General features: G+C 37.5%; 6 protein-coding genes across 6 annotated transcripts; 4 read left to right on the top strand and 2 right to left on the bottom strand.

Annotated features, from left to right (window-relative positions):
* Positions 1-4,193: 4,193 nt before the first annotated feature.
* LOC134652349 (transcription factor SPT20 homolog) lies at positions 4,194-11,889 on the top strand. The gene is made up of 7 exons (XM_063507521.1): positions 4,194-4,289; positions 4,932-5,167; positions 5,313-5,424; positions 5,747-9,338; positions 9,863-10,131; positions 10,621-10,825; positions 11,803-11,889. The coding sequence occupies exons 2-7, from the start codon at positions 4,942-4,944 to the stop codon at positions 11,887-11,889; spliced, it is 4,491 nt and encodes a 1,496-aa protein (XP_063363591.1). The 5' UTR covers positions 4,194-4,289; positions 4,932-4,941.
* A 7,558-nt stretch (positions 11,890-19,447) lies between these two features.
* Positions 19,448-34,634, bottom strand: LOC134652074 (drebrin-like protein). Its single transcript, XM_063507227.1, has 9 exons — positions 34,419-34,634; positions 32,458-32,629; positions 31,044-31,281; positions 29,572-29,669; positions 28,004-28,083; positions 26,008-26,166; positions 24,866-25,449; positions 23,780-23,878; positions 19,448-19,599 (listed from the first exon to the last, which is right to left on the bottom strand). Exons 1-9 carry the CDS (start codon positions 34,499-34,501, stop codon positions 19,448-19,450), a joined length of 1,665 nt encoding a protein of 554 aa, XP_063363297.1. The 5' UTR covers positions 34,502-34,634.
* Positions 34,635-34,911: 277 nt separating this feature from the next.
* Positions 34,912-36,033, top strand: LOC134652249 (mitochondrial thiamine pyrophosphate carrier-like). The gene has a single exon (XM_063507419.1). The coding sequence runs from the start codon at positions 35,033-35,035 to the stop codon at positions 36,002-36,004; it is 972 nt and encodes a 323-aa protein (XP_063363489.1). The 5' UTR covers positions 34,912-35,032; the 3' UTR covers positions 36,005-36,033.
* A 965-nt stretch (positions 36,034-36,998) lies between these two features.
* Positions 36,999-40,876, bottom strand: LOC134652247 (uncharacterized). Its single transcript, XM_063507418.1, has 3 exons — positions 40,389-40,876; positions 38,541-38,722; positions 36,999-37,832 (listed from the first exon to the last, which is right to left on the bottom strand). The coding sequence occupies exons 1-3, from the start codon at positions 40,474-40,476 to the stop codon at positions 36,999-37,001; spliced, it is 1,104 nt and encodes a 367-aa protein (XP_063363488.1). The 5' UTR covers positions 40,477-40,876.
* Positions 40,877-49,404: 8,528 nt separating this feature from the next.
* Positions 49,405-53,963, top strand: LOC134652348 (zinc finger protein 184-like). The gene is made up of 3 exons (XM_063507520.1): positions 49,405-51,663; positions 53,407-53,535; positions 53,872-53,963. Exons 1-3 carry the CDS (start codon positions 49,875-49,877, stop codon positions 53,961-53,963), a joined length of 2,010 nt encoding a protein of 669 aa, XP_063363590.1. The 5' UTR covers positions 49,405-49,874.
* A 4,327-nt stretch (positions 53,964-58,290) lies between these two features.
* On the top strand, positions 58,291-60,662 carry LOC134652515 (U1 small nuclear ribonucleoprotein A). The gene is made up of 4 exons (XM_063507711.1): positions 58,291-58,507; positions 58,661-58,899; positions 59,521-59,789; positions 60,390-60,662. The coding sequence occupies exons 1-4, from the start codon at positions 58,504-58,506 to the stop codon at positions 60,547-60,549; spliced, it is 672 nt and encodes a 223-aa protein (XP_063363781.1). The 5' UTR covers positions 58,291-58,503; the 3' UTR covers positions 60,550-60,662.
* Positions 60,663-63,645: the final 2,983 nt, after the last annotated feature.

Here is a 63,645-nt window from a genome sequence, read left to right as displayed (position 1 = left end):
ATAAAGGTATATTTTGTAATTGAAATACATTATTTTAAACACTGTAATTTGTATTTTGTATTTCAAATACCCGTCACCAAAGTAGTTTGTATTTTGTATTTCAAATACTTTTAAAAATGTATTTTGTAATTTGTATTTCAAATACGTGGAAGCCAGTATTTTGCCCAACCCTGTCTATATCTATACATCTCGTTTGCACTAATATGCGAGTACGAGCGAGATGTATAGAAAGTAAATTACGTTCTCGATGGCGTTTATGTCAGTGACCAACTGATGGTAGCCGTACAGAAGTATGGTCGTCACTGTCAGTATATTTGTAATGAATGAGTGATTTCAAAGTATCTTTAAATTGTATATCTGTGTGCAGTATGTTTCGTCGTGTGTTTCACGCCGCCAAGACGAGGTGACGTTGGTAGGTGTGTGCTGCCGTCGGCAAACATAAATATGGAAACTGGGGAGGGTTGATCACCCCTTTTGTTTTTAGCATACATTTTCTTAACTATTTGTAGTATTGAAAAACTTTATAGACCATACGATTCAGAATTTATCTCTTCATTAATAATTTGAATTAGAACAGATTTGTGCAATAAATTAGACCATTATTTAATGAAAACCCATACTGTTGACTTTTACCATGTGTCCCCTATGTAAGGGAGACTTGTTTACCCCTGGTCGGGAGCCTTGATCCTAGGGGGATCAAGTGACCCTGGTTCTTGGGACACATGGTAAACAGATTTTTACCATGTCTCCCCATACCAGATTCTCATTGATTATATAACTCGGATCGCTATTAGCAATGCATCTATAATTTGTAAAATACACAGCAAACATATATATATTGCATCTTTCATGCTTTGAAGTTGTATTTCCGGTAATCAGATGTCTAAGCCGAAGGGATCAAGTCTTCCAGATTTGGGGACACTTGGTAAAAAGATTTTAAGCGGCAATGTCATATTTCGAGGGTAGTATCTACATTAATTTATTCACTTTATCTACAGAAAATTAATATATGAAGATATCAAACACATATTAATCCATAATCTTATACTTTTAAAAAACAATGTAATCGTATTATCCATAAAACAACATAAAATAGGGAATCAATTTTTGAACCAAAAAAAAGTTAATAAAAAACAAAAATCTAAGTTATTAACATAAAATTTCTTGTAACAAGCTAAATTTTTTAAAGTTATTATGAAGGTATTTTTAGCGTCAGATACCTACAGCAATTTTAAATTTTTTACCCATCTCTGGTCGTTATTGTTTACTATAATAAATAAGTTTAGAAATTTACTGCTCACGTTTCGAGGACGGTGTTTAAGCTGCATAATCCTAAAATCCTTTCTATGGACCGTCGGTTCTATAGTACATAAGGTCGGAAAGCCATTGAAATAGCATTTCATCCATAAAAACAAATATCGCCGGTTGAAAACCAAATATCGTTATAAGTGTTGTTTGTCGACCGAGTAACAACCCCTGTGTGTAAAACGTTTAACTTGATAAACAAGACCAAGTGCGGGTAGTTCGTAAAATGTTGACGTCAACTTTAGTTAGTCTTTTCAAAAGGCCACGGGGATAATTCCGTTTTCGGAGTTCGGAGTCGGTTGTATAATTAAAAACTGAATTATACGCCATTAAATCCCGTTTTAATAAACAATAATGAGTCAAAAACCTTGAAAGTTTAAATCAGTGTTTCTCTGGCCGTACTTTTGCGGCATGATTTACTAAAGAAAAGAAAATATTTATGATAGCTCTATGAATCATTTTGTAAGTAAATTTATTACAATGTATACTTGATCGCTTTGGGGGTGACATGATCCCGGAATCATATCTCCCCTGAAGAAAAAGACAAAGTCTCCCCATACATAGTAAGATTATAAAACGTGCCGTACTCGAAACGTGTGTTCGCGTATATCAATGTAATCCAAGTTAATCATCACTTCAATAAACAACAAATAAAATAAGCACACTCACTAACATCATATCCATCTCATATTATAAAATAAATCCAGTTAAAGCTTACCGAAAATTAAATATAGTACGCAGAAAATCTTTCACCGTCCGCCATTTTTGAACCACTGACTTTTCCGATACAGTGCCATGACAGAACGTGAAGTTAGGAACGAATGAATGAGTGTTACCAGTGCAAAAAAATGTATCCGGTTTGGTTTGATTAAAAATGAAGTTTACCAAGTGTCCCCTAGGGATCGACCCTCCCCACCCTCACCTACAGTTTGGCTTATTAGGTAGGTATGTATTGTAATTTTAATCTCATTGATTTGTACCATGTTTAAGTTCCACAGATGTTGCATGAAGTCGCATGTGATTTTTGATACATCGTTAATATTCTATCTTTTACTGGTAAGATTTAAAATCGAATGGCATTTCATTTTGTTGTGCCACTGTTCATGGTAAAAGTGGTAGCACACTATCGCACCGCACCGCGACCGTGGAGCGTCGCACCCATAATTGAGAGCGAGAAAGAGATATCTGTTTCTCGCTCTCACTTATGGGTGCCACGCACCAAGGTCGCGGTGCGGTGCAATAGTGTGTTACCCACCCATTTCGCAAGTGCCCGGGAACCCTTCAGATGTAGAACAACTACACACTACAACTACAGGTAAGTACCTATACTATACAATATACATATAGTACGACGAACCCATCTAATTAAAATAATATACAACAGCCTGTACATGATACCAAACGTGTTACACGCCACGTCATTTAGTAAATACCGGAGATAAGTATTATCTAGGCTAATAAAATTAAAATTAAGTTTGTATTGGGCTTTTACAAGCAAGTGTAGGTGCCTGCTAGTCCAAGTCCATGTTTAAAAAATCACGTGACAATCATCCTCTTCGATGTAAGTACTTCGTTTTATTACGAAATACAACACGACCATAAGTATAGGTATACAAAAAACCGTACTAGCAAAAGGGCCTATCTTCGCGACATTTATGTCCTTTTACTCAAAAAACACAATTTAATCAGATTGTGCCAAAAATTGTCTCGTGTGAATCTCGCTTAATATCATATGCTTAAGTGGAGTCCAGACGAGACGATTTTTCGCCAATCTGATGAAATTGTCCGATCGAATCAGGCCGTGCGGACGCAAACGCCAATTTGATTCCCCGATCAAATCAGCAGGTGCGGACACAAAAATGCCAATTTTCGAAGTTAGTATCTATGGAATGCAAATTGGTGATTAAATTGTGTACGTGTGGACGCTAGATGAGATTGGCGCCAATTATTTTCCTCATCAAACCGGCCGATTTACCCAGCTCGTCTGGGTTCTACTATAGCCCCCTGGTCTCCAGACTATGTGCGTAAATCGCGACGCGAGCCGCGAACGAGAGTGTGGAGTCGAGTTCAATCTTTGTGAAAATCGATTCCACACGTTCGCGGCTTCGCCCGCGATTCGCGCACCAGTGTGGAGTGGGCTTTACGAGTGCTTACATATAGCTGGTCAACCAAATCTTGTCAGTAAAAAAAGGCGCGAAATTCAAATTTTCTATGGGACGATATCCTTTCGCGCCTACATTTTTCAAATTTGCCGCCTTTTTCTACTGTCAAGATCTGGTTGACCAAGTATATAATGCATTTGACTGGCGCAAGTTATTCGCTCTATCGCGGTGATTAAGTAATCACAACAGGCGCAAGTAATTACATGCATGAATATCGCTACATATAAGTATCCCTCACTTAAACTTTTCAATCAAGACCTCCTCTTAGTAGTTTGTGATCCTCCTCCTCCTCTTTGTATTAATAAAAGTCTCATATTTTATCAACCAACAAATAATCAATCAGAACGCTGATTGATTATTTGTTGGTTGGTAAAATATGCCGTTGCATGTTCACGGCGCTCAAAAAGTGGTAACACACTATCGCATGCGTTGCACCCATAAGTGAGAGCGAGAAACAGATATCTTTTCCTCGCTCTCACTTATGGGTGCGACGTACCAAGGTCGCGATGCGGTGCGATAGTGTGTTATGACTTGGTTATGACTTATGACTAAAAGAGTATAATAATTTAGGTACGCTTACGTGAAACGGAACGTCTGAAGTGTCAAATTCAAACCATTGACAACGGTTATTTCGATGTCAACCTCAATCAAATCAAATATCAATGTTTGAAAGTGGCGTACTCATAGATATAATATTTTAAAACAGCGTTTACAAATTACAATGTTATGTTATGAAGAGCCTAATATTGCAAAAATATCTATAATTGTGCAATTTTAAAACTTTATATTAGTGGTGCAGTGAAATAATTTGTTTCGTTACAAGTAAGTAGCAACTCGCTTTGTTATAATTACTACTTACTCGATCATTCTCAGATTTATTAACATTTAATGAAGACTAAGTTTATTGGTAGTTTTTGAGATAAACCAAACTAATTGCAAGCGTGCCTAAAGTTCACATTATAGAAGACATGTAAATCTCATACGAAAACAACAAACGCAACTAGCAAAATATGACTGTTTGAACATGTTATTTTAACATCTGTTTATTAGTAATTAGCAGGCTTTGTAGTAAAAATCTACTTACATTGACTATGGTATGTTATATAATTCTACAAATAATTGAAATGAAAACCCTATACTTTGTTTCTTTTAGCATTAGAAAAAAGGTAAACAATCTTGACGTGTCTTTTTATTGGAAAACGCTTAGAAAGAATTCTAATCTAGACTTATATCGACCGGGATAAGAACCATGATTACGTTTAGTCTAAGTCTAGTGAAACTAACCGTGAATCATTCAAAACTGTTAAGATTTCTAATGTTTCTAATGCTAAAAAAACAGTAAAGATTAACACCTTATTAGTCAGCCTATACATATAGGTCATTAATTTTGTGCTAACTCATACCATTAGTTTTCATTGAGTACCAAAACTTACTCACTTTTACAATAATTAATATTTATTTTAGGCACGTCAAGATGTCCAATAAGTCACAGTCAAAAATCCCCTCGCCTGCCCGGTCCCAGGGTTTCATCACCCCCCGGCGTCGTACCCGACGAACCCTGACCTCCACCTCAACAGCACAGTCCGAGGTCCAACTGTCGACTGTGGTGGAGAAATTTGTGAAGAGTGACAAATTTGTCTTGTCACCGATGAAGAGGAGATCTGTATTGCCGGATAACACTGATATTGAAGCGCCAAGGCGTAAGTTTATCTGAATAAGTAGTACCTACACTATGCTTTTTTTCATATTTGAGAATTTTCATGTTATTTCTACTCAGTATCACAATTTCATTACGATTAGGCGTGACGCTCAAAGGGATAAGCTTATAATATGAATGATTTCCAGGTGTCAGCTGGTGGAAGAGGCTGGAGGGGAGTACCCGGGACGTCCTCGAAGCCCTGGACACTAACAAGATGACTGACAACTTGCTTGAGGAATATGAGTTTGAAGTTGAGAAGTAAGTTCCCTATAAACTTAAATAAATAAATATTATAGGATATCACTACATAGTATAAAACAAAGTCGCTTCCCGCTGTCTGTCTGTCCCTATGTATGCTTAGATCTTTAAAACTATGCAACGGATTTTGATGCGGTTTTTTCTTAATAGATAGAGTGATTCAAGGGGAAGATTTATGTATAATTTGTTAACCCGTGTGAAACCGGGGCAGGTTGCTAGTTATTATTATTACACAAATTGATTGACAAGTAAGCTCAATAAGGCTTGTGTCTTTCACCTGAAGGACCCAATAAACTCTTACAACCTTTTTTCACTGTTTCAGAGATGACAAGCAGAGCCAATCAGTCCAACTGAGTCAAAGCAGCGACAACGAATCAGTCGCCAGCATAGTTGTACCACAGCGAAGGCTCTTCAACCAGAAGCAACAAACTCAACCCAAATTCGGCGACATTATGGGCTCACGCAAGTCCCTCGGAAAGACTAACATCGAAGACCAATCTATAGAGGTCGCTCCAAAAAACCTCTTCAATAAAGGACCTAGGAATCGACCGGTTTTTCCTGATGCTTTACTCAACTCTACTAATAAAACTATAAACAAGACTGTTGAACCAGAAACAAACAAACAGACTCGTCCAAATCTCTTCGGTCAAGCGGGGACTAAAAGAAAAAACATGTTCACAGACTTTGTCTTGTCTGATAGTGAGGAGGACTCAGAGGTCCAACATAAAGTATTTGGTTTCAAAAAGGATAACAAGAGATTGAGTGTAGGTACTTACAGTAGGCGAATGCCATCTCTAACGCCAAGTATGACCACGGAAATTGATATTGATGATTGGAATCTTCTACCATCATCTACTATGATTGGGGCGCAAGAAGCTTCAAAAATGAGTGGTACAGATATAGAACTGCAAGACGAAAATCAAGATAATACGCTTACAGAAGACGTATCTTTAAATCGCACCAATGAGCAAGCACGTAAGAGTGTGATACAAGATGATGAAAATGATAAAACACTCACAAATGAAAACATAGAAGAAGCCTACAAAAGTCAGGATGCAGAGGTAAAGGATGTGTCTAAAAAAGTAAACAAAACACAGGAGAAAAGCCAAACTAAATTTAATACAAGTGTCAAAGATAAATCCTTACTAAGTAAATCTACTAAGCAAGCTGTCAATATTTCAAATGCTGAAAATGTGCAGACAGAAGAAGTGGTTGCTATGCAACAACAAGATGATGCCGTAGCTGATAAAAATACTCGACTAGTTGAGAACGAACAATCATTAGAAGATAAAATGGCTGAATTGCACGGAGAAAGTGTTGAAACAGAAAAAAGTCAACCAAACATAGTATCAAACAAAACAGAAGAAAATCCAAATATTTGTGAAGAAGCAAGACAAGAAGAAGCATGCAAATCAAATGAAGATGTAGATAAGAGTGAGGAACAAGAACAAAGCGAAATAGAACAAGAAGAAAGTGAAAAAGAACCAGACCAAAGTGAAGAAGAACAAGAAAAGGAACAAAGCAAGGAAGAACGAGACCAAAGTAAAGAAGACCAGAAACAAAGCGAAGAAGAGCAGGAACCAAGTTTGGAGGAACCAGAAAACCAAAACCAAACTGATGAAGTAATCAAAGATCAAGATGAGGATATGGTTGAAAAAGATAAAAGTGACGAAGAAATGCCTCAAGAAGACCAAGATGAGGATATGAAAGAAATGGTATGGAACGATAACGAGGATGAAAAGTTAGGTGATGCTGCGGAAAAAGAAGTTGCTTCTGTAGCGGAACAAAACAATGAAGTAGTGCCAAATCAAAAAAATGCTGATATTAGCAAGAACCTTAGCACACTTAAGCAAAATGCAGACAAAAGCAAAAATATCTCAAATAAGAGTCACAAAATCGTAGACGCATCAGTAGATAATGATCAAAATGAGGAGGATATAGTAGAAGAAACACCAAACAATTCTACGCACGACACAACAGGTCGAAACAGGAAAAAAGAAGTTTCTAATGTCAACTCACCAGAAGCAGTATTACAAAACATGACTAACGACAACGAAAGTTTTAGGCCAATAGGTCGCAGTACTACCTTCAGAAAATCTAAAAGCGTCTATGAAACTATGAACATGAGGCACAGTTTAGCACCAGTCCAAGAAAGTACTTTAGGCAGTGAAGGCTCGAGAAATTCAAGCACAGAGGGCTCCGAGTGGGATTCTCATCGTACCACAAGAAAAACTATACGTCAGACTTTAGGCAAGGAGTATACTACACGGAAATCCTTGCGTGCCTTAGTCATGGAGGAATCCGCCAAACGTCAAACTGAACTTTACAATAAAACCACGACAAAGTTTGACAAAACTAGAAATAAAACAGTCACAGAAGATGGAAACGACAAAAATGCGTCAAAGATGCACAAATCTAAAAACAAAACTGTTGTCGAAGACGGTAATAATAAAAATGCATCAACAGTTAACAAAACAAAAAATAAGACAGTCATTGAAGATGCTAACAGTGATAACGCATCAAATGACACAACCAAAAACAAGACTGTATTGGACGACATCAACGATCAACATATCCGTTTCCGCAGATCATCCAATCGTAATATATCAAGCAATCAGTCTCCCATTTTGAAATCCCCTGTCCATGGGACCTCGATCCATCACGTGCCCGACCCACTAATTTCGGAACACCAAGCATCTTACCACAAATCTCTCCACGATATTAAGGAGCCTGAAATATCCGAGAATCTAGCTAATCCTGAAGAATCAGTAAACATAACAGTATCCGGTATAGGTATACCGGATAATAATGATTCGGGGCCAGAAATATCTATGAATGCGTCTTATGGTCAAGGAATGTCTGCTTCTGGACATGAAATAGTAGGAGAAACTACGGGCAAGGATATTTCACGACGTGGCACTTCGATACGCTCAAAATCTATACATCACAGTGAAGAAGTCTTAGATTATGAAGCTTCAGAACAAGTTATATCTGGTCTTGAAGATCAGGAAAATGAATCTGAATGTATGCAAGATGAAAAGGAATCCGAACCTGAAAATGAAGAAGAGATGGAACAATCTGAACATGAGGATTCTCAGCAGGAAATAGAAGCTGATTCTGAACATGAAACTCAAAAAGAGATTGATGAACCTCAAGAGATTGAAGACGAACAGAAACAATCTCAACAAGAAATCGAATCTGAACAAGAACAATCTCAACAGGAAATCGAATCTGATCAGGAAGATGAGCAGGATCTATCTCAACAAGAAATCGAATCTGATCAGGAGGAGTCTCAACAAGAGATAGAAAATGAACAAGATCTATCTCAACAAGAAATCGAATCTGAACAAGAACAATCTCAACAGGAAATCGAATCTGATCTGGAGAAGTCTCAACAAGAGATAGAAGATGAACAAGATCAATCTCAACAAGAAATCGAATCTGATCAGGAGGAATCTCAACAAGAGTTAGAAGATGCAGAACAGTCTCAACAAGAAATTGAATCAGAACAAGAGATAGAATCTGAGGAAGAACAGCAATCAGAAAACGAAGATCATGATATGTCTCAAGAACAAGAAAGTGATCATGCTATTACAGAACCAGAAAACAATGACCAAGATTTCATATCAGCACTCAATTCTGAATACAAAACACCAGAGAAACGTGGAGGTTCTCGCGTGGTCTTTGACAGTAATATGATGTCTGTTGATGAGATAGATTTCGAAGGCGTTTCCAGGCAAACTGACAATGATATAACTGAGAATGATGAGTCTGAGAGAGAACCAGAATTAAGTAGGGCGTCGTTGCAAAGAGTTTCGGATCCGAGGGTTCGGTTGTCGGTTGGTACCAAGAAAACTATGCTGATGCAGATGCAGAAGATAGCGCAGGAAAACTTGGAGCGGAGGCAGAAAATTGTAAGTAGATTTTATTTCCAACTCTTCATAAAATGGGGTTGGCAACAACTGTCAAAGGTTTTTATTCTATTATTGATGGCGCCAACATGGGTTTTTCTTATTCCTAGTTTTGTGCTATGGGATTTTTGTCTTCTTCTTCAAATAAAAACAAGTATTTGACACAGACTGGCGCCATCTGTAAAATAAAAACAATCCCCATTTTACTTTTTATGATTTTGGCAGTTTATGTAGGTTTTTATGTAAATCCCCACCATAGCGACAAAAGTACAAGGCCGATTTATCTAAATAGGGTATCAAAATTTTCACTTTTGTGGCTACAAATTCTTCTGTAATATTTAATCGACTTCAAATATATCCTTTAATGGGTATACAAGGGTGTACAGGTGTTACGAAGAATGTAACTCACTATCAATATGAAGTAAAGCTTAAAATGATTATAATTATTTCCCCTCTTCCTGGGGTGGGGAATGATTGTGGGAAATATATTTCCTCTGTCTTTCATATAATTTTTACTCCTTTTTCAGAGAGACGAAGTGCAGAAATCACTAAAACCTGCCCGTAAATTCAACGTGATGTCCCCCTTCCAAGTAAATTATTCAGTCCGCCGCATGAACCGGCCTGAACCTAAGAAACCTAAGCGAAAGCCTGTACCCACGAGTATACATACAGAGGCGTTGCCCAAGGCTTTCGTTGAGGACCTGATGTATAAGCCGCCTAAGAGGTTCCAACCTGCCACCGCTCCGTGGATTACTAAGAGACTGTATAATTTTTTGGAAAAGAAGCTGGAACCTAAGTAAGTGATTTTTGTGCTTTATTTTATTTTTTGAATGTATGGGTCAAAGGCCTGGGCCTATACTATAGTAGATGGCGACACTTTTTGATGTTTAACAAATTTAACACGTCTTAGTGAAAGAACAAGGATCAAAGTCAAATGGCGTTCTAAAAGTTTTAATCATCTGTCAAAAGATGGCAGTAAATTTACTGTAACTATAGTTCGTTTTTTAGCAGTAGAAAAAAGGTAAACAATCTTGACGTGTCTTTTTATTTAAAAACACTGCTGAAAAATAAGTCACGGCAAATATGTAACATGTATGCATTATGAATCATATACGATTGTTCACATTCTTTTGCTTTCATAAGTTTTAGCTACTGATTTTTAAAAAGCGTTTTTCATTTAAAAGACACGTCAAGATCGCGTAGTCTTTTTCTACTGCTAAAAAAAACGAACTGTACAAAAATTACTTTGACAATACGCCTCTATTTAAATTGTCTTTGACCCCAGATACGACTACCGTGCCCGCGTTCGCGCCGAGGAGCTTGTTCAAACCCTCTTCAGCTTCAGCAAGCTGGTGCGGCGCCACCACCACGCGCCGCCGCACGCCGTCGACGAACTAAAGGCGGAGATGGCGCGACTGCGGGTCGTCAACACACATTACGAGTTCTACGACTTCTTCCATGAGTTCATGCCGAAGGAGATTAGGATGAAGGTGGGTTTGTCTATAAATATAAGACCATTTTAAGAGCTTATTCAAACCCTCTTTAGCTTCAGCAAGCTGGTGCGGCGCCGCCACCACGCGCCGCCGCACGCCGTCGACGAACTGAAGACGGAGATGGCGCGACTGCGGGTCGTCAACACACATTACGAGTTCTACGACTTCTTTCACGAGTTCATGCCGAGGGAGATTAGGATTAAGGTGGGTTTGTCTATAAATATAAGACCATTTTAAGAGCTTGTTCAAAGCCTCTTCAGCTTCAGCAAGCTGGTGCGGCGCCGCCACCACGCGCCGTCGACGAACTGAAGGCGGAGATGGCGCGACTGTCAACACAGATTACTAGTTCTACGACTTCTTTCACAAGTTCATGCCAAGGGAGATTAGGATTAAGGTGGGTTTGTCTATAAATATAAGACCATTTTAAGAGCTTGTTCAAAGCCTCTTCAGCTTCAGCAAGCTGGTGCGGCGCCGCCACCACGCGCCGCCGCACGCCGTCGACGAACTAAAGGCGGAGATGGCGCGACTGCGGGTCGTCAACACACATTACGAGTTCTACGACTTCTTCCATGAGTTCATGCCAAGGGAGATTAGGATTAAGGTGGGTTTGTCTATAAATATAAGAACATTTTAAGAGCTTGTTCAAAGCCATCTTCAGCTTCAGCATGCTGGTGCGTTTAGTGGGATGGTGCAAGTGGCGCTTTGCTGCATTTAGATGTAGATGGTTAGCTTAACCAGGCGTGTCTCACTCCGCGATTTCGTCGCTTTGCTACAGGTAGCTAAAATTATATCCGTTCGGCCCCAATTTTGGGGAAAGCCATAAGCCGCGCGTGGCGCTGTCGCCACCTAGCGGCCATATCTGTGCTGATCGTAGCAGACGCGTTTTGTAAGAGAGTGAATCTTCTGGTTCTGTACTTAGTACTATTATTTATTCTGTGGCTTAACATTGAATTTAGTTTTATTTTTTGTTTCAGGTGAACCCGAACGTGGTGAACAAGATCCCGATGCCTCGAAACGGCGTGTTCTCCGAGATCCTCCCGCCCCGCACCCCGGTCGAGTGACTGTTTTGTAATTTTCAATAATCTTAATAATTATTAATTGTGCATGAAAGTTATAGTAATTATGTTTCAATAAAATGAATTACACAAAGTTGCCTATTTGTTACGCTGCGCTGGAGAGTATTATACGTTTTAAATGAAATACTTATTTAATGTTTTTATTTTATTGACCGAGCGAAGGCGAAGGTCTCCGCTTCACCTTGAACAAAAACTATCGTATGTCTGTCAGACTGTTCTCTACAGTCGCAATTCTCGAACTAAATCGTCAGTTTTTGGATTTTTCTAGATGATGGCTCTGGCTACTGGCTAGTCAAATTAGTATTTTTTAGGGTTCCGTACCCAAAGGGTAAAAACGGGACCCTATTACTTAGACTCCGCTGTCCGTCCGTCCGTCTGTCACCAGGCTGTATCTCACGAACCGTGATAGCTAGACAGTTGAAATTTTCACAGATGATGTATTTCTGTTGCCGCTATAACGACAAATACTAAAAACAGAATAAAATAAAGATTTAAGTGGGGCTCCCATACAACAAACGTGATTTTTGACCGAAGTTAAGCAACGTCGGGCGGGGTCAGTACTTGGATGGGTGACCGTTTTTTTGCTTGTTTTGCTCTATTTTTTGTTGATGGTGTGGAACCCTCCGTGCGCGAGTCCGACTCGCACTTGGCCGGTTTTTTCAGAAACTCAGTCAATATCTTCATGATTTGGCCCACCTCACCTTAAGTACATACGTCAAGGAAATTAGAAAAATAAAAGTTCAATCTGTAGGACTTGTTTATTCCGAAAGTCGTAGGATACAAATGTAAACCTATGTTACAATGGAGCACCATACACAAAACTATATTGCAGTAAATACTACAGGTTAAAACTACATAATGCGATTAGCGTAAATTCAATTAAAGGTAAACCTACTTATATCGACGACAATTTTCAAAAGGAGCTTATGATTATGACTACGGTAAAACAACATCATATTATTGGTTCGGTTAGGTTATGTACTATAAATAAAATAAAATAAATAAATATTGGGGGACATCTTACACAGATCAACCTAGCCCAAAACTAAGCAAAGCTTGTACTATGGGTGCTAGGCGACGATATACATACTTGTATATATGAATACATACTTATATACATAAATTCAATATACGCGATATAATCCGTGTTAATAGTTTTATTTCAACATCATATTGTTATAAAAGTTTTTTTTGATACGCCATAGAATAGTCTCCAGTATAAAGTAGGAAACGGCTAAAGGGCGATAGGGATAGGGAACCTATATCACGATTTTCTATAAGTACAAACAGCAACACACTTAACTGTCCATCGGTGGACCTTATGCCTTTTGTAATAAGGTTTACGAACTGTCAGTTAGCAGTCTAGGCGATGGTACTATCATAATTTTCGATTTCACAAAGTGCCAAATTCAACCGTCATAAATTATAGGTAAATAAAATGAAAATCGCATTATGTAACATCAACCATTATGTATATAAAAACACACGTTTAGAAACAAACCATTTTTAAACTGCGCGCCCCTCCAAAGCAGCTACGCACACATCTAAAGCAGTAACGCACACACTACACTACATTTATTGTATATGTGTGCGTTCGTCTAGAAGATTTAAGGCCTGTGCACACCGGATGCGTGTGTGAAGACGCGTTGTAATATACAGAATGACGTGTGCGTGCACGGCTCCAACATTAGTGCACGTGCACGTTTACGCACGTACGCAGGCTGTGCTCTGGCCTTTATATAACTACAAATTATTTTGAACTTTATTTCAGAGTGATAAGGTTCAATTTAGCGTAATTTTCGACACCCTTACGCCCTTTAAGCGGTTAAGTTGTGCGTGTAGGTAGTTTGGTGGGACGCGTAATGAAGATGGTTCACCTCTACCAACTCAATACGAAAAATACATCTCATTTACGACTATCATGTATAGAAGGGTCGAAGGCAAAGCTTAGTCTTGACAAGTTCAAATAATTGGGGGTTTCAAATTAAACCTCAGGCAAAAGGTACCATTACCTATCTTAATATAATACAATTCAGCCTACATACGTCCCACTGTTGGGCACAGGCTTCTTACGCTGCCTTTCCACTGAGGCGGACAAGAGGCGGCGATGAGAGACGGGCGGGATTCAACCAATAGCTGCACAGAATAAGTAATAGTTCTACCGTACAGAAAGGACACTTCCTACAAAACCGAAGTTTGACAGCAATTCAGGGTTGAATCATGATATCCCTTTCTAAATTAAGGCACTATCCCTTTCGGCTGTTTAGGGTGGTCAAAATTCAAGTCATTATCTTATCTATGGTTGTGCACGCAAAGGGACGTCAAGTTGTGTCAACCCTAATAATTGCTCGGAGCAATGCTGAGCCGAACCAAGCCGAACGGACCCGAGTTTGCCCGAAGTCAGGAGTGTCTCCCCACTGCCAATAGCATTGGTTGTAATTCACGTCACTTCTCTGCGCTGGATCACAATACAACCATTGATTGGTTGATTCCTGCACGTCTCTGAAGTGGAAAGGCAGCCTTGTGCAAGAGAGGGACTGATGGGCCCACGCTGGTCCAAAGCGGGTTGGGGATTTAAAATGCAATTGATTTATCCAAGTGGGACCGTTTACATGAAAAAATATGTCAAATATTAAATTAGTATTTTATATAATATTTTTAAAGAGAATATATACATATGGCAGTGCGTACGTGGCTGTCTATGGTTTTATTAATGTACAAAACATATAATTAATCGAAGCTATAACAAATAATCACTTGCTAGATTGTGACTTATGCGTTGGCTTACTCCAATCAACGAGGAGAGTATTACTAATGATCGGACACCGGTGGCATTTTATGTCATTTTGACGTCCAACGTAATGACTGCTCGTTTAAAGGTATAAGAGTATTACGCTGGACGTCAAAATGAGATAAAATGCGACCGGTGTCCGATCATTAATTATTACATTGCTCTATTTCTCTTTCGCGTTTTGTTTGACTCACTGACAAACCAACCTCTAGACTGAGCTTAGGCCAATTCTTTCATGAAACCGATGCTGCCAAAAATACGGGGGTGCGGGGGAACGAGGTGAGCGAATCCCGTGCCGTGATTGGTCCGTTCAAAGACACGGACCAATCACGGCACGGGATTGACTCGAAGATGGAGTAAGTGGCAGAGGGGGTAGCGCGACTATGCTATGTCTAGAGGTTGGATTGTCTGTGTGTTTGACTAATCAAAACGTGTTGTGAACACAGAGTCACTCAATTGCATTAATGGGCACTAACTAGCCCTAACGATCAATTGTCATAACAATTATTTTCCATAATCTAATTGTTGTCCTAAGAATTTTTACCATAACTATCAATATCCCTAATGTTATTTTCCATAATCCTCGCAATCCCTAACAACGTCTCAACGTCACGTCAACGTCAATCAGCTTAAGTATACCTATCGCCAAAAATACTACTCGTTGATTGGGATAAAAGTAGCGATTGCTTAATGGTGCACTAAATAACAGCCATTTATTGTGTGACCCTTAATATCAAGGCAATAAAATCGTAATTAGCTTTACGATACCAATCCTTGAACTAGTGTTGGAGGGAACTAGAGTCTTTCGAGTCTAGAGTCTTCTTTTGTCTTGCGCTAAAGACTTCTTAGCCTTTTGAATCCCTAGACGAGTCTTTCATAGAGTATTTTTTATTGCAAGTCACGGCCTACCGCGAACCGCGTTCGACGTGTTGCCTCTCTGTCGCACTTGTAAATTCGTACTTAAGTGTGACAGGGAGGCAACACGTCGAACGTGCTTCGCGGTAGGCCCTCAGGACTCGAGTCTCAGAAAAAAGACTCCTTCAATTATTTTGTAGGTTATCTATCTAATTACTCGCAACGGGAAAGAAATTAAGCTTTATTTTATGGTGTAAGTACCTAACCCATTAATTTTACATGAACAATGTGTAAAAAGAACTCATGTCTCTAACAAGTTGAAAAGAATTCGAGTCTGAAAATACAGTCGAGTCTTAAAACAGAAGATTCAAATGACTCGAGTCTCTTGACCAACACTAGCTTGAACTATCGTGACGATATTGAGAAAGGAGGCTTTAACCTTTTAACCGCCAACAATTTTTGATCGAGCGTGCTCGTGTCGCCACCGACAGTAATTGTACCACGCAGAGTTAGGTTGGCATAGTTACGGGAGTTATAAATGTTCTGTAAAAACCAAATCAGATCTTTGTCTTATTTATCAGACTGTGGCGAAATGAGCTGGATATGTAATGTCTTATATATCAGACTCTGGCGGTTAAAGGGTTAAATATATTTATCTCTATAGCTACATATTTATATTTTAATAAATTGCGTTATGAGCGTGGAACTCTACTTTCAAATTTTCGAAAATAGTTTTAATTAAGTGTCTATAGAAAAATATTACTGTTACAGTATGCTTTTAAATTGCGTATTCCCATTTTTCCCCGCCCCCATACACGAGGCGAGGACAAAAGGGAATACACTTTTCAAATAGATTGCAGTATTAAGAAATAAATTATATCCTTTGTATTTAACGTATTATTTACCATGATTTTGTTTATGGATGCCATGGAGGTGTAGTTTTTTGATATAATATATAATATGTACCTAGTTTTAATATCATAATGTCAGTTTTGTATGGAAAAGTAGAAGAGTAGCTAAGACTCAGAAAATAATGAATTTGAAGAAGATAGTCTAAGTCTTAATACTGTTTTTCCTGTTATTTATTTTTAAATAAATTCTTTAGTGGAATACTATAGAATCGAGGGGGCATTTACATTTGGCACGACACACGGTCACACGTAAAGGTTTACTATTACATTTATATATATACGCTATGTTTGTGAAATTTATTGTGAAAAAGACAGATAATATAGGTTCGCATTTCTGCAAAAGGTACCATTTCGTCTTGTCAATAAGGAGTTAAAACCTTATTGACATGTTAAAACCTCCGGATAATATAGGTTCGCATTTCTGCAAAAGGTACTATTTCGTCTTGTCAATAAGGAGTTAAAACCTTATTGACATGTTAAAACCTCCGAAGTGATCTTCTTTACTGAAAACGACACAAAAAAGTTCCCAACAGACCAAACAGTTTTGTTTGTTACAAATAATATAATTCATTTAAAAATGACATATCAATAATGATAATTATCATTATACACGACTCTACAACCTTACTACAATAAATAAAAATTAATACAGTTAACCTAAAAATAAGACTAAAACAGTCAAAATAATTCAATATACAACCATTAATCCCATTCGGGAAAATACAACGTAAAACGTAAATATTTCATTGGTCTTTACACTACTTATTTATAATTAATATACACTATTAATTTCATACAAAATGACGTTATCCAAAAGTAAAATTAACATCTAGGTAATTAAATATAAGGAAATATTAGAGTAAAATAATCACTTGTGAAATATAAATGCGTATACGCGAGATAAAAATAATACTATTATTATTTTAAACTTACATAAAAGTTCAGTATGATCTACTGAAATGATCATCATTTATCATCAAAAATACATATTTAAATAAACGGATAAAAGGAAGCGTCGTAGGTAGATGGAACCTCCTACCCGAAAAACGAAACATAATGTATGAAAGAATATAAGATAACTCCGAATTTATACATATAATAATATGGCGAATTTTCATACAAAACTGGGCCCGGTTACTGAAAGTATCTCAATAAAGCAACAAAAACTCTAGCTCTTAAAAGGTCTAAATGGACCTAAAAACTCAACATTACAATTTCTTTTAACCCTTTGACCGCCCAAATAGGTCAACTGACGCGCGACTACAGGCCAATATCAACCTTCGTGCATTCCGACAAGGTTCAGAATTACGCGTCGCACACGATAGGTGTGACATTCAAAGGGTTAAACTGTCCATACATAGGTATAACTTGTATATTTCATATTTCACCTTGAGATCTCAATAAAGATTAAATAGAGATCACATTTCGAGCACTCGATTATAGTTAGTTTCAGACTCTGGTACATTCGCCTCATATTTATTTTTCAACTTATATCTAGAGAATACGCGTTACATATAAGTTTACTTGACTGTACACTTTTTTTCGTATTATCTCTCATACTCCGTTATTGACCGAATGCAAATTGTATTGTTTCGCAATACATTATTGGATGTGGGTATAGGTACAGTCACCTGCAATAATATGTTACTCTTCGAAGACCGCAAAAATATGAGACACGCTCTTGTGGCTCTAAGTCCTCTAAGAGTAAGATTGAGTCAGATATTGAAAAAAATGACTTGATATTCATTTAAAAAAAATAGGGAATGACTATATCCAGTGACTAATAAAAATAGTAGTACTTACTCAAACTTTTCTAATAACTAATCAATTTATTGGATTTGTTTGTCAAAGTTATGATCAAACGCACACCAAAACTTCAGGAATTTAGCCGTGCAATCATGTTTATACTTACCGTCGCAAAAGTATATAGAAATATCAAATAAAAATTTCGACATTTTCTTAAATGATGTTCGGAAAACTTGTGCTATTCGACTCTTATACGGATATCTTTGCCAGGCAAGTCAGATATAGGTACACTTGGGGATTTTGCAGAACAAAGTGTACCATTTATTTTTTACAACAGCTTGTGGGCTATTTTTATTGTGCAACTGTATTAGTAGGATTATTGAAAACAAAAGTGGCCTCAGTTTTCTGTACAAATTTGAAGTCTGTTTTATGACGGCTAATACAAAATGTATGTGAAAATGCGTCACAAAACTGTCGATTTTTTCCGGACAGTTTTTCGGAATGTAATATGTAAAGTTGCAAAGAGCACTGTGCGGATATTACAGCCACAGACCGCATGTCGACTATCGCGGGTGCGCGGGCAGCAGCTGCACGTAGTTGGCGGGGAACAGACCGAATAGTCCTTGCGGCCCCACGCCCTACGAATGTAATAGTCTGTCAAGCCGGATATGTCAGTAGCAATGTAAAACAAACTAAAGTATGGTATCCCTAGGAAACGAACAAAAAGCAGCAATGTACATCGAACAACGATGAAATGTAAACAAAACAGTTCCACAGATAAGATATAAATGACGCGCGATTCTCGAACAATTCAAACGTGGCGTTGCTAACCCGCGATTTTCAAATTTGCCGCCTGTTTCTACTGACAAGATTTGCTTGACCAAGTCATAGAGAAAAAAATACATAGAGTGCTCACTCCATACATCAGTTCAGACTATTAATTTCAGTGTCTACATCTAGCATCGAGTAGCGGAACTATCAGTACTGCTACTTGACAATAGATGTAGCACCGACCGGAAAGTCTTATCTCAACAGCATAAGACTTTCCGGTCGGTGGCGACATCTATTGTCAAGTAGCAGTACTGATAGTTCCGCTACTCGATGCTAGATGCTAATAGTCTTTTTGGTACTAAAACTGATGTATGGAGTGAGCACTCCATGTATTTTTTTTCTATGACCAAGTATATGTAAAGATGCAAAGAGCACTGTGCGGATATTACAGCCACATACCGCATGTCGACTATCGCGGGTGCGCGGGCAGCAGCTGCACGTAGTTGGCGGGGAACAGACCGAATAGTCCTTGCGGCCCGACGCCCTGCCACCAGCCCGCGTCTATCTGCTCGATGTGCGTGATGATGTCGCCCGGGTCGAACGTTATTTCCGACTCGTCCGCTGTGAATGGGTAACCGTTTATTGCCTCACAAAAAATGTAATGCGAGTAACAAAGTATATCTTATACCTTTAAACGAGCAATTCTTGTATATTTATTTATTTATTCATATATATATTTTGAGGATCTCGGAAACGGCTCTAACGATTTCGATGAAATTTGCTATATGGGGACTTTCAGGGGCGAAAAGTCGATCTAGCTAGGTCGTATCTCTGGAAAAACGTACATTTTTGAGTATTTTTATGTTTCAATAATCGATATTAAACTTTCGTGAGACATATTTTAAACTGTTTAGACACACGAGCCTGAGGAAGGACCCCCGAAGGGCCCGAAACATGTCGCCAATAGCGACTAAAAATTCAAGTGAGTGAAACCGTTGTCGTCTAAACATTTTTATGTTTTCCGACCAAAGCTCGGTCTCCCAGATATTAATAGAGACAAACCAAAGAAAGTCTGCAGCGCTAGATTAAAAGTAGTTTTTAAAAATCAGTATGCGACAACACCACAGAAAATGGATTAAATAGTCTTGATACTTGTGAAATTTCTACCATATTTACCGTCTATGAAAAAATTAAGCTGTATGCACAGCTAAATTTTTATGGTAAAATAAATTTCATTCCAACAATAGATGTCACTATTAATATGTAGACATATACTAATATTGATAAATAATATTGGGAGAATGTGACATTTGGCTTCATCAAAATTAATAAGCTTTTGTAATATCCGCGACGGCGGTAAATAGGCACAGAGGGCCTACCGCGAACACCGAAGTTCTCAATATGCGAGCATCTTTCTCTTTTACTCCCATTAAGGCGTAATTAGATTGACAGAGAAATTGCCCGCAATTTGCGAACTGAAGTTTTCGGAAAAACGAAATAAACCATTAAAACAATAAACATATATTAAAAATTAATTTTAGCTTTAACTAGTAGGTACCCATGCCGTGAGCATAAGCATGGAGGTTGTGGGTTCGAGCTCAAAACCCGGCTAGTACCAATGAGTTTCTCGAAATGTTAGAGGAAGTTCATAAGTATGCCTATACCTATTAGGTGTGTTCAATTTGCTGTGAAACCTTAGTCTAAACCAATATTATATTATCTAAGTAGGTACATATGGTGAAGTATTAAGATGTTTCATTCCACTTACCCGTCATCAACTCCAAATTTTGTAAACATTGTCGTTTTTCAGCTTGAATCGCCTCGTGCTGACTTTTTACAAGTGTAAAATTATTCGTCATGCGGAAAAGTAACTCCCGCACGCCGGTTTTGTAAGGTTTCACCATGTTTATTCCGTTCATCACAAAACACAATGAATATTTAAACGATTTTGACAAACAGATACCATAGTGCATGACGTTTACTGACTGCTTAAAAAACATTGCCATATGTAGTTTTTTAATTCGATGTCAAATTATTGCGCTGCAGACTTTCTTTGGTTTGTCTCTAGTTATTTAAAACAACACCAGCCCTCAACCTCCTTCGGTCGTATTTTAAAACTCGCCACTAGTTGCGAATTTCCTATTTTTCGGACTTGTATCATACAACGTTATACAGTACATATGGCTCTTTAAATTTTCGACATAGGCACGTATTGTGATAATTACCGCACTAGGGCGGTAAAATTGCACCATATGTAGGTACTCTAGAGATACTTAAACATGTCCAAATTATTTACCATAGAGAAACTGAGGAGTGTCTTTTCAAAAGGGCTTATTTTTGTATGGTTTTCATTGAAAAATAAATAAGCCATATTGAAAAGACACTCCTCAACTATAATATGAACATAGAGAAATATAATAAGACAAGAGTGCTCACTCCATACTTCAGTTTTGATACCAAAAAGACTATTAATTTCAGTGTCTACATCTAGCATCGAGTAGCGGAACTATCAGTACTGATACTTGACAATAGATGTAGCACCGACCGGAAAGTCTTATGTTGTTGAGCATAAGACTTTCCGGTCGGTGCTACATCTATTGTCAAGTATCAGTACTGATAGTTCCGCTACTCGATGCTAGATGTAGTTGTAGACACTGAAATTAATAGTCTTTTTGGTATCAAAACGGTATCAGCGTAATTCGACCAATTCGTTTTTCGTTCATTTCTTATGTCCGTCTCATTCTGTGTTCGTCACTCATTCTTTATTCGTCTCGATCGCTATATGTCCCTATCGTCTTAAGTACAATTAAGTAACCTGTCTCTTTCTTAACAAGTCTTTTTCGTTTTTCGTCACGGTCTTCCTAGGACTATGTCTTTGTTTGTGTGTCTCTTTTTTGGTATCATTCGCACTTTATCTTTAGTCACTTTCGTTATTCGTCTCACTCTTTTTTTGTCTTTAATGGTAACTCGTTCCGTTCTTTTTTGGGCTCGTTCGCTAATCGTCCCGTACTAAAGTAATATTAAGTACGCAGATTGTATAAATAGAGTCATACCTCCTTAGCATTTCCAAGCAAATGAACTGTCAGAATTCAAAGTGTTATTTTAAATGTCAGACTAGTACGAAATTACCATAGAATTAGAATAGACAAGAACAACTGTCAATCTTCAAAAGTGCGACCAAAAATGAAATGCAAGTGTGTGCGTAAATTGTCTATGTGAGATCAAAAATAGTGATGTCATGTTACAACATATTAATAATCTGTCGGTGTTTGATTGCTTTATCGACTACTTTTTCAAATGTGTTATTTTAAACGTTAAAATTCTACGACATTATGATGTATAAAATAACACATGCACTGCGTGTGCTATCAAAATCGTTACAGCCTTATCTTAGTCTAACTCAGCGGTTCTCAATCTTTTTTTTTTTGACGGAACCCTTTTGGAAAGCGAAATACTTGATGGAACCCTACAATATAACAATAGTTTTTAGAAGTGTATTTTTTTATTAATAAGCACAATAATTATGCTTATTTTATTATTCTAAATTCTTGCGGAACCCCTGCAGGGGTGTCGCGGAACCCTATGGTTCCGCGGAACACACTTTGAGAATGGCTGGTCTAACTCTTACTGTGTTGGAAAGTGAAGTTTAAATTTACTGCTAAACATCTGCACCTTCAAAAAGGTATAACAATCGTTATTATTTGAAGTCGGTTATAAAGGTTAATATCTTAATTATGTCTTGTGAAGAAATGATTACATAGCTATTAATATACCGACAAGTTATCGATACTGTCATCTGAACATTTTGTCAAGCCCTAGCGTAAAGTAACAGTTTATGTTTTTACACAAAATATTTTAAATTATTGAGTAATATGATAAAATATTAGCACACAAAGGAAGAAAAACTTATAATCAACTGTATAAACCGGCTTCTTACACTTTTTATGCTGTTAATTTGACAAAATATCGTTAAGAAAATTTCGCTCGGAATATCATTATTCCTCTGAAATAAGTATTTGCTAGGTTTATTTGGCCCCGTGACACTGAAATCCGGTACACTACAAGACACTATCTTCATTGTATTACTTTATCAAATAGTTTTCTTCCGAATTTGTGTATATTTTTCAAATTGAAAATTACGGTGATACGCTCTTGGCCGTCCGCGGCCGTCGTCAAACTCAAAAATGGTCACGTTTTCTCATTTGTAGTCTGACTCTTTCGCACTCATGCGATGTTCATATACGTGATGGCTTCCCTTTCGCACACTTCAGCTGTCTGTCAAGCGCGAGCGCGAAAATGACAAGTCTGTGGAAATTACATGAAATTATGACGATCACTCGGTCAATAAGATATAATTTTAAAAAAAATAAGATTGACGGAAAAAGATAGTTACAAATAGTGACCGAGACGCAAAACGAATGTAACTAACTTAGAATTAGACTGAAAATGAATGAGACTAATCACGAATGTGACTAATAACGAATGCATGAAAAAAAATGAGACGAATAAGTGAATGAGACAAAAATCGAAAGGGAATAAGAAAGAATGAGTCCTAGGAAGACCATGACGAAAAACGAAAAAGACTTGTTAAGAAAGAGACAGGTTACATAATTGTACTTAAGACGATAGGGACATATAGCGATCGAGACGAATAAAGAATGAGTGACGAACACAGAATGAGACGGACATAAGAAATGAACGAAAAACGAATGGGACGAATTACGCTGATACCATCAAAACTGATGTATGGAGTGAGCAATCTATGTATTTTTTCTCTATGATATGATATGAATGAACTTACCTGCTTGGTAGTCATATAGAGCCCTCGCAGTAAGACCGGGATCGTCGTCCAAGTCCTCGTATATCGTGCCTTCCTCTTCTAGGCCTTCTGGTGACACATCTGCAAATATTAACCATATTTTACACATCAAATATTGTTTCTCATCAGAGGGGCTACTGCGAAAAGCGAAAATTGCAAATCGCGGGGATCTTTCTCTTTCACTCCAATTAAGGCGTAATTAGAGTGACAGCGAAAGATGCCCGCAATTTAAAAACTTCGATTTTCGCGGTTACAGCCCAGATGTCTTTAGATATCTCCTAAGCATTTTTACAACATTACGCATACGACGTTTGACAATTCAGTGACCACAAAACATATATAGCTGGTCAACCAAGTCTTGTCAGTAAAAAAAGGCGCGAAATTCAAATTTTCTATGGGACGATATCCCTTCGCGCCTACATTTTTCAAATTTGCCGCCTTTTCTACTGTCAATATCTGGTTGACCCAGTATATATGGCGCAGTAAAGCACCATCTGTTTTAAACTTATGCACACATTTTTTTTTTTGTAATTAGACATTTACAGACATATCTAACAAAGTATCTACGATTTCATTGATTCCATATTTGTAATTTTTGGTTTTTAGGGTTCCGTACCCAAAGGGTAAAAACGGGACCCTATTACTAAGACTCCGCTGTCCGTCCGTCCGTCTGTCACCAGGCTGTATCTCACGAACCGTGATAGCTAGACAGTTGAAATTTTCACAGATGATGTATTTCTGTTGCCGCTATAACAACAAATACTAAAAACAGAATAAAATAAAGATTTAAGTGGGGCTCCCATACAACAAACGTGATTTTTGACCGAAGTTAAGCAACGTCGGGCGGGGTCAGTACTTGGATGGGTGACCGTTTTTTTGCTTGTTTTGCTCTATCTTTTGTTGATGGTGCGGAACCCTCCGTGCGCGAGTCCGACTCGCACTTGGCCGGTTTTTTTTGTAATTCTAACAAAGTATCTAATATTTCATAGGGTCCATATTTGTAATTTCATTCTGTAATTTCTGATTATTTTCATTGCTTGTAACAATTTGACATGTAAAATTACTCACCATCACTAGTATTAGTCCCATTAGCCTCCTTCTTATAATTAACGTTTTCTATAACAGTATTCTGTCTGCTCAGCTCCGCTTTCCCATTTTCCTCTGCTATATTATTCTTGCTATACGGCGATCTCTTGATGGTACTAAACTTATTGTCGCTATCATCATCATCATTTTCATTCGAGCTCGAATACGATGCATCGAACATGTCATTTTCTAAGATGTTTTGTTTAATCATAGGTTCACTCTGTAGCGAATCGGCTATAGGTCTGTATTCATTATCTTTAAGTTCTGCATAGTTTATGGCACTGAAGGAAGTCGGGTCGTTTTCGGTACTGGGACTTAAATCGACTGTGGGGTCTATTATAGGTTCGTATTGTATTTGCGAGGGGGTTTCTAGGCTCATTTTGATTTTGTCTATGTTTTTGAGGGGGCTCGTTTTGGGTTCCTGGGGCTCGGCGGGGGGGAGTTTGTGGGGGGAGCGGTTGGAAGGGGAGAGGGGGGGGAGGGAGGTGGGCTGCGGTTGTGTGAATGTGTTGATGCGTTGCGCGATGACGGAACTACGGACGGGCTTCTCTGGTATACTGTTCGATCTGGAATAATTAAAAAAAAAAATTAACATGGGAGCAAAGTTTGTTTACCACTTGTATTAATATTACGCCTTGGAAAAGCGATACAAGTCAAAATTGGACAAGTGTAGCGAGTAGTCCAAGAGTCACTAATATTCCTAGTTAGCTAAAATATTTATTTTATTTATTTATTTATTTTAATCTTATTGCACAATACATGAAGGTACAAATGGCGGACTTAATGCCTAAAGGCATTCTCTACCAGTCAACCAATGGGTTAAACCACAAAGATTAAGTATGTAAGTGCAGTGTGTTTTAAAGTAAATGAATTTGTAAACAAGACTATATATGAATATAAACTATATTGATAAACTTACACATATACTTAATACAAATAAACCTACATAGATACTATACATATTTATATACCTAGTGTGAATCATTAAGTTGACGAAGAGGAAAGTTTGTCTAGGAAATTCTTGCGCAGCATGCGCTTGAATGTGAATTTGGTCTGCGCTTGTCTGATAGGTAGTGGGAGAACGTTCTGAAGTCTGATAGCCTGGACAGTGAAAGAATACTTACTTAGGTGTAAGTTGTCCCTGAGCCAAGTTCTGTTGGAACAGGGCCCGGGCACAGGCCGTAGAGGAGCCGATAAGTTGCCTCGCCTCCTGCGACCTCTGCCTCCTGAGTGCCTCGCTGCTTGACACGCCGGTAGGACTCGTTGGGTCGGGACTCGCCACTCTACGTAAACAAATAGTCGTTAGAAATAGCAAAAAACCGGCCAAGTGCGAGTCGGACTCGCGCACGGAGGGTTCCGCAACAAAAAATAGAGCAAAACAAGCAAAAAAACAGTCACCCATCCAAGTACTGACCCCGTCCGACGTTGCTTAACTTCGGTCAAAAATCACGTTTGTTGTATGGGAGCCCCACTTAAATCTTTATTTTATTCTGTTTTTAGTATTTGTTGTTATAGCGGCAAGAGAAATACATCATCTGTGAAAATTTCAACTGTCTAGCTATCACGGTTCGTGAGATACAGCCTGGTGACAGACGGACGGACGGACGGACGGACGGACGGACAGCGGAGTCTTAGTAATAGGGTCCCGTTTTTACCCTTTGGGTACGGAACCCTAAAAAGCATTGGTACAAGCTGGAGTAGCGGTAAAAGCTTATCACTTTTTAGGGTTCCGTAGCCAAATGGCAAAAAACGGAACCCTTATAGATTCGTCATGTCTGTCTGTCCGTCTGTCTGTCCGTCTGTCTGTCCGTCTGTCTGTCCGTCCGTATGTCACAGCCACTTTTCTCCGGAACTATAAGAACTATACTGTTGAAACTTGGTAAGTAGATGTATTCTGTGAACCGCATTAAGATTTTCACACAAAAATAGAAAAAAAACAACAAATTTTTGGGGTTCCCCATACTTCGAACTGAAACTCAAAAATTTTTTTTTCATCAAACCCATACGTGTGGGGTATCTATGGATAGGTCTTCAAAAATGATATTGAGGTTTCTAATATCATTTTTTTCTAAACTGAATAGTTTGCGCGAGAGACACTTCCAAAGTGGTAAAATGTGTGTCCCCCCCCCCCCTAACTTCTAAAATAAGAGAATGATAAAACTAAAAAAAATATATGATGTACATTACCATGTAAACTTCCACCGAAAATTGGTTTGAACGAGATCTAGCAAGTAGTTTTTTTTTAATACGTCATAAATGGCCTAAATACGGAACCCTTCATGGGCGAGTCCGACTCGCACTTGGCCGCTTTTCTTTCTTTCAGTGCCGAAAATCCGACTATCGGGTATTTTATAATTTCGTTCCCGGGCCGGACGACCCGATAGTCGGCATCGTGGTACTACAGCTTTATATGACGAAATTTTGCTGGCCTGGCGCGGATGTCTTGTTTGGCTGGGTGGCAATTAATGTGTTAAGACTCAGTTTCATTGGTTGGTACAACGATTAGTGAAACATAAGTCGATAACTCGGTCAATATGTCGCAGCCATCTGGTTAAATTAGCCAGGTAATTAGTCGCCTAGGCTAATCATACAGTGTGCGGTGACTCGCCGCAGGCAGTAAGTCGAAACTACCCTTTCCTACCCATTGTTCTGGTTAGGAAAAATATATAAAAAGACGGTCAAAGGTTATGTATATCCTGACGAACATTGCCAAACTAAGTAATTAAAAAGAATACATAATAAAAACAACGGGTTGCACTCAGGGACTGCCGGCAGAAGTGAAAACTCAATGAGTAGTGCAAAATGCACTATGTATAATTGAGGTTAACGCCATCTAGCGTTATTTCGTCGCATTAATTGAAACCCCTAAGCACATCACTGTTAGTACTCGAGTTATATTAATACCAGTTAGAGCGAAACTCACTAGATGGCATTTAAATCAATAAAGAAAATCTCAATGACATTACATGTAAGTTTTTCGATCAGGTCACGTGACCGTCTTACGGTCACGTCGTCTCTCGCGAGTTTAACATTTTTTCCCCACCTCAAAGAGTGCACAGCGCCGCTAAAGAAGTTTTCACTTAAAAAAAATTAGGGTAGGAATTAGGGTAGGGCACTTACTTCTGTTCTTCAACCTTAGCTCTCCTCTGGGTGGCTAATTCTTCTTTTCTCCTTGCATCTTCTTCTGCCATCCTCTTTTCCTAAAATGTACAATTACCACAATTGAAAGAGTCCGAACAGTTTTGTATTGCTGAGTAATGTTGAGTTAGATGTACAGTCAGCAGCAATAGTTGCTAAGCGGGCGAGGTGTTCAAAATAATCTTGATGCGACTTTATTGTTAAGATAATAAGAGCGCGTCAAGGTAATTATGAACACCTCGCCCGCTTAGCAACTTCTGCTGCTGACTGTATAAAATAGGCCTACACACAGAGACACACTAGCGCTCCGCTATCGGTCAATCGGTCAAACAAACTATGTAGTTCGTCTTTTAGTTCCTTTAGTTCAGTTCGGTCGTTGAACTTGTTGGGAGCCGGGAATGAATAGGAATCGATTTTTTTTTTGAGAATAATAAATATCTTTAACCCGATTTTACACTTGATTTTGTTCCAATCACTAAATATAATTCAATTTGTACGATATGATTAGGTCGATTTTAAACATTAAAACACCTTAACACAATAAAAAAAAATTCAAATATGTATATAGAAAAATATTTGGTTTTCCTTCATACTTTTTGGGCTTTGGCGTGTCACGTGATTCTTTCATCTCGTTCGCACTTGTGCCAGCGATATTGTGAACCGTTTCGTTCCGACCGTTTTCTGTTTCACTCAATCAAGCGCTCTCCAATCTCACTGAACTAAAGGACCTAAAGACCGATTAGGAGCGCGCAAAAAGATTTAGTTCCTTTCGGTCCTTCACGGGATTTCATTCTTAACAGTTCTTAGTTCGCGACCGACACAAGCCTAGTGTAAAATCGCTTGACATATTTTTACAATAAAAACACTTAACCCTTAGACCGCCAAAGACGTCAACTGACGCGCGCGTCTACAGCCCAATATCAACCTTCGTGCATTCCGACAAGGTTCACAATCATGCGCCGAGCACAATAGGCGTGGCGTGGCGTTCAAATGATTAATCAGGATAAAGGTTAACTGGAAGAGATCCTTTAAAGGGATAAGTTCGCCTTTGTACTAATGACGAATGTTATTTTCCCAGTTTTGTTTTTATTTTAGTACAATAAAGTGTTTTACTACTACTACCTCATCATACTTTTTATTAGGAATAAACACTAAGAACTACTTAATTTTTAGGGTTCCGTACCCAAAGGGTAAAAACGGGACCCTATTACTAAGACTCCGCTGTCCGTCCGTCCGTCCGTCCGTCCGTCCGTCTGTCACCAGGCTGTATCTCACGAACCGTGATAGCTAGACAGTTGAAATTTTCACAGATGATGTATTTCTGTTGCCGCTATAACATACAAATACTAAAACAGAATAAAATAAAGACTTAAGTGGGGCTCCCATACAACAAACGTTTTGACCGAAGTTAAGCAACGTCGGGCGGGGTCAGTACTTGGATGGGTGACCGTTTTTTTGCTTGTTTTGCTCTATTTTTTGTTGATGGTGCGGAACCCTCCGTGCGCGAGTCCGACTCGCACTTGGCCGGTTTTTTTTTTTTATTATCTTACCTCCTCTCTCCTTTTCCTTTCTGCTTCTACTCTCTTCTTCTCTTCCTGTTCTTCTTTTAACCAGAACTGGTCGCGCTCTGACGAGTTGATTTCTTGAACTAAAACAAAAAAAAAGTTACTTTTATATAGGACTCCAAAACTATTAGAAAAACCGGACAAGTGCGAGTCGGACTCGCCCACCGAGGGTTGCGTGCTTTTTAGTAAGTATTTGTTGTTATAGCGGCTACATAAATACATCATCTGTGAAAATTTCAACTGTCTAGATATCACGGTTCGTGAGATACAGCCTGGTGACAGACAGACAGACGGACAAAGGAGTCTTAGTAATAGGGTCCCGTTTTTACCCTTTGGGTACGGAAGCCTAATAAATAAAAGGAACGCAGAAGTGTATGTTAACCCTTTGACCGCCTAAGACGTCAAATGACGCGCGCAGCTCCAGCCAAATATCAACCTTCGTGCATTCCGATAAGGTGCATAACGTGCCTCGCACAATAGGCGTGGCGTGTACGTGTACATGTACAGTACCAATACTCATGGTAAGACTAGTGAGGAAAACTAAAGGGTTTTTTTTATAGTTGTACAATCGCCATCAGATATATCGGAGCGGCCAAGGCGCTCATAAATATCTGAACACGCCTCTATTGTCAGGGCGTTAGAGTGCGTGCTCAGATATTGTGAACACCTAAGCCGCTACGTTTTATAAAACCTGTTTTCTTTGAATACATGTCCATAAGAATTAAAATAAGTGAACTATTAATATAACGCACCTCTACGCAAACTTTGCCTTCTTTTATTAATCTCTTCACTTACATTCGACGTCAAACTAAAATGTTTCCGAACTAAAAGTGCCATTATGATTAATTTTAATAAGTTAAAAAGAAACACCCACACTGCCCTTCACAGTTGAAGTAATAATGAATTCGACGGTAAATGTTTACAATTCATTGTAATAACAACTTTGTTGACAAATTAAATGTCGTTAATTATGATTATATTACAGTAAATATCGGATCGGATGATGTGGTTCAGCGAGTGCAATTTGGGTTGGATTTAGTCTGGTTCCGGTCAGGTAGTCCTTATTAGTTAGTTTGGACTAACCACAAGAGGCCCAGACGCAATTTTTTGGTATAGAAGATCAGATGACTGTAGACACGCGTTTTTTGTAAAAATTACCTTGTGTTTTTGTGATAGACAGCCCTAAGTGTCTCTAAGCCAGCGGTTCTCAATCTTTTTTTTTGACGGAACCCTTTTGGAAAGCGAAATACTTGGTGGAACCCTACAATAAAACAATAGTTTTTAGAAGTGTATTTTTTTATTAATAAGCATAATTCTAAATTCTTGCGGAACCCCTGCAGGGGTGTCAGGGTTCCGCGGAACACACTTAGAGTATGGCTGCTCTAAGCTAAGGCACTATAGTAGGGAGATAAGTTTTGGTGTTAAAAAACTAAAAAATTTACGGTTTTAAAGTTTACCTGGGTTAACTTTCTGATACGCCGTTCCCACAGGGCCGCTAGGCGGCAGTTCCTCACTCCTCCCAGACTTGAAGTTGAAGGCCGAGCCGGCCTTCGCCAACTTCTCCAGAATCACCCTCTCCTCAAGGTCGTCTTCGGTGCGAGCGTGCATGGTTAGGTGAAAGCCCGTGAATAAGGAAGAAACGTGTTTGATATGGTTCGCGCAGGTGCCTTTGCGGACCGTTGGGGCGCCTTCACCCTGTGGAGTTAAATGAAATTTTGTGATGATGGGTATAACAATATTGAGTGTTGGTAGAGGTAAGGCGATTTTCAAATATAAGGTCGCGATTCGAACGCTGTCTCGTACCAATACCAATGAATTTCTTGGAATATACTATGGTATGCATAATTGCATAAAAGATTCCAGAATATGTGTACATTTCTACACCTTAATCCATTGCAATAAGGTTTCGACCTAATTTTAATATATACCAGTAAATCTCATTTATTATTCTATTTTCGTACAAGTAGATATGTGGTAGATATTCTTAGTTTCGTACACTATAGAAAAATACACGTGAAGATTTTTTCGTGAATGACAAAATTGGATGATATCAATACTGTTGATGGTCAATGTGGGCATTTTTATTTAGTTGTCGATTTTTAGGGTTCCGTACCTCAAAAGGAAAAAACGGAACCCTTATAGGATCACTCGTGCGTCTATCTGTCTGTCCGTCCGTCCGTCTGTCACAGCCTATTTTCTCCGAAACTACTGGACCAATTAAGTTGAAATTTAGCACACATATCTAAGTTTGTGACCCAAAGACGGACATGTAACGTAAACAAATGAATTTTAAATATGGAGGCCCCTTTTGGGGGGTAAAAGAGCAAATTAAAAAATAAAGTTTTTCAAACTATATCGTGTTACATATCAAATGAAAGAGCTCATTTTGAGAATCTCAAATATATTTTATTTATAATTTTAAGATAAATAGTTTAGCAGTTATTCAAGAAAATAAGCAAATAATGACCCCCCCCCCCCCCCCCCCTTTATCTCTGAAACTACTGAGTTTAAATATTTGAAAAAAATACACTAAATAGTTCTTTACCTAAAGATGACAGGAAAACCTATTATAAATGTGCAGTTTTTGATGGGTTTTTTACTCACTTTTCATTAAAAAAAAACATATTGTTAAAAAATTGTGTAATGTACGGAACCCTTGGAACGCGAGTCCGACTCGCACTTGGCCGGTTTTTTTGTTAGATTAGAATTAAAATTTATCGGAATCTGACTATAAATAAAATGTCAACAAAATAATAATTAGCCTTAACATTTTTCCAATGCCACCTGTGGGTACACCCTCCCACAGATAAGCAGTCATACATTCTTGGCCCTGCCATTATACAGAAAACAGTCTTATCTCTTATCACTCACCTGCCAGTTGATAAGCACATATTTAGATATGCTGCTGTCTGGGACGTCTAACTTTAGAAATGCGTATTGTATTTTTCCACTGTTGAATTCATCAATCAGCTCTATTAGGCCTCCGTCTCCTTTGCTTACAAACTTTAGGTCACTGGATAAGCCGTCATAGCCAAATAGAGCCCTGAAATAAAAAATTAACATATAAAATAAATAAATTATGGGACAATCTTACATTACCTATATCTTAATAGTTATTGTAATACCTAACCCTATATATGGACTTCATGTGTTCGAAATAAAAATATTTCATTTCATTTCATTATACAATTCAAACTAGTCCCTAAGTGAAGCTCAATAAGGCTTATATTATTAGGCTTATTAGGCTTTTTTTTTTTTTTATATTGTGGTTATATTGCTAATGTTATTTATGTTTTGAAAATAAGTAAGACTTTATTACTAAATATGGCTTGCAAATTAGAGATAGCTAAATGACATTGCCAGGACTGTTGATATAAATTACTGAAAAGCATTATAATCTTGATTTCATAATATTTGTTTTGTATTATTATGACATCATTCAAATAAGATCCTAATTATTGGGAGCGTTCAAGTATTACGTAACGCAATTTTTGGACATTTATGACCCCCCCCCACCCCTCCATGTAACGCGCCGTAACGTTTTTCTGTACCCCCCCTCCCCCTAGTAAAACGTTACGTAACCACCAAGTGACCATTTTTTACCTAAAGGCCACAATTATGTGGCGTAAAGTACCTGCCGGCCTAGCCAAGATGACAATCACTATCTCTTTGACGAAACGCTTTGTGTCTCTCTATCACTCTTCCATATTAGTGCGACAGTCACAGTTGCGTTTCGATCGCTACGGAGCGATAGCGATTGTCACTTTGGCTAGGCCGGCTGAAGGGTTAAAATCAATGTTACGTAACACGTAGTTCAAACCCCCCCTTCCGCCCCTGTAACGCATCGTAACGTTTTACAAGACCCCCCCCTCCCCCCAAATGCGTTACGTAATACTTGAACGTGATATTTTACATTGAGGACAGCAGTTAATTTTATAATGTATTTGTTATTTATATAAAATACAGCAATAATGCAAACATTTGCATAAATATTGTGTTTGTACTTATGCTTTTGTTATGCTAGCTTCCTAAGGCCCAAGGTCCTACCTATAGTACCTATTCAGTTTGATGTAATTTAAACCATGTTCAATTGGAACAGACTCGCTTTTGCTTTGTTTCGTTCAATCTTCAAACAACGCTAAATCAACTCTATTTCCTACAGTTTAGGTTCAAATTTCAGTGGCAATTTGAAATAAAGTATAGATTCTAATGGTATTCATAATACACAAACTACATCTATCAAGTCCAATGTGGCAGAATATCATATTACATGAGCTTCCCAGCATTGTCCCAAAATTTACACAGCTCACATGGGGGAGTATCATATTACAAACAAATACAAATAGGTTAAATTAAAACTATAATTTTACAGCACATATGGCTGATTTAATGAAGGAAAATACTTCATTATCCTTACTGGTATAAGGAAAATGGTTACAGAATAGTGAGATATGGTATATTTATTCAAGTCAATCTATTTTTCTGATCTGATAAAACTACATTGTTATAACTGGAAAGCTGAAAGAAAATGCATCTAGATTAGTGAACTAGGACATGCATTTTACATGAATTTCTGAGTAAAGCCACATAACATGTTTAATCATTAATACCGCATAGTAATACGAGTTTTCATTACACGTAGTGAAAGGAGTGTACTAGAAGCATCTCCTTGTCTGGATTGAATGCAATTGTTGACATCATTGTTACAGCTAATATGGACGCATCGCGGACACAACTCTAATTGATTCATTAAATTAATGCAGACAAGCTCGCGTTTATTAAATCGGCAAGTAGGTCGCTGTTGTGTAAAACTATAACTTGTTAATACGCACCAGTCAGTATCAGTTTTCTCGTCTAATACGTCCTTCCACGCGGCGACTAACGCGTCCTTGTGTTTATTTAAGTTTATAGCCATTTTACATTCTTCGCATTAACGAATTGAACACTGTAAAATGCAAAATCTCTGTGAAATCGTTAAAGCCGACGAACGGGCGGCCTGACTCACAACAATTTCGACCGACAACAGCCATAGACTAGATAGACCGATGATAATTTGACGACAGCTAGAACACTTGTTGCCATATGTAAATATTTTTTGTATCTCTTTCTTTCAAATGAAAGTGATGACAGTCCAGCAACCACAGACAAGACATCTATGCCCGCAACACACAACGCGAAGACGAATCTCGAAGTGTTTAGCACAATTTTATTAACGTTGAAAGACAACGAAGCAAATGAAGTTTGAATGAGTGACATTAGTGTGATTTGACATTGACAGCTACCCTATTTGAATTTGTATTGTTTTGAAGGTCGAAAAACTCGAAAAATGATAAAATAGTATTGAAAAACTATCTTATTGACCCAATATTTGACGTAAAAAGTGTTATTTTAAGATTGTTTTGACGAATATTGGTTTAGTTTGTGTTATAAGACCCAAGTTTGGACTATGGTGATGGTGCTCCTAGTACATAAACATGAATCCAAAGTTACCGCATTTCAGTCTGCACTTGCCGGCGGAGGAGCCGGCGCTTTCACAAGAGCAGTGTCACAGCCCCTGGACGTGTTAAAAATTAGATTCCAACTTCAACTGGAGCCAATAAAACAAGGTTCGAAATACAGCTCCGTATTTCAAGCCTTATCATCAATTGTGAGGGAAGAAGGACTATCTACGCTATGGAGTGGTCATATACCGGCGCAGTTACTATCTATAACTTATGGAGTATTACAATTTACGACGTTCGAAGAGCTTACAACTGTGTGTAAACATGCAAACCCTCAATTTTTCGATACCCATAGACACGCAATTATTTTTTCTAACGGCGCTGTTGCGGCGACCGTGGCAACAATGCTCTCCTTTCCGTTCGACACGGTGAGAACGCGGCTAATAGCCGAACAGAAGACGCAAAGAGCCTACAAAGGATTCATTCATGCTTTCAAAACTATGGTCAGGACAGAAGGGTCTGCGGCTTTATTTAAAGGCTTAATACCCACTTTAGGGCAGATCGCGCCCCACGCCGGCATCCAATTCGCTGTTTACAAACTTTTCACAGACAATATATTGACAAAACTAAAATTCTTTCATAGAGACACTCTGTCTGGGACAATAGAGTCATCTTTACTAGCAAATCTGATTTCCGGGTCAATTGCAGGTTTTGTATCGAAGACTGCAATATATCCTTGTGATTTAGTGAAGAAACGGCTACAAATCCAAGGCTTCCAACAGTACAGGACGAGTTTCGGTAAACAAATGTACTGTAACGGTATATTAGACTGTATAAAGTTGACAATAGTTGAGGAGGGGTTCCTATCATTGTACAAAGGCTACTGGCCCAGTATGCTTAAAGCTGTGCTGGTTTCAGCACTACATTTTGCTGTTTATGATGAAATAAAATATTTACTGATGAGGACACAGACTTGAAAAGTTACTTAGTGACATAGTTTTTCCAACAAATAATGTCCAGTAGAAGGAAATAGATGGGAATCCTTGTATGGTACTAGACCAACTGTTAGTGTATTGAATTGTATTCATATTATATATATATATAAATTGTTTGTTAACATCCCTCATAGTCATTTAAGAAAATAAGAGAAAAGTTCATTTTACTCTTTATAATGAATCTTATAATCTTATGCTATTATATTTTTGACACCATAAAATATATACCACTATTACCTTTTTGTCGAATTTTACTGTTGCTTAGTTATTTTTCATGTATAAAGCCTTGCAAAATCTTTGTGTTAACCAATGACATATAAAAATGGGTCAATCTTTATAGTATGAACATTTCTAGTGCCCTTTTTGACTCGTAAAAGGAATACTACTATCACATGGTGTTTTAGTATAGATATGTTACTTCAGTTACTTGTTATTATTATGTAGCTCAATAGAGATATAATACCACAGGTGTTAACATAAATAATACCTATCTAGATAAAGAAACCTAAAAGACTTAAGCATTAGTTTGAATAAAACAATTCTAAATAAAGAATTTTATTAGTTTCTAATAAATCATAAATACAAATCATGCTTTACTTACGGTGTCATATATACGCGATTTGCGATTGTTTTTTTTTTCTCTCTGAACATCACACTCTTATAATGAGAGTCTCATTTCATTTCATACAAAAACTGTTTTAAAATTACAAGTTTTAAAATAAAATCCCACACACAAACCAAAATACAACTTATATAAAAAAAACATATGTATAAGTTAGTTTCAAAATGTGGGTACCTTATTTCAAAAAAATAATTTTACTTCTCATTTTTTTTTGTGCCAAAAGTCCAAAAATGTCGGTAGGCAAGTATGAATACGCCTTTTTTGCGGGTTTTTGAAACCCCGCTATAAGGCTCTAAAATAACATTTAATTCTTGAATTGGAACAGATTAGGTCTATATACCTATTATATTTATTTTAACCATATGATATCACATAACCCATATTCCTCATCAGAGTATCTTTGATCGCGGGCTGCAACTCTTTCTTCATATAAGTCGTCAACAAAGTCCTTATTCCTTTAGTAAATATGTCCTCCATTTCTCTAGAAATATCCTCAACCTCGTCCAAGTCATCATCAGGTCTGAAGAGCTTGCTTCGTTCATAGTTCGATCTACTTCGGGGCTGCTCATACACTGTGTTCCAACTATTATGCGAAGTCCGACTATCATGTACCTCAGGCTGATTGACATGAGGATCGAACGTGAACTCATCAGATCTCTTTCTCCTCCTCAATGGTAAATGATCCTTGTTTCTAACAGAGTTCCTGTTGATGTATTTCTCGCAACCGTAAGCGTAGACGCTTATGAAACCTGGCTCGACGAATTCAGAGTCAGTTTTGACGTTAAACTTGCCAGGTTGTTGGTGTAAAGGTCGCGTATGGAAGCCTATACCCGCTTTTCGGAGTCTTAGGATCATATTACATCCGTTACGTTGTCTGTATCTGTATTCATCTGGATACGGTGCGTCATATCTTCTATCAGGGTAGTGCCTTCTTAATCTTCTACTTGGGGGTATATTCCGATCTAGCTCGTTCGCATCGAATAGATCGACGTTCCCGCTTATGGTTATATCGTGGAATAACAGCATGGTGTCCAGAGATACGTTTCGAGGGTCGTAGTAGCATTTTTCCACGCGAACCCAGTTGGCGTTCTGGGGGAGTCGCACGCGCATCCTGGTGACATACATGTCCACCGGAGCGCTCCGCATTTGCTGGTACAGGCTGTAGCCGTTGAGATCGATGCTTTGACTCTGTAATGAAGGAAGTGGTTGAAACAATGGTCGCTTTGTCGGTTAATTAGCATATCCTCAAGTTCAGTCTGGCCTAGATTTAGAGTGAAATATGGTCGGGAATTTGTAAAACCTGATAAAATACCTACTTTGCCTTATTAACCTTATTTGATTAGAATGTACCTAAGGCTCATTCAGTGCTTAAATATATACAAATACAAATAATTTATTGAGAAAATACAAAATACAAAATAAATAATATATGAAAGTAATTGCAATGGAAAATCGACTTTATTATTGCATTTTTTCTGATTGGTGTTTTCTGATATGAATCGATTGGAAAAGGTATGTTGTTCTGTAGTCATATCATATGGATGAATTTTGGAAATGCCTTCTTCTTTGGTTCTTGCAGTTGCTGATATGAACCATCAGTACAATAAGTACCTAAGTAGGTACTTATCGCGACCCACGCTGTCACCAGAGGATCTTTCTCTTTTACTCCAACGAAGGAAGGACGTAATTAGAGCAGAGAAAGATGCCCGCATTTGCGAACCGATTTTCGCGGTTATAGCTCAGCTTTATCGCTCAGTCGATCAACTTCTCGAACTGTAGAAGGGTAACCAATGTTTCATGGCGACCCCGCCAATTTTTACCATATGCCCTATATTTGCTTTTGGTCCAACGCTGAACCCAGTTAGGCCAGCTCCAGAAAATCTCAAATATCCTTACGGCGGGAGTATCCAAGGTCTTCGGCTGGTTCCTCTTCCGTCTCTTCATCTGGTCCAGCGCAGACTCCAGTCTCTGCGAGCATCGCTCCCCTGCTATTGGTACTGTGGTGAGAGGGGGTAAACCCCCTGGTCCTATTGGCCGGTCGAACCTCTTCACTTCGAAGACTGGGAGGAAACGGGATTCTGGAAAATAGTTTTCACTATCTTGAACACAAAATAAAATACCTCCACGTAGACCCGCATCATGATTTTTCTGTTTACGAAATTTGTAAGGTCTTTGATGAAACTACAGCCAACAGGCCAAATAAGAGCTAATCCAAACTGTCGGGAGAGGCTTTCGTATATAAATCATAAAATAGGCTTTGTATTCGTAATTATTGGAAAAAAAGAGTCGACATCTTATGTTCTGTTTATCAAAAAGTGCTATCAGCGTAGATGGTGAAACCGCCGGATCGATCGACTTAAACACATGTTAAATACTAAATGTTATAATTATAGAGAGATGGAGATCTTTATTTGCATACCAGGTATTTTATATCATCGGTATCAATAAGACACGTAGCGGTATATAGTATGGTTGAATTGAATAGCATGTCAAGAAAATAATTACTTTTTACGGAGATTTCCTTAAATCAACTTATGTTTATTTTCGACTATTTTCTATGCGAATTACTTAATGTGAAACGTTTTGTAATTTAACTAATTATGTCCATGTTAATTTGCGTACCTATATATCAAAAGAAAATAATAATCCCAATGATGTTGAATGATTCTCGGTTAGTTTCACTAATAAATTAATAGACTTATATTGACCGTGATACATGCATCTTGTTCACGGGTATAATACTGATTACCCGTGAACATAGACCTGAAAAGGTAATCACGGTCAATATATCCCTCCCGGTCGACATAAATTATATCTAATAATCACACATTCTAAAACGCAGAATAATAACTTAACATGAAGTCGAAAAAAACTGCGTTACGTATAAACTGGTCCTTCGAGTCGGATTTGCTATTTTCCTCCAATCGTATATACATAATAGCAAAAGATCTTGATAAAACTGAAAGTTGTACTGTAATTATGCTCTTTCCCCCATTGTCTTGCGCTCGCAACCGTGAAAGAGACGCTATAGAACTACCTACTATGATTCAATGTCCGAACATTATGACAGACTACTTAGTTAACATTTTGTTATTTTAAGATTATGGAAAAGTGTTATGAGGAAAGCGTGGGAAGCGGCTTGGCTTAGGTAAATTAGGCCGTAAAATTGAATTAGTTTAATTTCGCATGGCTTTCTTTTTTAGTTTGTTATTGTAGTTCTGTTGTGGTGCAGTCGAAAAGACTATTATGTACCTTATTTAAATTACTTGGCTACAGTAAGTTGAATACCTCTACGCTTAGTTGGTAGAAAATAGTGTATCCTCGGGATAATCACTAATAAACTCAGTAAGTAAGTACATGTTGAACTCGGCTTATTATCAAAGAAAATATTCAATAAGGTACCTAGGTCTAGGTACTTCAAATGTTTACGTGGTCACAACTTTGTATTAGCTTCAAACTCAAAGAGACTAACATGTTAAAAAGTACCTATTAAAGTTATCTTAACTAACTCAAAGTGCCACAAAAGTAAAGTTACCTATTACCTAAAGCAAAATTAACAATTTAGAGGAAATTTTATAGCCAATTTCATTCTAATTGGTACCTACATGAATACGCATACCAATTATTACAATATTTCAATTCTGGGGAATGCCCTATTATACATAATTGCCAAAAGTATCTAGTAAATTAGTAAAATATATCGAAGATCGAATTTAATATTGTTTATACCAAATACCAACCAACCTTTTCCAGCCTCAGACTCCGGCAACTCGTTGTCACTGGCCGAAGCAGTTTTCGCGAACAAAACGAACATCCACCAAAACCTCATCATGGCCACAGACAACACATTAAAAAAAACAATTTAAAAATAACTGGCAGGTAATAACGTCCCGGAAAACCTGGCTGAACGCGCCAACGCCTATGCCGTAAAAAAAGAAGACGTCAAAAATGCGCGCGAAAGGAACCACTCGCCGCGGCACAGAAAAGCGAAATAAATTACAGAAGGCAGGGGACAATAAGAAGTGCAGCCTATGGAAAATGGTCCCCCGCTAGTCGAAGATGAAACGGTGTACTAATAAAATGCGGCAACTGGTTATTAGAGCGAAAATGGAGATGCTTGGAATCCCCATTGTTGGTATTTGAGATGCAACTGTACTGTACGGAGTACGAAAAATTTAAGATCGAGCGGATTACATTAGAAGCAACACAGGTTGAAAGTTGAATCTTAACTAGGAATCGTCTCAATCATATCATAACTTTTCCTTAAAGTTGTCTAACAAGTATATTTTTGAAGTGAAAACTTCTTTAGCGGCGCTGTGCACTTTTTGAGGTGGGAAAAAATGTTAAACTCGCGACAGATCACGTGACCGTAAGACGGACACGTGACCTGATCGAAAAACTTACAATGTTATTGAGTTTTTCTTTATTAATTTAAATGTCATCTAGTGAGTTTCCATCTAACTGGTATTAATATAACTTAGGGGTTTCAAGTAATGCGACGAAATAACGCTAGATGGCGTTAACCTCAATTATACATAGTGCTCGCTGCAGACATTTTGCAATAGTGATTGAGTTTTCACTTCTGCCAGCACTCCCGGAGTGCAACCCGTTGTTTTTTTAAATTATTTATTATCCTACATGACAACGAATGAAATTGAAACATTTATAAGGCTTTATTTCAATCCCTTATCAGACAGAGCCAAAATTCTTGAGATAACGACCCTAATCCCCGGGCACTCACCTCTCGTTTCGGTCTAGCATCGCAAGCTAATGGGTTCATACTCTTAGCTCAGGGAATTGTTAGATTAGTAGATTACTAACCTTAATTATGTAGGAAGAGACATTTTATTTACACTAAAACCTACTTACTTTAAAAATATAAGACATAATTAGGTCAATTCTGGAAGAGTTCAACTGGGTCTTAGTCAAACTCCGAAATGCAAATCGGACAAATTAGGGTTTGTTTAAATTTATGTGTCAATAACACATAGCAAGGACTATGAGTAATGAAATTCCCGAAGCATATTAGTCGTTCTGGGCTTTGACAACGTAATAAATGTAATAATATACGTTAAATAGTAGGTTTTATTACCTGCCCTGCACTGGTTTAATCAGGTAAAACTAGGTACCGGGACGTCGAAGTTTCAGTGCATCAAATTAATTTAATGGTTATCTAAACACGAAGTGCATATCGGGATGTGATTGGTGGGGACACTAAAAGCTAATATGATCACGCACGTAACAAAGGTGTGTGTAAGGTTAGGTGTGAACTTTCGTGGGACCAAATTTTCAGTCATCCGAGTATCTATCTGCTGTTAACTATCCCTTTGACGCTTAGGCGGCCGCGGATGCTACAGTATCGTAATATCACACAGAAAGATCTTGATTGTCCAACTTTAACAAAAGTGAGACTTCGACTTATTTACCCATTAAATTAGTCACAACCTGCGGTCGCTAACCCTAATTTAAAGCCTCAACCCAGTTTCTTTTCATAATGACGTCGCACTCCAGTTATCCGAGATGTCGCAGATAAAGCGATCACAAGATTATGGCTGGCTGATAAAATAAATGAGATTTTAGTGCAGTCGCTGCAGAGAAAGCCTCCTTTACTTACATGGAAGATATACCTAGGGTTCGTACGAACTGTGGCGTGCGAAGGACTAGACTAGAATAGGAGGTGCAAGCACTTTCTGCTCGCCCTTAGGGTCGGTCAAATGCCCCTAGTCTTTTAAAAATTGCATAATACCTAAATTGGGCTCGGTAGTCTAGAGGTTGTTAGCCGAGTAAGCATGACGGCGGTCCGAATCCGGCCTCCGCCAATGGAGGCCTCAACATGGCATGACATCTATTTCAGTTTAGTTAATATACTTGTTAGATTTATATGATCTCACACAATATAGTCTTCTGTTCATCCTGCTGCATAAAAATGCCACGCCTCGTCTCATGTTTTATAGTTTCGTAGGAACTTAGTTTAAACACTCAGAAAACCATAACCTAAACCGGACCTACCGGCACCTACTTCACCAACTGAAGTAAAAAAATGTTACGAACTTACAGTTTTCTCCACTGTAAGGTACTTCACCTACTTTGTAATATTTTTAAATTCGGAATACCTACTTACGCCTCCCTCTTCCAAAGTTGTTCAACTGCGAGCTCCGTTCCGCCTATTGTCCGTCGTGCAAGTAATTTGTACTAAAACATTTCGTATAATTACGTCCGTGCCATTGTTTATATAAAAATATAATCTTTTGAAACTGCGGACGCAGATTGAATACCTACATTTTCCATTAATTTAATAACGCAATGTACAGTCAGCATCAATAGTAGCGGATGAAATAAAGGATAATGAATGACTCACGTTAGACCGGGCCGAGTCCGGGCAGGAGCTTCCGGGGCTTCGTTTTCTATGGAAAGCATCATGTCAGTATCAGTCATCTGTCATAGAAAAGTAAGCGCCGTAAGCTCCGGCCCGGACACGGCCCGGTCTAACGTGAGTCATCCTTAACGCGCCAAAAGTATCGGCCACCCTGATGGAATACCCTTCCAAATGGTTATAGGTATTTCTACAGTTCGCGTTCTGAAGCAGGTATTGTCAAACCTTTAGCCTTTTTGATCAGTGACTGGCGACTTAGTGAATTTAGAATCTGATCTCGCTGTCAAATGGAACGGGTGTGCGGATCGGCATTCCAGAAGGGGCAGTCATCAAGAATAGTCTATGATTGTTAAATTAGCTAACCTGTGAGAAAAAAATAATATACAAGAGTGTTGCTTATCCATGTTTATCTATCTTCCACATCCTCCCTAGGTCGTATCGTATCACTTTACATGGTGGAGGTGCGGGGTATCGATCCCCGTACTTACTGACTTTGTTACTGACACAGTCTAATTTTGTAAGTCGCATTCTATGGAACGTGCTCACTATATAAACAAAAGTAGTAAATTCATCATCATCATTTAGAGACAATTTCAATATGGCGGTTTGTTTACATAGTTAGCATTTAGCAAGTTCCATAGAATGACACTATACTTTCTGTGGACACTTTCGACTTAGATTACCTACCTACCTACCTAGTTTAGAGAGAGATATCCCTTTTTGATAAGTTATTAGAGGATGGTAAAATACTTTTGACGCGTAGTTTGATCCGTTAACTTTTGATGCTGACTGTACCTACCTATGTTGAAATTGTAAACAATTGACGATCCCGCGATCTTACAAAATATATATGTCCACCGTGTATGAAATTAGATTGCCAAAAATGTATTGCGAATGAGTGAGCTTATGAAATAAAATTATTCGTAGATATGTGCAGTGTTTTTTATGGGAACGCGATCGCAAATTTCAGTTGCTTTATAAATGATTAGGTAATGATTGAAAGATGCATCAACTGAGTACCAGCACCCAGTAGTCCCAGAATAGTAGATTATTAGATACTTTATTTTATAATTTATAAGCAGATGATTGCAAATCTTAGTCATTGATCATAACGATTTATTGTATTACCTATTCAAGCGAGCTGTTTTCCTTACAGTTAACTGATTAAGTAACATTTATTAGTGTCGTGTGTCGTTTATACATAGTACCGAGGCTAGAATGTACCTTAGATACATTTTTTTTGCCAATTTTAGGGCTAGAAATCCTCTGTTTGCCAATGGCCGTCTTTAGCGCAAGTACAGCTACTAAGAGTACCTACGTACTATCGTACTAAGTAGGTATTACTAGGTATCTAGAGTCTGTTTATAAGGTAACTTTGCACCGACATGAATAGAACAAAGTGAGGAAGAGTCATTATCATTAATAGACGTCATATTGTAATAGAAATTTGACATTAATGATGACATATATGGCTTTAACCCCTCGAACGCAGTTTTCAAAAATTTGCTAGGTACTGAATTAATAACCTTTCAACTGTTAATTAGGTACCTACAGTCCAAACTGTCAGGGATATACGGGACAAGGCAGTTGAGGGGTTAAGTTACTTTGGAAGGTTTAACTTGGTTTAACAAGTAATTATATCATGACTAGGTACCGAAATGTGGATGTTTCAGGAGCATTTGTTTATTACTTCACTCATATTCGGGAGATGTTGCTTAAATGTCGTTGTAAGTTGTGTAAGCCGTGGTGCAAGCTGTGGCCATTGTAACTTAACAATGGGGGAACAATGGGGAAAGCGGCGGGCCAGGGAAGCGGCGCTGGTAAGGCTGTGGTGCATGGTGGCGTTTTAGACTTGGGAGCTTGGCCGCGTGGCCACAGATTAAGTATATAATAGTTCTGCGTAGCCAACATGCCCATCGGTTACGCTTCGTAGCGATCGAAACGCAAAATTTGTCACTGTCGCACTAATATGGAAGAGTGATAGAGAGACAAAAACGTTTCGTTGTCGAAGCGATAGCGATTGTCAGCTTGGCTAGGCCGGCTGGGTGACTACTTACCGCGAAATCGAACGATAGACGTCTATTCTATTTGAACGACCAAGAGATTGGCGATAGACAGCGACAGGGGTAGAGTGCTGCGTTCAGTGTGGTTCAGTATGGGAAACGTTTTTGCTAGAGCATATTTCCCATAGAAAACGGAGAAATTCTCGAAAACGTCACAGTGTAGTGTCACACAATTTTAAAATAGAAGTTTCGAACCAATAGCCAAGTAGAGGTAGGCAGGGCCGGATCTAGGGTAGAGACAGTGGAGCACTCTAGGCGCCAAATGGTAGGGGGCGCCAAAATGGCAAATACTGTGAAAACAAACATCTTGAAAAAACGGACGGGAAACTACGGAACCTAATACTGAGCATTGAGCGCAAACACTTAATCTCGCTCTACCCTGAATTAGTACTCGGGCCAACGCTGGAGGTAGGTATATATAACTATAGGTATCTCTTTAACACATACATGTATATCGAGATTAAATACACTGATGGTTCTACAGTAACTTAATTGGGCTCTGGGGACATTCCATTATTTTTTACTCGGGATGATTTCCATACAAAAGAAAAATATTATGATCCAATTATTTATAATTTAACCAACACAGTTTTCTGTCCACCGCCGGTCTAATGGCCCAACAACAATAGTCGGACTATTATTCCAATTCATACCATTGTCGTATTACTGTCCATTCGGAAAAAATCCGCATCCGCGTATGTAAACACGACAATCGAGTTATTACGACCACTATTGACTACCACAATATCTACCAGAGTGGAGAGGATAGCATAAAACTTGAAATTTACCGACTTATTGCCTCCTTTGACAATGTAAGTATAGCATGCAGCCTTTCGTCTACAAATCTTCACGAAAATACAACGAATTATCTTCAAGAAGGGAGTATAGATAGGTACAAAGGGTTTAAAATAAGGAACGGCAATGCACGTGTGTCACCCCTAGAGACGCAAGCGTCCATAGACTATTTCAGGCAGGCTGATATTGCTACCGACACAGCGTAAAAAAGGCTGAAATCCCTGGCTTTTCCGATATATTACTACCTACAGTATATTAAATGTATGTTTTACGTACGCCCTGATAGGTATCATGTTACTAGACATATTTTAAGTACATATAGACATAGGTACATAGCATAGAAATCAACCATGCATATCTCTAGCAATCAGCTAGAGTAAGATATATTCTGAAATGTACCTAGTACAGTGCCAACCACTTAAATAGCCTCACCTATATATTGTGAGTATTATAATTATACGTGATTATTTTTATCAATATATCTTAAATTTGAATTGTACGCCCTGACGTTTATCGAACGACACATTAACAAGTCCGAATTTGACTGCGCGCGAAACGTTGTGGACGCAAGAGCTAATACGGGCCGTCCACATGAATAGCCTCAGTGTAACATAATCGTCCAAACCGTGCATTTAAGTTTCGCTTTCAAATTTATTTTATTATGATTAGATAATACAGATGGCATTCTATTAAGTACCTGCAGTAACGCGATAAACACAGTGTTTTTGTGACTATGGGACGTGGAAAAAACTTACAAGTTTAGAAATTGAAAAGGTTAATTTTTATTTAACTCTAAAATTATCCCATCGTGAGATAGCTCAAAAAATAGGTCGCAGCCCTAAAGTTATTAATAATTATGTTAAAAATAAGGAAAATTACGGCCACCAGTATAAAGGACGCACAAAATTTGCCACTACGGATCGTGAACGTCGACTTATTTTACGCACTGCTTCAAATTCCACCAAGACCGCCAGGCAAATAGCTAGTGAAATAAATACTAGAGCACCTCTCTCTACAGTTCGACGGATTATTAGAACATCATCCCACCTCAAACGAAAAAAAATCATGAGTAAACCTCCTTTGCGCGAACAACATGTGGCGGGTCGACTGTCTTTGGCTAAAAAGTACATGTGCTGGAAAACCGAGTGGCGAAATGTGATTTTTAGTGATGAGAAAAAGTTTAATCTAGATGGTCCAGATGGATTTAAATATTATTTTCATGACCTAAGGAAAGAACCGAAAGTACTATCACGTCATCATTCAACTCTCGGATCGGTGATGGTTTGGGGAGCAATTTCTTACTATGGTACTGTTGATTTAATTGTGGTAGACGGAAGACTAAATTCTGAAAAGTATTTAAATTTATTAAAAGAAACAAAAAGTAAGATCAGAAAAGTAATAGGTAGAAAAAAAGTGTTTTTTTAGCATGATAATGCTCCCATACACAAGTCAGCTATAGTTACAAAGTGGTTTGAAGAAAACCAGATTGAAGTTCTAGATTGGCCATCCTTGTCCCCTGATCTGAACATCATGGAAAATGCCTGGGGTTGGCTTTCTCGGCAAGTATATTACAACGGAAGACAGTTTAGTAATAAAGAAGAACTCATTCAAGCTATTTACACTGTTTGGGATTCTGTGGACGTTAATTACATACATTCTTTATATGAATCACTACCTAAACGTATTTTCGAATTAATAAGGTCTAATGGAAGGTATACGAAATATTAAACGAGAGTTTTAATAACTAAACAGTATCTTTTAGCATGTGAGGCTATTCAAGTGGAAGGGTCAATTTATTTGTTTGACGTTATTTCTTAAAACTTTGATTAGATAACAATAAATATTGTATTTACTATTACAATATTGTTTTATTTCATATTTAATGTTTAATATATATCTCCTTTTTATATTACTATGAGAAATATTAATTTTGTTGAGTGAGGCTATTCAAGTGGCTGGCACTGTAAGTTCCATGTGTGACTTTGAAATGTCGACGCGTTTCTTACATACGCAATTGTTCAGAACTGCTGATGTATCTATACTATCTATAGGTATTACAGTAGGTACATATATGTTATGTTTACATACACTTGTGTAAAGCAATATCTTGTACTTTTGCAGTATTAGTCGTTGATGTCTTTTTAATGCGTCCACCGTCTACTGGTAAAGACATCAACGCTTCGCGTCTGTAAGTATTTTAATTAATTTAATTCATTTTAACATTGCTCTTGCTTTCAATATAATAGATTTTACTTAAGAGAACAGGAATGTTTGTGTAAGTGTGTAAGCTAGTACACCTTTACGGTTTGAACTAAATACCTAACCAACGGGCTCAGCACGGTTCCATTTTTATCGACTATCACTATGTCCGTCACTTTCGCACTTACATACTTGTTAGAACGTGACAGGCATGGTGACAAATGATAAAAATGCGACCGTGCTACTAGGGCAGTTACGAATAAAGTGTGATAAGTGATAACTGATAGCTGAATAATCAATTAAAATTTCATTTACAGTTTATAAGGTTAGAACTACTTATGTTACGACTTACGTTAGATATAAATATAATTCTTATCATTATAACGATTTATTTAACCAACTACCTAACGCAATATTTTTTCCGATAAAGCTTCTTTAGTGCATAATTTCTTGACCTAATTTTTACTAGCACTCTAATCAAAAACTACGCAATTAATTTCATCATTAATTTCGTAACAAAATATATGTGTCATATATGTCATTGATTAAGGTACGTATATACGAAATCATAACAAAAACAGATATATATGTAGGTATGTACAATTACGTAACTATTAGGTAGGTATATACATACCTACTAGCAATTAATGGAGATATTAACAAGTCAAGACTATTAATGATGTCCCACCCCACCAGATGTCCAGGCTTTATTGCCCCTGATAATTACCTTTTTGTGCCTAGACGTCTAAAGTGTGCTAGGTTAGCTAGGTAGGTCACCTAATCCCTTTCTTCAGTAAGTATACGTACTTACCTATAGATTTTCAAGTACAATATAGGTATGATAATATCTACGCCCTACAGATAATATGCTCGTTGAATCATTGTAATGATTTGAAGTCAAGGTTCGTGAGCATCTGCCTACTAAATGAAGCGACGGCCGTTCCAGTCTATAAATAATCGCCCGCGTGATTAGACGTTTCAAATCAATTATTGTTTTATTTGTAGAGTAAGTAGGTAGGTATTTACTTTTGAAGTCCCGGGCAAGCGAGGTGGCCTATATTCTGTGTACTATAGTTAGATATAATATGCAGTTTGTGAACTTACGACAGCCCCTTGCAGCGATAATTTGTTAAAACAACAATAGATGGCGGTGAGGTGTCGTTTATATTTGGTTTTTAAAATGAAAATAAGGCTTGTTATATTTTTATGTCGTGGTAATATTATTATTTTGCTAATAAAACGTGTTCTGAAATACTCATATTATTAGTTTTCACCGTATTATTAGGATTTAGATTTAAAGTTTAGGAGAAACCATACTAGATGTCGCTGCCTACCACTCCAATTTATTTCTTGACAATCAAATGTCATCTCGCTCATCTTCCTTCACGCATCCCGCTCGCACAAACTAAAACAATTAAATTCATAATCACAAAAATTACGTACGTGCATTTTAACTTAGTGTTGTTCTGTGAGTAAATATCAACAAGGCTCAAAAATGGTGTAAATTAGCGTATGCGTTATGGATCTTTCGATCTTTTAGCGCTCGAAGTGCTAAACAATAAGTCATCATAACAAGGTAACGAAGATGTTCTCGTAAAACAAAAGGTGTCCTTCACACATTAGTGAGGCTCATTTGTTTGAATTAGTTATCTGAACACGCCCCCGATAAAGAGGTGATTACTGGTATCATGTAAGTACAGCACTCGGTTCCCCGCTCACGAATAACACAGGTGGTGGTCGCTTATAATACTTAACTTTCCGGACAGGGACTAACTATAAGCTTACTAATTTAAGCTCAACATGGCTAATACAAAGATTGGACGTAAAAAGAATAAAGATAATAAACCAACAGGTAAGCGAATGAAGAAGATGCGACTTGAAGAAGTTGAGGAATTGAAGTTTTTATCCCATGAAGAAAGGATACAATGTCTTATTAAAAATGGTCACTTAATTAAAGACGATATTTTTAATGATGCGGCGTTAAAGAAAAACAATTTGAAAAAGGAAGCACTGGTCAGAAAACCTCGAGCTAAAAATGACAAACTCATATCGAAAACTGGGAAACTCAAAAATAGAAATAAGCACATTAAGTACATGGATTCCATTTTAATGAGTGAACTTCTTATTCAGCAAGCTCCTAGAGCTAAGAAAAACAGTGGAAATAACAATAATGATAATGAGTTAAGTGATCAAAATAACAGTGACGGCGGAAAAAGTAAACCAAATGAAAGTGATGGAAGTATTAAAACTACGCAAAAGAATGGTGAAATAATTGTAATTATTGACACCGATGAGGCAATTGATTTAACAGAGACAGCCCAAATAAATGTCAAGAATGAAGCTAAAACTCCAGTTAAGCCAAAGCAGAGAAATATGGTTGAAATTTGTATTGATACAAATAATCCAGTTATTCCAAAAGGAAAAGATGAAAAGAAAGCTAAAGGGAAAAGAAAAAATTCTGTCCTCGCAGAAAGACTGGAACAAATGAAGACAGTTAAACTTAGCAACGGGGTTTCACTTTCCATGGAATATTATCAGTGTGACCATTGCCAAACAAAATTCTGCACAAAATCTTCTCTGAAGAGACATATGTTGATGCATATGAATTTACAACCGTACACATGCCCGGAGTGCCCCAATAGACATTTCTGGCAGCGAGGAAACTGGAGGGCACACATTCGCCGGAGACACCCACAACTTTACTTAAAAATTAAATATGAGTGCATAGTTTGCAAGAAACCATTTGTCTCTCTTGAAGACTTAAAACGCCATAAAAAAGAGCATGTAAATGTGAAAAAGAAGCGGTACACATGTGTGTTTTGCGAGAAAGTATTTAAAGAGAAGTCACTTTTGGCAGACCATGAGAAGCACCACATGTCACCGGGCCGATACAAATGCTCCATGTGCTCTATGAGCTACGACTCCCGTGTACTCTATTCTGACCATTTAAAAACGCATGCAAAAGTAGAGGATAAATTTCATTATTCCTGCCAATATTGTGGCAAATCCTACTTAAGGCCCAGTTCCATTGCAAGGCATATCCGAGTTAGCCATGGCGGTATGAGGATGCAGTGTCCAATTTGTAAAAAGTTGTTGAAAGGTCATCTAACTGAGCATATGCGAACACATGAAAATGAGAGACCGCATGAATGTGATGTGTGCGGGCAGAAATTTACACAGTCGACCCAGCTGACAGTCCACAAGCGCTCCCATACTGGTGCTAGACCATATCCCTGCCGAATCTGTAAGCAACCTTTCTCACACTCTAACGCTCTAATGCTCCATATAAGACGGCATACTGGAGAAAAACCATTTGCTTGTGCTATGTGCCCGCAAACATTCTCTCAGCTACCACATATGAAGGCTCATATGCGCAGCATACATAGTAAAACTGAATTCTACAAATGTGCTAAATGCAGCACGTTTTTCAAGCTTAAGGCTCTGCTAGAAACCCATGCAGAAGAGTGCGGGGCTGTGGAAAGCCTTAAGAAACCGGAAAGCAAAGACAGCACGCTCGTGTCAAAAATGAGGTTCCACCTCGCGCTACTTTTCACTATGATCGCCTCTAAAGAAAAGCTGAATGACCTAGGTGCGTATAAAATTATTTAAAAATATTCGAATGCACAGTTTTTTACAGTGTGAACATCGCTTCCTGTGTGTGCGCAAATAACAGGAATCCATTTTGAAAAAAGAATGCCTTGCATTAGACATCAACGGGCTCATACAAATTACAAATACATTTCATTGATTTGAGTCACTCCAATAACACTTTACAATAACATATGCACTGTCATTTAAGGCGGTTGCCCTAAATAGCGCTGTAATCGTTTTACAATGGGTTGACTATAGTTTGCATATAAATAAACGTGTGTCGCTATGTGACGTATCGACGTATTTGTTTCAATGTCTGGCTAAGTGGCTAACAGTAGTACGATTAGTACGGACTGTGCAGTAAGGTTAAATGAATACTTTGAATACTACTCCGATCGGTCGATCAATGTTGTACAGTCAGGAGCAATAGTTAATAAGCGGGCGAGGTGTTCAAAATGATCTTGAGTATATTGACGCGACTTTATTGTTAAGTCAAGCGCGTCAAGGTAATTTTGAACACCTCACCCGCTTAGCAACTTCTGCTGCTGACTGTACTTACTATAAACGTCTTATAAAGTCCTAGCATGTGTATTTTGTTATGAATTTCTCTAGACGAAGTTTACGGAAAATTCAATTAAGTGCCTCTACGTCGATCGATCGGTTTCTGTGGTTCAGTTTTAATTGGTATCACACTTAATAGCCATCTACCTATAGGTACAAACCTAAGAAAATATGGTAATTCCATAAGAAACAAGATTGAGAAATATACATTGAAAACACTGCAAATTGCATTCAATTGTATTTTTGTTATTGAACAAAATTTAACCCTTCAAATGCCAAGGACACCCTACTTTCATAAAAAAAAAGCTTTTCACAATTTTATATTTCACAATCTCGTTCCAATTTCAAATCATAAAAATAAAAAGCTAATTCTTTTGTCTGCGTTTTTGTTTGGCTTTAGTGGTCGTTTTTTTTTCAAACTACTTACTCTTTTTTATTGATAGCAAATCATAAAATGTCATTTTATCAGGATTCAACGGACGGCGACATGGGTAATTGAGTTGAGTGAGTGATATCATTTCCCATTTAATACGGTGACGGTTGGTTATGGGAAATTGGTCTATTCTGGGCTATAACTGTGAAAATCGAAGTTCGTCATTGCTGGCATTTTTCTCTGTCACTCTAATTACGTCTTAATGAGAGTACAAGGGAAAGATACCCGCAATTAGCGAATTTCGGTTTTTGCGGTAGGCCCGCTGGGTGGGCGACGGTTTATTCGCTTTACGGGTACGGGTGATGGGTTCCATTGGTCTAAAGGAGAATATGACCATGTTAAAGATGCCTTATCTTTTGTAAATATATTTTCTTAAATTACTTCTAGTAACAAATTAAAAGCTAACGCTTTCACTAGCTTTATAATTTTCATTTTAAGTGAAAATATGAAAGCTATCTTAATGTAAATAAATTTGGTAAGCTAACCATTACACGCCTATGACGATAAAATTGGTCAAGCGCATTATAAGACTGAGGAGTAAGGGTTTGAATTAAATCCCCTATAATTATCTTTTTACGGTATTTAAATGAAAATAGTCCCCTACGACAAAAGTGGTGGAAAAAGTCAACTTTTATAGGGTTTTATTTCTTATAAAACATGTTAAATAAGCAAATTGGGATTGGGTATTTTTCATCCTTCCACAAAAAAACAAATACATAACCGATTGTAATATAACATTTCGGCCAGGTTTCAACAAGCGACTCATCGACGATATCCTCGTGGACTCGATCGAGGCCATGGGTTTAGCGCCCTGTAAAGACAAGAGTTTACCTCCGTACTCGCGTCTGAAGATCAACGCGCTCATGCTGCTGCAAGGTATTAATTCATCCGTTATTACAAGCCCCTCTGGTGTTGCAAAAAACATAAATACATAGCAATCTTCAGGCCTTTCTCTAGTAACTTAATCGATTCGAAACCTGATTAAAAATTTTCGATCGATAGATAAAAATCAAGAATTTATTGAATACATATTAGGTAGGTCTATTAAAATTTTGCTCAAATTCTAAAAATATGAAAATTTTATTTTTGACCGAACTCATATACTACTTTTTTTTTGTTAACAATAACCTTCTATAAGAAAGTCCCGTGTCTTAGACCGTATATTCTCCTTGGGTAAAAATAAATTATTTATTTTACTTGTCTTTACTCAAGGTACCGTGCCTAAGCCACAGATGGCGCTGTTCGTCAAGGAAGAAAAAACTACGGAGGAGATATTGGAGTTGCTGACTGATGTTATGAATTAGGGTGCTTGTTGGGTGCATTAAAATAAGGACGATAAGCATGAAGAATTTCGTTCCCCGCCAGTTCCTATCTCTATCGCACGCGCATTATTGCTGTTCCGCTCGCACAGTGGCCGACCGCCGGCATCATCGGCAGTATAGCGATATAATTATGCGCGTGCGATAAAGATAACAAAAGGCGGCGTCTCATTAGCCTCTTTACTTTAGCGCACTTAGTGGCAAATCTATTTGAACGATTTTCTTCTTAGTATCCTTTACTTTAGAAGGTAACGTCATTCTCGTAAGTCGTATGGCATTGTGTAGCCTAACATATAGGCTACACAAACACAACAATGTGTTTATATCACCGAGTACACAAACGATAATTATCAAATCATAATTAATAGTAGATTTAAATCAAAATCAGCGAAGTGAGCGAATTATGCATCACATATAACTAATTTATTATAAGCATACATTTTAAGACTAATCTTAGCTAGCGACAAGACCAAAGCTTAGTTGAAGATATTAGGGATATAGATATTTTAACTTATTGATATATAATTGATATAATAATAATTATGGTTGTATTGCATGCTAGAATAACGTAGCTAATTACATAGTAAGGTAACGGTTTTATTAATATACTTAACTTTCTTTTTATATCCCAGATCCCACATACTAAAGTAAGGATGCTAAGCACGAAGAATTTCGTACATTGCTCGCCTGTTCCTATCTCTATCGCACGCGCATAGTTATATTGCTGTCCCGCTTGCACAGTGTCATTGACCGCCGCCATCATGGATGGGACAGCATTATAATTAGGTACGCGTGTGCGATAGAGATAGGAACAGGCGGGTCAAATACGAAATTCTTTGTGCTTAGCGTAGCGTTCTTACTTTAAAAGTTTAAAATCACAGTTTGATTTCCCAATTTGTCATTTTAGTATCTTGGATATAAAAATAGAGCTTATTATAACTTGCCATGTGACTACAAATTAAGTGATTAGTCCAAAGATCATCGTCTTGCGTTTTAATTATTTATTGTAGTTTTAATATTTTCATTCCGACGTTTGGATGAATGTGCCATTGTTTGTTATTGGTAACTATTTTAATTAACTATTACAATATTGATATTTTATTTTTATCTAATGTTTGATTTTTATTATTTTTTGTAATGATGGTTGAATTTAAATGTGTAAATTCTAAATAATGTTTTTAATTTGCAATACACGCAATAATATTAGTAGACGCTGATGCGATCTCAAAAATCAATGTGTTGTCTACGCTACACTTGGAACCAAATTAACAATTTTTCATCACACTTGCTCGAAAAAGACCTTATTTCATACAGGTGTACTGAAGGAAAACGGCCTATATTATTATAGCGGGAGTTATGGATTGTGAAAAAAAAAGTTATACATAACTCACTTCAAAATATTTTACGATTTTCAATTGTGGCTGAATGTCGAATAGGTCTGTGCCTTCGATGCCTGAGTTTTTTTCTTCGCAAGTGTGATGAAAAACATTGTGTGTAACTCTGGGGGTAAGAATATTGCCAACTCGAGTCTTTAATTCACTCCAGCCTGTGGCTTTCGCGAATTAAGACGAAACAGGAGCTGAGATTTAAATATTTTAGGTAAATATACCCGTCTAGCTAACGGAAGCGGCTCCTAAAACTAGTGCGATAAGGACAAGGCGAAAAATCGTGCGTAAAAATCTCAAAAATCAAGGTTTCGTACTCGACTGTTTCCTCCTTAAAACTCAAAACTTAACCAATCGTAACCAAATTTGGAAATCTAAATGATTATGAAATTATCTGTGTTGGACCGTTTTGCTTTTTTGGCTAATTGATATCAGTTTTGAATACCACGCCTCTCATTGCGGCATAGTCAATTGGGCCATTTTGGCCATTTTTGAAGGGCTCTAGGGCTCCTTAAAAAACAAAAATATCAAAAAAGCAAAACGGTCCGACACAGATATTGACAATATTAATTTGTGTTGAAAAAGTCATTGCTCTAGCTTCAAAACCCACAGAGGAAACAGTCGAGTACGTTTGTATGGAGAAATGACCACTCCTGTTATTGCCTCTTAAGTCCCTTGTTTCCAATATTTCACTAACCCCCCCTCGTTGCACAATGTAGTTATTATATTAAGTAAATGGCCTATTATCGTATACTTGCTGTATGCAACTGTAACTCGAATTTGTGCACACTATTGATTTAGCTAAATTAGGACCGTAGTTTCTTAAAAAACAAATGGTACCTATCTAAATATAACTTATTTCTATTGAATATACATATGTAGGCGGGCCATATACAACAAACCACCAGAAACCACTACAAACCACTTTTATAACTTGAAAATATTATGTTCTTTCTGTCCAGAATCTCGAGTTCCTTTGACTCTAATAGAAGTCTCAAGTTTTTTTATCATCCTTCTCATTTTCCGCTAACATTTTTCATTTATACTTTGTATGTGGAAACGCAATTTATACGCAAACGTAATCATTTGAGAAATTTTGGGACACTTTTCTCCTATCAGGATCGAAAGAGCGCGTAATACTTATTGGAGAAAATCATATTAATTTAAAAAAAATGCTGTATCTCTGTACAACTTTAAACAAAATCGCCCAGTTTTAATTTAGTAAATTCGATATTATGTGCTATTAACTAAGATTTTTTTCGGAAACAATAGTAAATCAGCACAAATATATATTACCTAGGTATATAATTTACAGCGCCGTAAACCAAAACGAAAGATATCGTAAAAACGAGATACTGTGTTCAATATAAGTGTATGTGGATGTTAGAAAAAAAGACATCAACGCAACCTTCAATGAACCTTGTATTGCAATTCTTATTTTACTAGGTTAAAATTAACATAATAATTTACAATTGGCATGATTGTCTTGCTGTATCATCTTGAAATATTTAAGTAGTGTGTTGGTATTTACTTAAATACGATAAGTTCTGACCGAACCTAGTTCTGAATCCGGCCTTTATAAAGGACAAATTCTAAATTTACTTAACTAAATTTATTCAACTTTATCGAATAAAATAAAACAAGATTCACAAAAAGTTCAAAACAGCCAATAAAATCCACAGATGCTTGGTAATCAATGTTGTCTTCTGTTATGACTAAAATTAGGCACCACGCATTTAACGCGCGGGTTATGTCGGCGATTTACACAAAGTTAGTTAATAGTTAACGTTATGTTCAAAGGTATGTACACTTAGGGTCGGTGTTTATTTATTTACAAAACAAGTATTTATTTGTTTATCTGAGTAACTGACCCGATGTACCAAAGAGTATAAAAAATAAGCTAAATTAAATATCAATTTCATCGTGTTTGTGCTGTTTCATTTTTCCCTTTTTTAACAGGCGTATTTTAAGAGGTCATAATTAATTTTATAACAAACAGAAACAAAAGTAAGACACTCGCCAATATCATATTGTATAATATCTTGGCGCTTTAGTCTTTGCATACGACAGTTCACGAACAGTGCCTTCGGCATTTAAAGGGTTAAAACCGTTAAAAAGTCGATCTGGGGGATTTTTCAATGCTGCCAGCTTAGCTATAGCTGGTCAAGCAAATCTTGTCAGTAAAAAATGGCGCGAAATTCAAATTTTCCATGGGACGATATCCCTTCGCGCCTACATTTTTCAAATTTGCCGCCTTTTTTCTACTGACAAAATCTGCTTGACAGTATACAAAAAATTTATAACTATACTTGGTCAACCAGATCTTGACAGTAGAAAAAGGCGGCAAATTTGAAAAATGTATTATGTAAAAATCGTGTCCAGACGAGCTGGGCAAATCGACCGATTTGGTCAGGAAAATAGTTGGGGCCAATCTCATCTAGCGTCCACACGTACACAATTTAATCACCAATTTGCATTTCATAGATACTAACTTCAAAAATTGACATTTTTGTGTCCGCACCTGCTGATTTGATCGGGGAATCAAATTGGCGTTTGCGTCCGCACGGCCTGATTCGATCGGACAATTTCATCAGATTGGTGTAAAATTGTCTCGTCTGGACTCCACTTAAAGTTAAGTTCACACGATATTCTTCGAAGTTTTTGTTAATGTGATCAATATTGATAGAAAAATTGTTTTTTTTTTTGTAAAAAATCGAATTCTATAAATTGCTTTGATGGAACGATACCTAGAGCCGAAATTTTATTATCAAAATGCGGGGATCTTTCTCTTTTACTCTCATTACGACTAAATAGAGTGACAGAGAAAATCGATTAGCCTTATACTGACAAAGAGATCGTTTTGATGCAGACAGCAGATACCGTTAGATTTTACATTGGGCAACACTGTTGACGCGAATGATGATTGATAGTGGCGTCGGCATTTTTAAGATTTCAGTGCAATTTTTGAAATTATTTCAAATTTGTTATCTTTAATATCAATCGCTAGTTCATATTCATTACTACAAGTTTGTGTTTTGCTATAATCAGCACTACTGGGTCAAATAATCAGTAGTCAGTATACTAACCTCCAAAGAATCTAGTCGTCAAGTTATTAGTGTTAATAAATTGAATCTTCAAAGATGAGTGAGTATATGTTACTAATAAATTTTTAATTAGATATTAGCTACGTGTATCTTGTGATACACGTAGCTAATATCTAATCAAGTGTTTAGCAGATTAATTTGATTTTATAATAATCTAAAAATGTAACCTCAAAATAACTTTCTATATTTACAGCGATGGATATTCGGCCAAATCACACGATCTACATAAACAATTTGAACGAAAAGATCAAGAAAGAGGAGTTAAAGAAGTCTCTATATGCTATTTTCTCACAGTTCGGCCAGATATTGGACATAGTCGCATTGAAAACCCTAAAAATGCGAGGACAGGCATTTGTTATTTTTAAGGAAATTTCGAGCGCCACTGTTGCTTTAAGAAGTATGCAAGGATTTCCTTTTTATGACAAGCCCATGGTGAGTTCAACATTTTCTGTACTATTAATATACAAACTATTGCAATTCAACATAAAATTAGGAAGCTTTCCATAGAATAACTATTTGACAAACATGATTATGGTATGGTGTAACTAGTCCTTAGAATCTCATTCCTTAAAAAAATATTTACAGAATAATTATGTAGAAAAAAGCCCCAGTTCCTTTACTATGTTACAGGTAGTCAAAAGGAGCTTCTTAAAAAAAACGATTATATTAAATACAACTCTCAACAATTTTAGTGACCTGTCTATTAAGGAAGTTATATTACATACTGATGGATATCCCAATAGGATGGACATTTGATACCGCTTAATTTATAGCAGTAGAAAGATATTCATTAGAACAGTGGTGGGCAAAGTAGCACCCATATTCCAGCTCCGATATGCAAAAGAATTTTATCCGGCCTGTTGAAGGTCCTGCAAAATAATTAGCATATGGCCTGTGAAATGATAAATATTTTTGCTGCAATTCTGGCCCTCTGATATTTCTTAAACTTTCTGGCCCCCCATGAAGAAAATTTGTACACCACTGCATTAGAGTAACTGGTACATACTGAATGAGAAATACAACAGTTTTGACCTTAAATATCTATTATTCCAGAGAATCCAATATTGCAAGACTGACAGCGATGTCATCGCCAAAGTCAAGGGCACCTTCCAAGAGCGCCCCAAGCGCCCCAAGATGCCCAAAGGCCTGGACGACAGCCGCAAAAAGAAGAACAAGGATGCCCGCGCCAGCATGATCCCTGGCTTTGGTCAGCCGAGCATCCTGAACCATACAAACATAGAGCAGCCGCCTAACCAGATCTTGTTCCTTACGAATCTGCCCGATGAGACATCGGAGATGATGTTGTCTATGTTGTTTAACCAGTACGTATTTCATTTGATTTTTTTATTTGTAGGCACGACAAACAAAAGCAAATTATATGTAATTGTAATTAGCCTTATTAATGAAGTTAGTACATATTTAGCATACAATTTGGTTTCACAACTTTAACTCATCCTTTGATGTAGTCCATAGCTTTTCATTTGTTTATTTCTTTTGCTGTTTGCATCCATTTACCTTTCCCCTAAATTTAACCATGAGTATAAAATTATATTATATCATATAAAAGTTAAAATAACCCTAAGGCAATTGCCTCTATCAATCATTATCACCCATGCCTTTAAAGGTTCCGTCACACAGGCGCGTTTTCCGGGCGGGGCGTGAGCGTTTTATATGTAAAAGCGGCGCGCCCCACGCCCCGCCCGGAAAACGCGCCTGTGTGACGGAATCTTAACTGATAGACACCCTAGGATATTTTTTTTAAATATAAAGCTATCTGTGCCAGCTATTAACTTAGAATTTTGATAAGTTAGTCCAGAATTAAGTTACGTTTGACTCAAGTTGTATAAATAATTGCCTTGTTGAAACCAGCAAGAATTGAAAAGTGACATAATCTCACATACATATAATTTTTTAATTTCCAGATTCCCCGGCTTCAAAGAGGTCCGTCTCGTACCAAACAGGCATGACATTGCCTTTGTTGAGTATGCGAATGAGATGCAGTCAGCCGCAGCAAAGGAGGCCCTTCAGGGCTTCAAGATCTCTCCCTCACACGCTATGAAGATTACCTTCGCCAAGAAGTAGTAGATTAAGTGATTGATTTGTATATTATGAAATAAAGTACAAAAATATTGAGATCTGTTTTGAGCATTGCACTACGCCTAAACAGCTCTCCAGGCTGTGATTAGTTATTTAAACTAGTTGTTTTCCTATCTATCCTATTTTAATAGTTATGCGAAATGCGAAACAACTAGCCGCCGCCATACAATCATTTTTTTTATCAATCGGAGTTACGCTCTCATTCTTCGTCAGGTAGTCATTATGGTTGCTAATAAAAATTGTAATACAAAGAAATAAGAGCAAGTAGAAATTTACATGCCACGTTTCATGTAGCATGTCGTTTTAAATTTAAAGTAACAGCGTAACTTCGATTATTTGAGAGTGGCGGGATCCACACTCGTACGCGAATGGAGGCGCGAAGCCGCGTCCAATCATTTTGTCGCATTCATGAATCTAGTATAACTGGATCAGGCAGGAGGTGGGGGGAAATGACCGAACGGGATAGTCTTATGTATCTTTCAGTAGGAGTAGCAGAGAAAGCGCTATTATTGTTTGTCCTTGTCAGTCTCACTTTTTTTTTAATTCCCCACCATACAATTTAGTATGGTTTATGGTGGTTAGTGGTCAACAAATAACCCGACCTTACCAATCTAACCAATCTTTTTGTCGCATTGCGTATGTTCTGTCCCTCACGGATGCACGCGTATAGCTTATCTATAGGATCCTACCATCTTTATCTATGGTATACGTCAACTTAATGTGAACAGTGCAAAGATTTTAAAGGAAAATATTGAAAACTTGCAAGTTGCATCCAACCTTGACGCTGGCAAAATTTCCCCAATGGTCAGATGCCATAAGAACTAAAAACTGAACTGAAAATATTGAAATCCGTATTTCGTGTCCATTTATTTTAAGCAAATTTAAACTTCTGAAGGAAAGCAACAAATATGGTCAGTTGCTCCATTTTATGTTGTACGAGTAGCTGCCGGAAAAAACTGGGAAACGTAACTTTTCACCGGTAAGTATTTACTCTTTGATCCTATTGTCATGCTTAAGTAACAGCATCCTACAATCTATAACAATCAAAATCTTGTTAGAAAAAGCATTTGCAGTAAAAGTAACTAATAAAATCGTTAAGGTAAATAAAAATACATTTCCTGACAAATTAACCGACCAAATTATGTACGCAACTACGCATGCATATTGACTTGACAGTAAAGCCGTCACCACGTGTGCACTGTGCAGATAATTCTGTACATGGTCGCATTACTATTATTCGAGGGATACCAGCCCGTGATGCTTATAATAATTACCCCAAAATCGGGGTATTTCATATTTTTAAAACATTTTTACATATTTGATAAATCTGGAAATGTATAAACAATAAAATGGAACTGTGTTTAGAATCGCCGATATAAACAAATTAGCATTTAAAATAAGTTTAAGCATTTGGGTTTTCACCATTTTTGGGTTATCCATAAATTACGTCACACGAATTTCATGAATTTTTGAACCCTCCCTGCTCCTTGTCTCATTTGGCAAACCTCCCCCTCCTCTTTACCCCTGGTGTGACGTCACTTATTTGGCAATTTTGTTTTTAACGAAATCGGCAATTTCGAATTACATAGTTTTATTTTAATAAAAAAGGTAGTATTGTTTTCGGTTACCGCGATAGTTACTCATGAAATAAAACTATTAAAACGGATTATATCGCGTATATTGAATTTATATACAACCCTACACCTTTGACCCTCCTACAATTTAGGGTGTAAAGGGTTCGAAATGTCGGGATGTAGTATAAATTCAATATACGCGATATAATCCGTTTTAATAGTTTTATTTCAAAGGTAGTTAGATTAACTATATTGGATATTGGAAAGATGATAAATCGTCAGATGACAACCAAAAGTCACTAGTTAGTAAAAAATAAACAAAACAAAAATCAACTTTATTTAGTTATCAATACGGTTCACTATGGTTATGAACTTGTGATGGTAATTAGTGACTTGGTGTCACCTGACGAAATATATGTACCTACATAAAAAAAATATTTTTGATAAAGAACAATATTAGAATTTTCATAACATGAAAAAGATTAATTATAAAAGTTACATGAATAAAAACGATTATCAATGAAAAATCTAAATAATTTTCCGTTACAGATGAAGTTAAACTGTCGTCACAAAGTTTGTGACTCCCCCTCCCCCATGCCCCAACATGTCACATTATCTTGACCCCCTCCCTCCCCCAAATGTGTGACTTAATAAATGGATGATCCCTTTACAGCGTTTTCGGGAGTTTTGCCACGACTCCGAGAATCTAATTCTGAGATATGGCGCAGGCACTAGTAACTAAATCTTATTCTGCAATAAGACTGACTAATTACAAAATTAATATATTATTACGTTTATTATCTCCAGATTTCCACTACATGCAGTCACACGTGAGAAATGGATATCAGCTACAGGAAGGAAAAATTGGGCACCGACAACAAACTGCCGAGTTTGCTCTAAGCATTTCCAAGCTGATTGTTTAAGCAAGACTGACGGAAGAGTGTTTGTGAAAAAATTTGCTGCACCAACGTTGTTGATACATAAATTACATAATGAAACGTTTAAGTTTAAAAATGTTGACGCTCGTGCGGTTAGTTCTACTTCAAAAACGATGGAAATTAATGAAACGTGTAAAAATGTTGCCGCTCATGCGATTAGTTCGACTTCAAAAACGATGGAAATTGATGGAACGTGTAAAAATGTTGCCATTCATGCGATTAGTTCTACTTCAAAAACAATGGAAATTAACGACTCTTCTCGTACTCACGATGCCACCTTGTCGCCGAGGGAATTGAAACTGACGGAGAAATTGAGGCAGAAAACAATTTTAGCCGAGTCTCGTGGGAAACAAATCGCTGCATTAAGATCGAAGACTCGAAGACTTGAAAATAAGATTGCACAATTATCTGCTATAATTGAAAATCTACAATCAAACCGATACTTAAATCAGGAATGAGGAAGCTGCTGACTTACTATTTAATTGAACTCTGAAGACTTTAAAAAAAATTCAACGTGCCTGCCCAACACGCGTACTTGGGCTCGGTGGTACAAAACTTGATAGTGAACT

The sequence above is a fragment of the Cydia amplana genome, chromosome 11 (assembly GCF_948474715.1).
Source record: "Cydia amplana chromosome 11, ilCydAmpl1.1, whole genome shotgun sequence".
Taxonomy (NCBI): Eukaryota; Metazoa; Arthropoda; class Insecta; order Lepidoptera; family Tortricidae; genus Cydia; species Cydia amplana.
This window is presented reverse-complemented; position numbering and strand designations above follow the sequence as displayed.

Bases quoted from the DNA above. Each gene is read 5' to 3' on its own strand.
- LOC134652349 (XM_063507521.1), top strand. From the start codon at position 4,942: ATGTCCAATAAGTCACAGTCAAAAATCCCCTCGCCTGCCCGGTCCCAG. The intron at 5,425-5,746 runs GTAAGTTCCCTA...TCACTGTTTCAG, and splicing joins TATGAGTTTGAAGTTGAGAA to AGATGACAAGCAGAGCCAAT. The intron at 10,826-11,802 runs GTGGGTTTGTCT...TTTTTGTTTCAG, and splicing joins CGAAGGAGATTAGGATGAAG to GTGAACCCGAACGTGGTGAA.
- LOC134652074 (XM_063507227.1), bottom strand. From the start codon at position 34,501: ATGGCTATAAACTTAAATAAACACAAGGACGCGTTAGTCGCCGCGTGG. The intron at 29,670-31,043 runs GTAAACTTTAAA...TTTTTGTTTTAG, and splicing joins GTATCAGAAAGTTAACCCAG to TTCAAGAAATCAACTCGTCA. The intron at 28,084-29,571 runs GTAAGATAATAA...TGTACATTTTAG, and splicing joins AAAGGAAAAGGAGAGAGGAG to GAAAAGAGGATGGCAGAAGA.
- LOC134652249 (XM_063507419.1), top strand. From the start codon at position 35,033: ATGGTGATGGTGCTCCTAGTACATAAACATGAATCCAAAGTTACCGCA.
- LOC134652247 (XM_063507418.1), bottom strand. From the start codon at position 40,476: ATGATGAGGTTTTGGTGGATGTTCGTTTTGTTCGCGAAAACTGCTTCG. The intron at 38,723-40,388 runs GTTGGTTGGTAT...ACTATTTTCCAG, and splicing joins GGAGTCTGAGGCTGGAAAAG to AATCCCGTTTCCTCCCAGTC. The intron at 37,833-38,540 runs GTAAGGATATTT...CCTTCATTACAG, and splicing joins AGACCTTGGATACTCCCGCC to AGTCAAAGCATCGATCTCAA.
- LOC134652348 (XM_063507520.1), top strand. From the start codon at position 49,875: ATGGCTAATACAAAGATTGGACGTAAAAAGAATAAAGATAATAAACCA. The intron at 51,664-53,406 runs GTGCGTATAAAA...CATTTCGGCCAG, and splicing joins AGAAAAGCTGAATGACCTAG to GTTTCAACAAGCGACTCATC. The intron at 53,536-53,871 runs GTATTAATTCAT...TCTTTACTCAAG, and splicing joins CGCGCTCATGCTGCTGCAAG to GTACCGTGCCTAAGCCACAG.
- LOC134652515 (XM_063507711.1), top strand. The intron at 58,900-59,520 runs GTGAGTTCAACA...CTATTATTCCAG, and splicing joins CTTTTTATGACAAGCCCATG to AGAATCCAATATTGCAAGAC. The intron at 59,790-60,389 runs GTACGTATTTCA...TTTAATTTCCAG, and splicing joins TTGTCTATGTTGTTTAACCA to ATTCCCCGGCTTCAAAGAGG.